General features: G+C 43.3%; 1 protein-coding gene and 1 long non-coding RNA gene across 2 annotated transcripts; both read right to left on the reverse strand.

Annotated features, from left to right (window-relative positions):
* Positions 1-10,791: 10,791 nt before the first annotated feature.
* TONSL (tonsoku like, DNA repair protein) lies at positions 10,792-45,925 on the reverse strand. The gene is made up of 6 exons (XM_077174515.1): positions 45,907-45,925; positions 45,580-45,722; positions 40,612-40,915; positions 32,007-32,137; positions 22,983-23,154; positions 10,792-10,874 (listed from the first exon to the last, which is right to left on the reverse strand). Exons 1-4 carry the CDS (start codon positions 45,923-45,925, stop codon positions 32,007-32,009), a joined length of 597 nt encoding a protein of 198 aa, XP_077030630.1. The 3' UTR covers positions 10,792-10,874; positions 22,983-23,154.
* Positions 45,926-46,586: 661 nt separating this feature from the next.
* On the reverse strand, positions 46,587-57,199 carry LOC143696188 (uncharacterized). The gene is made up of 3 exons (XR_013185645.1): positions 57,073-57,199; positions 53,474-53,569; positions 46,587-46,643 (listed from the first exon to the last, which is right to left on the reverse strand). It is a non-coding gene; the product is annotated as an uncharacterized LOC143696188 (long non-coding RNA).
* Between the last annotated feature and the right edge of the window lie 9,611 nt (positions 57,200-66,810).

Below are 66,810 nucleotides of genomic sequence, written 5' to 3' on the forward strand. Positions count from 1 at the left end.
ATTTGGGGATTTTTGGGCCTAGGTGATTTAGGATCAGGGTTTAGGGGATTTAGGATCTCTCCCACCTCCAGGGGCTCCCCCTGCCTCAGCTCCAGCTCCCTCTGGAAGTGCTGCAGGGCCCGGAAATGTGGGAACGGCCTCAGGAATTTGGGGTTTTTTGTAGGGAATTTGGGGATTTAGGATCCAGAATTTGGGGTTTAGGGGATTTAGGATCCAGGTTTAGGGGATTTAGGAGCTCTCCCACCTCCAGGGGCTCCCCCTGCCTCAGCTCCAGCTCCCTCTGGAAGTGCTGCAGGGCCCGGGAATGTGGGAACGGCCTCAGGGATTTGGGGTTTTTTGTAGGGAATTTGTGGATTTAGGATCTGGATTTTGGGCCTAGGGGATTTAGGATCCGGGCCTAGGGGATTTAGGATCTCTCCCACCTCCAGGGGCTCCCCCTGCCTCAGCTCCAGCTCCCTCTGGAAGTGCTGCAGGGCCTGGGAATGTGGCTGGGATTTGGGGGTTTTTGGTAGGGAATTTGGGGATTTAGGAGCAGGATTTTTGGGATTTTTGGGTTTAGGGGATTTAGGAGCTCTCCCACCTCCAGGGGCTCCCCTCTCCTCAGCTCCAGCTCCCTCTGGAAGTGCTGCAGGGCCCGGGAATGTGGGAACGGCCTCAGGGATTTGGGGTTTTTGTAGGGAATTTGGGGATTTAGGAGCAGGATTTTTGCGGATTTAGGAGCAGGATTTTTGGGATTTTTGGGCTGAGGTGATTTAGGATCAGGGTTTAGGGGATTTAGGATCTCTCCCACCTCCAGGGGCTCCCCTCTCCTCAGTTCCAGCTCCCTCTGGAAGTGCTGCAGGGCCCGGCCGTGCTCGCCCAGGTCCCTGAAGGTGGCGCCGAGGCTGACGTGGATCAGGGCCAGGTCCCGGCCCGGCAGCCCCAGGGACTCGGCCAGGGACAGCTGGGAGGGAGGAATTAATGACAAATTAATGAATAATTAATTAATTAAAAACTAAATAAAAATTAATTAATAAAAAATTAAATAAAAATGAATTTAAAATTAATTACAAAATTAATGAATGAAATACTTAAAAATTAATTTAAAATCAATTAAAATTATTTAAAAATTAATTACGATGTTAATTAAAATTATTTAAAAATTAATTAAAAATTAATGAATAAAAAATAAATTAAAAATTATTAAAAATTAATTAAAAATTAATTAAAATTAATTAAAAATTAATTTAAAATTATTTAAAAATTAATTACAATATCAATTAAAATAAATTTAAAATTAATTACTATATTAATTAAAATTATTTAAAAATTAATTTAAAAATTAATGAATTAAAAATTAATTTAAAATTATTTTAAAATAATTAAAATTTAATTTAATTAAAAATTAAAATTATTTAAAAATTATTTAGAATATCAATTAAAATTAATTTAAAATTAATTAATAAAATAATGAAGTAAAAATTAATTATAAAATTAATTAAAATTAATTAATAAAATAATTAAAAATTAATTAATAAAATAATTAAAAAATAATTAAAATTAATTAAAAATTATTTTTAAAAAATTACAATGTAAATTAGAATGAATTAAAAGTTATTTAAAAACTAATTAAAAATTAATTTAAAACTAATTAAAAATTATTTAAGAAAAATTAATTAAAATAATTAATAAAATAATTAAAATTAATTAAAAATTAATTACAATAAAAATTAAAATTAATTTAAAATTAATTTTAAATCAATTAAAATTAATTAAAAATTAATTAATAAAAAGGTAATTAAAAATTAATTTTAAATTATTTAAAGATTAATTACAATATTAATTAAAATTTATTGAAAATTCATTACTAAAATAATGAATTAAAAATTAATTTTAAAATTAATTAAAAATTAATTATAAAAATTAATTTAAAATTAATTTAAAATTATTTAATATAATAATTAAAACTTAATTAAAAATTAATTAAAATTATTTTTAAAATAATTACAATATTACTTAAAATTAATTAAAAATTAATTTTAAAATTAATGAATTAAAAATTTATTTTAATAATTATTAAATAATTAATTACAAAATTAATGCATTCAAAAATTAACAAAGAAATCAGAAACGAGCAGAAGAAAATTAAAAGAAAAAATAATTTAAAAAAAAATATTCTACAATTAATTGTCAAAAGGTTTGGGAAAAAATCCACCCCAAAATCAGGGAAAAAAATCCCCCAAATTCTAAAAAAAATTCCCCCAAAATCACCAAAAAATCAGGAAAAAGATCACAAAATGTTCCCCAAAAATCACTAAAAAAAACCCCAAAGAAATCCCAAAAAAACCCCAAAAAATCCCCCCAAAAAAACCCCAAAAAATCAGGAAAAAAATTCCCCAAAATCCGAAATAAAATTAAAAAAAAAAAAAAAAATCCCCAAAAATCCCTAAAAAATCTCCAAAAATCAGAAAAAAATCCCTAAAGAAATCCCAAAAAATCCCAAAAAATCCCTAAAAAAATCTCCAAAAATCAGAAAAAAATCCCTAAAGAAATAAAAAAAAATCCCCAAAAAAAACGCAAAAAAAACCCCAAAAAATCAGGAAAAAAATCCCCCAAAATCCGAAATAAAATGAAAAAAAAATCCCCAAAAAATCCCCAAAAAATCCCCGAAAAATCCCCAAGAAATCCCTAAAAAAAATCTCCAAAAATCAGAAAAAAATCCCTAAAAAAATCAAAAAAAATCCCAAAAAAACCCAAAAAAACCAGGAAAAAAATTCCCCAAAATCCGAAATAAAATAAAAACAATCACCAAAAAATTCCCAAAAAAACCCCAAAAAATCACGAAAAAATTCCACAAAATCTGAAATAAAATTTAAAAAAATCACCAAAAAATCCCCCAAAAAAACCCAAAAAACCACAAAAAAATCCAAAAAATCAAAAAAAAATCTGGAAAAAATCCCAAAAAAATTCCCAAAAAATCCCTAAAAAATCTCCAAAAATCAGCAAAAAATCCCTAAAACACCCCAAAAAAATCCCCCAAATTCCAATTTTTTGTCCAAATTCCCAAATTTTCCCAAAATTCCCGAAATTTCCCCCAAATCCCAGGTTCTGTACCTGTTTCTGGTAGAACTCGGCCGCCCTCTGGAAGTGGCCCAGCCGGGCCAGGCTGTCCCCAAGGCGCTCGCACAGGGACAGGGACACAGAGGGGACAGCGGGGTCAGCGCGGGCCAGCGCAGAGAGACAGCGACACACACGGGACACTGCGGGGACATGGGGACATTGGGGACACTCAGGGGGATTGGGGACAGTGGGGACATTGGGGACACTCAGGGACACTCAGGGACATAGGGGACATTGGAGCTGTTGGGGTGACAGGGACACAGAGGGGACAGCGGGGTCAGCGCGGGCCAGCGCAGAGAGACAGCGACACACACGGGACACTGCGGGGACATTGGGGACATTGGGGACAGTGGGGACACTCAGGGGGATTGGGGCCATTGGGGCCATTGGAGGGATTGGGGACACTCAGGGACATTGGGGACATTGGGGACATTGGAGGGATTGGGGACATTGGGGACGTTTGGGACATTGGGGACATTGGGGACACTCAGGGACATTGGGGGCATTGGGGACACTGTGGCTGTTGGGGTGACAGGGACACAGAGGGGACAGCGGGGTCAGCGCGGGCCAGCGCAGAGAGACAGCGACACACACGGGACACTGCGGGGACATTGGGGACATTGGGGACATTGGAGGGATTGGGGACATTGGGGGGATTGGGGACATTGGGGGGATTGGGGACATAGGGGACATTGGGGACATTGGAGCTGTTGGGGACATTGGGGGCATTGGAGGGATTGGGGACATTGGGGACATTGGAGCTCTTGGACACACTCAGGGGTCAATGGAGACATTGAGGACATTGGGGACACTCAGGGGGATTGGGGACATTGGGGGCATTGGGGACACTCAGGGACATTGGGGACACTGGAGGGATTTGGGACATTGAAGGGATTGGGGATATTTGGGACATTGGGGGCATTGGGGACATTTGGGACATTGGGGCCATTGGAGGGATTGGGGACACTCAGGGACATTGGGGACATTGGGGACATTGGAGGGATTGGGGACATTGGGGACGTTTGGGACATTGGGGACATTGGGGACACTCAGGGACATTGGGGGCATTGGGGGCATTGGGGACACTGTGGCTGTTGGGGTGACAGGGACACAGAGGGGACAGCGGGGTCAGCGCGGGCCAGCGCTGAGAGACAGCGACACACACGGGACACTGCGGGGACATTGGGGACATTGGGGACATTGGGGACACTGGGGACGTTTGGGACATTGGGGACACTCAGGGGGATTGGGACACTCAGGGACATTGGGGACATTTGGGACATTGGGGGCATTCAGGAGGATTGGGACACTCAGGGACATTGGGGACAGTGGGGACACTCTGAGGCATTGGGGACATTGGAGGGATTTGGGACATTGAAGGGATTGGGGATATTTGGGACATTGGGGACACTGGGACACTCAGGGACATTGGGGACACTGGGGATATTGGGGACATTGGGGGCATTGGGGACACTGTGGCTGTTGGGGTGACAGGGACACAGAGGGGACAGCGGGGTCAGCGCGGGCCAGCGCTGAGAGACAGCGACACACACGGGACACTGCGGGGACATGGGGACAGATTGGGGACATTGAAGGGATTGGGGACATTGGGGGGATTGGGGACATTGGGGGGATTGGGGACATAGGGGACATTGGGGACATTGGAGCTGTTGGGGACATTGGGGGCATTGGAGGGATTGGGGACATTGGGGACATTGGAGCTCTTGGACACACTCAGGGGTCAATGGAGACATTGAGGACATTGGGGACACTCAGGGGGATTGGGAACATTGGGGGCATTGGGGACATTGGGGGCATTGGGGACACTGGAGGGATTTGGGACATTGAAGGGATTGGGGATATTTGGGACATTGGGGGCATTGGGGACACTCAGGGACATTGGGGCCATTGGAGGGATTGGGGACATTGGGGACATTGGGCACACTCAGGGGCATTGGGGACACTGTGGCTGTTGGGGTGACAGGGACACAGAGGGGACAGCGGGGTCAGCGCGGGCCAGCGCTGAGAGACAGCGACACACACGGGACACTGCGGGGACATTGGGACAGATTGGGGACACTGGGGACACTGGGGACACTCAGGGACATTGGGGACATTGGGGACATTGGAGGGATTGGGGACATTGGGGACGTTTGGGACATTGGGGACACTCAGGGGGATTGGGGACACTCAGGGGGATTGGGGGCATTGGGCACATTGGGGGCATTGGAGGGATTGGGGACACTCAGGGACATTGGGGGCATTGGGGACGTTGGGGACATTGGGGACGTTTGGGACATTGGGGACATTCAGGAGGATTGGGACACTCAGGGACATTGGGGACATTGGGGACATTGGGGGCATTGAAGGGATTGGGGGCATTGGGGACACTCAGGGACATTGGGGACATTTGGGACATTGGGGCCATTGGAGGGATTGGGGACATTGGGAACATGGGGGACACTGGGGACACTCAGGGGACATTGGGGACACTGTGACTGTTGGGGTGACAGGGACACAGAGGGGACAGCGGGGTCAGCGCGGGCCAGCGCAGAGAGACAGCGACACACACGGGACACTGCGGGGACACATTGGGGACATTGGGGACACTCAGGGACATTGGGGACATTGGGGACATTGGAGGGATTGGGGACATTGGGGACGTTTGGGACATTGAAGGGATTGGGGACATTGGGGACATTGGGGACATTGGGAACATTGGAGGGATTGGGGACATTGGGGACGTTTGGGACATTGGGGACACTCAGGGGCATTGAGGACACTCAGGGACATTGGGGACATTGGAGGGATTGGGGACACTCAGGGGGATTGGGGACATTGGGCACATTCAGGGACATTGGGGACCATTGGGGACATGGGGACACCCAGGGGGATTGGGGACATGGGGACACTCAGGGACATTGGGGACTTTGGGGGCACTGGGGACACTGGAGACCCTCAGGGGGATCTGGGACATTGGGGGCACTGGGGGCACTGGGGGCATTGGAGGGATTGGGGACACTCAGGGGGATTGGGGACATTGGGGACACTCAGGGACATTGGGGACACTGTGGCTGTTGGGGTGACAGGGACACAGAGGGGACAGCGGGGTCAGCGCGGGCCAGCGCAGAGAGACAGCGACACACACGGGACACTGCGGGGACATTGGGGACAGTGGGGACACTCATGGACATTGGGGACATTGGGGACGTTTGGGACATTGGGGACACTCAGGGACATTGGGGACATTGGGGACATTGAAGGGATTGGGGACACTCAGGGACATTGGGGCCATTGGGGCCATTGGAGGGATTGGGGACACTCAGGGACATTCAGGGACATTGGCGACATTGGGGACATTCAGGGACATTGGGGACATTGGGGCACTCAGGGACATTGGGGGCACTCAGGGACATTCAGGGACATTGGGGACACTCTGAGGCATTGGGGACATTGGGGACACTCAGGGGGATTGGGGGCATTGGGACACTCAGGGACATTGGGGACATTGGGGACATTGGGGGCATTGGGGACACTCAGGGACATTGGGGACATGGGGACACTCAGGGGGATTGGGAACACTGGGGACACAGGAGACCCTCAGGGGGATCTGGGACATTGGGGATGTTGGGGATATTGGGGACACTCAGGGACATTGGGGACATTGGAGGGATTGGGGACATTGGGGATGATGGGGGCACTGGGGACACTGGGGACACTGTGGCTGTTGGGGTGACAGGGACACAGAGGGGACAGCGGGGTCAGCGCGGGCCAGCGCAGAGAGACAGTGACACACACGGGACACTGCGGGGACACATTGGGGACATTGGGGACATTGGGGACATTCAGGGGGATTGGGAACATGGGGGACATTGGGGACACTCAGGGACATTGGGGACACTGTGGCTGTTGGGGTGACAGGGACAGCGAGGGGACAGCGGGGTCAGCGCGGGCCAGGGCAGAGAGACAGCGACACACACGGGACACTGCGGGGACATGGGGACATTGGGGACATTGGGGACATTGGGGACATTGGGGACACCCAGGGGGATTGGGGACATTGGGGACATTGGGGACACTCAGGGACATTGGGGACATTGGGGACATTGGGGACAGTGGGGACATTCAGGATGATTGGGGGCATTGGGGGGATTGGGGACACTCAGGGACATTGGGGATATTGGAGGGATTTGGGACATTGAAGGGATTGGGGATATTTGGGACATTGGGGACATTGGGGACACTCAGGGACATTGGGGGCACTGGAGGGATTGGGGACACTCAGGGGATTGGGGACACTCAGGGGATTGGGGATATTGGGGACATTCAGGGGATTGGTGATATTGGGGACATTCAGGGACATTGGGCACATTGGGGACACTCAGGGGGATTGGGGACACGGGGACACTCAAGGACATTGAGGACACTCAGGGACATTGGGGGCATTGGGGACATTGGGGAACTCAGGGACATTGGGGACTCTCAGAGGGATTTGGGACATTGGGGACATGGGGGACACTGGAGACACTCAGGGACATTGGGGACACTCGGGACATTGGGGTCACTCAGGGGGGATTGGGAACATTGGGGACAATGGAGGGATTGGGGACATTGGGAACATGGGGGACACTGGGGACACTCAGGGACACTCAGGGACATTGGGGACATTGTGGCTGTTGGGGTGACAGGGACACAGAGGGGACAGCGGGGTCAGCGCGGGCCAGGGCAGAGAGACAGTGACACACACGGGACACTGCGGGGACATTGGGGACACATTGGGGACATTGGGGACACTGGGGACATTGGGGACATTGGGGACGTTGGGGACATTTGGGACATTGGGGACATTGGGGACACTCAGGGACATTGGGGACACTCAGGGACATTGGGGGCATGGGGGACACTCAGGGGGATTGGGGACACTCAGGGGCATTGGGGGCATTGGGCACATTGGGGCATTGGAGGGATTGGGGACACTCAGGGGGACTGGGGACATTGGGGACAGTGGGGACATTGGGGACATTAGGGAAACTCAGGGGCATTGGGGGCATTGAAGGGATTGGGGACATTGGGGCCACTCAGGGACATTGGGGCCATTGGAGGGAATTGGGACATTGAAGGGATTGGGGACATTTGGGACATTGGGGACATTGGGGACACGGGGGACATTGGAGGGCATTGGGGACACTCAGGGACACTGGGGACACTCAGAGGGATTGGGGACATTGGAGGTGCCATTTTGGGGCCATTTTAGGACATTTTGGTGCCAATTTTGGGACAATTTGATGCCATTTGGGGACCAATTGGTTCCAGTTTCTGCCTTTTTTTGCCAATTTGGGACATTTTGGTGCCATTTTTTGCCACTTTTTTGCCCTTTTAGCCCCATTTTGGTGCCATTTTTGCCATTTTAGCCCCATTTTAGCCCCATTTTTTGCCCTTTTACCCCCATTTTGGTGCCACTTTTTGCCCTTTTGGTGCCTTTTTTTTGCAATTTTAGCCCCATTTTGCTGCCATTTTTTGTCCTTTTTTGCCACTTTTTGCCCTTTCAGCCCCATTTTTTTAACAATTTTTTCCCTTTTAGCCCCATTTTTTGCCATTTTTTTGCCATTTCAGCCCCATTTTGCTGCCATTTTTTCCCTTTTACCCCCATTTTTTGCCCTTTTAGCCCCATTTTGGTTCCTTTTTTTGCCATTTTACCCCCATTTTGCTGCCATTTTTTGCCCTTTTGCTGCCATTTTTTGTCCTTTTTTTGCAATTTTGCTGCCATTTTTTCCGTTTTAGCCCCATTCTGGCCCCGTTTTTTGCCCTTTTTGGTTCCATTTTAGTGCCATTTTCAGCAATTTTAGCCCCATTTTGGTGCCAATTTTTTTCCCTTTTAGCCCCATTTTTTGCCCTTTTCGCCCCATTTTAGTGCCATTTTTTCTATTTTAGCCCCATTTTGCTGTCATTTTTTGTCTTTTTTTTGTATTTTAGTGCCACTTTTTGCCCTTTCAGCCCCATTTTTTGCTATTTTTGTCCTTTCAGCCCCATTTTGGTGCCACTTTTTTCCCTTTTACCCCCATTTTTTGCCATTTTTTTGCCCTTTTATCCCCATTTTGCTGCCATTTTTTGCCATTTTACCCCCATTTTAGTGCCATTTTTTGCAAATTTAGCCCCATTTTGGTGCCATTTTTTCCCTTTTAGCCCCATTTTGGTGCCATTTTTTTCCCTTTTAGCCCCATTTTGGTGCCATTTTTTTGCCATTTTACCCCCATTTTGCTGCCATTTTTTGCCCTTTTACTCCCATTTTTGCCCCATTTTTTTGCCCTTTTACCCCCATTTTGCTGCCATTTTTTGCCCTTTTCGCCCCATTTTGATGCCATTTTTTGCCCTTTTTACCACCATTTTGGTGCCACTTTTTGCGCTTTTTTTGCCATTTTAGCCCCATTTTAGTGCCATGTTTGCCCTTTTTTTTGCATTTTGCTGCCATTTTTTGCCCTTTTAGCCCCATTTTTTGCCCTTTTTTTTGCCATTTCCCCCCATTTTGGTGCCATTTTTTCCCTTTTAGCCCCATTTTGGTGCCACTTTTTGCCATTTTAGCCCCATTTTGATGCCATGTTTTGCCCCTTTATCCCGATTTTATCCCCATTTTTTGCCCTTTTCTCCCCATTCTGGTGCCATTTTTGCCCATTTTTTGCCATTTTTTGCAATTTTACCCCCATTTTGGTGCCATTTTTTGCCCTTTCAGCCCCATTTTGGTGCCATTTTTGGCCATTTTACCCCATTTTTTGCCATTTTTTGCTATTTTAGCCCCATTTTGGTGCCACTTTTTGCCATTTTAGCCCCATTTTTTGCCATTTTTGCCCCATTTTGATGCCATGTTTTGCCCCTTTATCCCCATTTTATCCCCATTTTTTGCCCTTTTAGCCCCATTCTGGTGCCACTTTTTGCCCATTTTTTGCCATTTTTTGCAATTTTAGCCCCATTTTTTGCCATTTTTGGCCATTTTAGTCCCATTTTGGTGCCATTTTGTGCCCTTTTTTGCATTTTGGTGCTCTTTTTTTGCCATTTTAGCCCCATTTTGATGCCATGTTTTGCCCTTTTATCCCGATTTTATCCCCATTTTTTGCCCTTTTACCCCCATTTTGGTGCCATTTTTAGCCCCATTTTGGTGCCATTTTTTGCCGGTTTTTTTTGCATTTTGGTGCCATTTTTTGCCCTTTTACCCCCATTTTAGTGCCATTTTAGCCCCATTTTTTGCCCTTTTTGCCCCCATTTTGGTGCCATTTTTTGCCATTTTAGCAATTCTAGCCCCATTTTTTGCCTTTTTCTTTTTGCTGGTTTACCCCCACTTTTTGCCATTTTAGCCCCATTTTGGCCCCATTTTGGTGCCTTTTTTTGCCATTTTTTGCCCTCTTAACCCAATTTTTGCCCCATTTTTTGCCATTTTTGCCCCATTATTTGCCCTTTCAGCCCCATTTTTTTCCATTTTTTGCCATTTTACCCCCATTTTTTGCCCTTTTTTAGTGCCATTTTTTTCCATTTTTTGCCATTTTACCCCCATTTTTTGCCCTTTTAGCCCCATTTTTTTCCATTTTTTTCCATTTTTTGCCCTTTTATCCCCATTTCAGCCCCACTTTTTTCCATTTTTTGCCCTTGTTTTGCCCCTGGCTGCACTGACCGTGCCTCAGGCCGTGCCGGGCTCTCTGTCCGTCCGCTCTGTCCGTCTGTCCCAGGCTCAGGGCCCGGCTCAGCGCCCGCCGGGCGCCCTCGAAATCCCCCAGGGACAGCAGCACCTGCAGGGGAAATGGGGATCAGAGAGCCCAAAACAAATCCCAAAATTCCTGGGGAAAAAGCCCAAAATTTACCAGAAAAAATTCCCAAAATTTACCCCAAAAAAATCCCAAATTTACAAAAAAAAATCCCAAAATTTACCAAAAAAAATTCCCAAAATTTACCAGAAAAAATTCCCAAAATTACAAAAGAAAATTCTATGGAATTATGGAAAAAAATCCCAAAATTACAAGAAAAAATTCAATGGAATTACGGGAAAAAATCCCGAAATTCCAGGGAAAAAATTCCCAAAATTTGCCAAAAAAAAATCCCAAAATTTACCACAAAAATTCCCAAAATTACCCCAAAAAATCCCAAAATTTACCAGAAAAAATCCCAAAATTTGCAAAAAAAATCCCAAATTTACCAGAAAAAAAATCCCGAAATTTGCAAAAAAAATCCCAAAATTTACCAAAAAAATCCCAAAATTAGAAGAAAAAATTCCGTGGAATTATCAAAAAATTCCCCCCCAAAATTCCATGGAATTATCAAAAAAAATCCTAAAATTCCATTACAAAAATCCCAAAATTACAAAAAAAATTCTATGGAATTATGGAAAAAAAATCCCAAAATTCCAGGGGAAAAATCCCAAAATTTACCAAAAAAAATCCCAAAATTACAAAAGAAAATTCTATGGAATTTTGGAAAAAAATCCAGAAATTCGAGAAAAAAAATCCCAAAATTACAAGAAAAATCCCAAAATTTACCACGAAAAATTCCATGGAATTATGGAAAAAAATCTGGAAATTCCAGAACAAAAATCCCAAAATTTACCAAAAAAGAAAGAAAAAAACCCCCCAAAATTACCAAAAAAATTCCATGGAGTTATGGAAAAAAAAATCCTGAAATTCCAGGAAAAATTCCAAAAAGTCAAAAAAAAAGGAAAAATGTTAAAAAAATTCCCAAAATTACAAGAAAAAATTCTATGGAATTATGGAAAAAAAATCCTGAAATTCCAGGGAAAAAAATCACAAAATTTACCAGAAAAAAATCCCCAAATTTACAAAAAAAAAATCCCAAAATTTACCACAAAAAATCCCAAAATTACAAGAAAAAATTCCATGGAATTATCAAAAAAAAATCCTGAAATTCCAGGAAAAAAATCCCAAAATTTACCAAGATAAAATATCCCAAAATTACAAAAAAATTTCCATGGAATTATGGGAAAAAATCCCAAAATTAAAAGAAAAAATTCCATGGAATTATCAAAAAAATACCCTGAAATTCCAGGGAAAAAACCCCAAAATTACAAGAAAAAAATCCATGGAATTATGGGAAAAAATCCCGAAATTCCCAGGGAAAAAAATCCTGAAATTCCAGAACAAAAATCCCAAAATTTACCAAAAAAAATCCCAAAATTACAAGGGAAAATTCTATGGAATTGTGGGGAAAAATAAGGAAATTCCAGGGAAAAAATCCCAAAATTTACCACAAAAAATTCCCAAAATTACAAGGAAAAATTCGATGGAATTATGGAAAAAAATCCCAAAATTACAAGAAAAAATTCTATGGAATTATGGAAAAAAATCCCGAAATTTACCCCAAAAAAATCCCAAAATTTACACAAAAAAATCCCAAAATTACCAAATAAAATCCCAAAATTGCAAGAAAAAGTTCCATGGAATTATCAAAAAAAATCCTGAAATTCCAGGGAAAAAACCCCAAAATTGCAAGAAAAAATTCCATGGAATTATCAAAAAAAATCCTGAAATTCCTGGAAAAAAATCCCCAAATTTACCAAAAAAAAAATCCCAAAATTACAAAAAAATTTCCATGGAATTATGGAAAAAGATCTGGAAATTCCAGGGAAAAAATCCCAAAATTTACCAGAAAAAAATCCCAAAAATTCCACAAAAAAACCCCAAAATTTACCAAAAAAAATCCCAAAATTACAAGGAAAAATTCTATGGAATTGTGGGGAAAAATAAGGAAATTCCAGGGAAAAAATCCCAAAATTTACCACAAAAAATTCCCAAAATTACCACAAAAAATTCCATGGAATTATGGAAAAAAATCCCAAAATTACAAAAAAAATTCCATGGAATTATGGGAATAAATCCCGAAATTCCTGGGGAAAATTCCCAAAATTTACCCAAAAAAAATCCCAAATTTACAAAAAATATCCCAAAATTTACCCAAAAAAAAATCCCAAAATTTACCACAATAAAATCCCAAAATTTACCACAATAAAATCCCAAAAATGCAAGGAAAAATTCCACCCCTAAAATTGCATGGAATTATAAAAAAAAATCCTCCCCAAAATTTCATGGAATTATCAAAAAAAACCCCCTGAAATTCCAGAAAAAAAATCCCAAAATTACAAAAAAAAAAATTTCCATGGAATTATGGAAAAAAATCCCAAAATTTACCAAAAATTCTATGGAAAAATTCTATGGAATTATGGAAAAAAAATCCTGAAATTCCAGGGAAAAAAAACCCCAAAATTACCAAAAAAAAATCCATGGAATTATGGGAAAAAAATCCTGAAATTCCACCAAAAAAATCCCAAAACTCAAAAATAAAAAAACCTCAAAGTTACAAGAAAAAATTCTATGGAATTACGGGAAAAAATCCGGAAATTCCAGAAAAAAATCCCCAAAATTACAAGGAAAAATTCCATGGAATTCTGGGAAAAATACTGAAATTCCAGAAAAAAAATCCCAAAATTACAAGGAAAAATTCCATGGAATTATGGAAAAAAATCCCAAAATTTACCAAAAAAAATCCCCAAATTACAAGAAAAAATTCCGTGGAATTATCAAAAAATTCCCCCCCAAAATTCCATGGAATTATCAAAAAAAATCCTAAAATTCCATTACAAAAATCCCAAAATTACAAAAAAAATTCTATGGAATTTTGGAAAAAAATCCCAAAATTCCAGGGGAAAAAAACCCAAAAATTACAAAAACATCCCAAAATTATAAAGAAAAATTCTATGGAATTATGGAAAAAAATCCTGAAATTCCAGAACAAAAATCCCAAATATATTAAAAAAAAAATCCCAAAATTTACCACAAAAATCCCAAAATTGCAAGAAAAAATTCTATGGAATTGTGGGAAAAAAATCCTGAAATTCCAGGGAAAAAATCCCAAAATTTACCACAAAAAATTCCCAAAATTACAAGAAAAAATTCCATGGAATTATGGGAATAAATCCCGAAATTCCTGGGGAAAATTCCCAAAATTTACCAGAAAAAATTCCCAAAATTTACCCACAATAAAAAATCCCAAAATTACAAGAAAAAATTCCATGGAATTCCAGGAAAAAAAATCCAAATATTTACCAAAAACAATCCAAAATAACAAGAAAAAATTCAATGGAATTATGGGAATAAATCCCAAAATTCCAGGGAAAAAAATCCCAAATTGCAAGAAAAAATTCCCAAAATTTGCCAAAAAAAAATCCCAAAATTTACCAGAAAAAAAATCCCAAAATTACAAGGGAAAATTCTATGGAATTGTGGGGAAAAATCCGGAAATTCCAGAGAAAAAAATCCCAAAATTTACCAGAAAAAATTCCCAAAATTTACCACAAAAAATCCCAAAATTACAAAAAAAATCCATGGAATTATCAAAATTCCCACCCCCAAATTCCATGGAATTATCAAAAAAATAAACCCAAAATTACAAAAAAAAAAAAGAATAAAAAATCCCAAAATTACAAGGGAAAATTCCATGGAATTATGGAAAAAAATCCCGAAATTCAAGGGAAAAAAATCCCAAAATTTACCACAATAAAATCCCAAAATTTACCACAATAAAATCCCAAAATAACAAGAAAAAAATTCTATTGAATTATGGAAAAAAAATCCTGAAATTCCACAAAAAAAGTCCCAAAATTTACCAAAAAAAAATCCCAAAATTTACCAAAAAAATACCAAAAATACAAGAAAAAATTCAATGGAATTATGGGAATAAATCCCAAAATTCCAGGGAAAAAAATCCCAAAATTTACCAGAAAAAATTCCCAAAAATTCCACAAAAAAATCCCAAAATTTACCAAAAAATCCCAAAATTACAAGGAAAAATTCAATGGAATTGTGGGAAAAAAATCCCAAAATTTACCAAAATAAAATCCCAAAATTTACCAAAAAAATCCCAAAATTACAAGGAAAAATTCAATGGAATTGTGGGGAAAAATCCGGAAATTCCAGAGAAAAAATCCCAAAATTTACCAAAAAAATTCCCAAAATTACAAAAAAAAATCCATGGAATTATCAAAAATTCCACCCCCAAATTCCATGGAATTATCAAAAAAAAATAAACCCAAAATTACAAAAAAAAAGAATAAAAAATCCCAAAATTACAAGCAAAATTCCATGGAATTATGGAAAAAAATCTGGAAATTCCAGAACAAAAATCCCAAAATTTACCAAAAAAGAAAGAAAAAAACCCCCCAAAATTACCAAAAAAAATTCCATGGAATTATGGAAAAAAATCTGGAAATTCTAGGAAAAAATTCAATGGAATTATGGGAATAAATCCCGAAATTCCAGGGAAAAAAAATCTCAAAATTTACCAAAAAAAAATCCCAAAATTACCAAAAAAATATCCCAAAATTACAAAAAAATTTCCATGGAATTATGGAAAAAAATCGGAAATTCCAGGAAAAAAATCACAAAATTTACCAGAAAAAAATCCCCAAATTTACAAAAAAAAAAATCCCAAAATTTACCACAAAAAATCCCAAAATTACAAGAAAAAAATCAATGGAATTATGGGAAAAAATCCTGAAATTCCTGGAAAAAATCCCAAAATTAGAAGAGAAAATTCCATGGAATTATCAAAAAATTCAACCCCAAAATTCCATGGAATTATCAAAAAAATCCTGAAATTCCAGGAAAAAAATCCCAAATTATAAAAAAAAATTTCATGGAATTATGGAAAAAAAATCCTGAAATTCCACCAAAAAACTCCCAAAACTCAAAAATAAAAAAACCTCAAAGTTACAAGAAAAAATTCTATGGAATTACAGGAAAAAATCCGGAAATTCCAGAAAAAAATCCCAAAATTACAAAAAATTCCATGGAATTCTGGAAAAAATACTGAAATTCCAGAAAAAAATCCCAAAATTACAAGAAAAAATTCCATGGAATTATCAAAAAAATCCTGAAATTCCAGGAAAAAATCCCAAAATTTACCACAAAAAATCCCAAAATTTACCAAAAAAATCCCAAAATTACAAGAAAAATTCAATGGAATTATGGGAATAAATCCCGAAATTCCAGGGAAAAAAATCCCAAAATTTACCAGAAAAAAATCCCAAAATTACAAGGAAAAATTCAATGGAATTATGCAAAAAATCCCAAAATTTACCAGAAAAAAATCCCAAAAATTCCACAAAAAAAATTCCCAAAATTTACCAAAAAAAATCCTAAAATTTACCAAAAAAATCCCAAAATAACAAGGGAAAATTCCATGGAATTGTGGGAAAAAATCCAGAAATTCCGGGAAAAAATCCCAAAATTTACCAAAAAAAATCCCAAAATTACAAGGAAAAATTCTATGGAATTATCAAAAAAATATCCTGAAATTCCAGGGAAAAAATCCAAAATTACAAGAAAAAATTCCATGGAATTATGGGAATAAATCCCGAAATTCCAGGGAAAAAAATCCCAAAATTTACCAGAAAAAAATCCCAAAATTTGCCAAAAAAAAATCCCAAAATTACCCAAAAAAAAATCCCAAAATTACAAGGGAAAATTCCATGGAATTGTGGGGAAAAATCCGGAAATTCCAGAGAAAAAAAATCCCAAAATTTACCACAAAAAAATCCCAAAATTTACAACAAAAAAATCCCAAATTTACCAAAAAAACCCACCAAAATTACAAGGAAAAATTCCATGGAATTATGGAAAAAAATCCGAAATTCCAGGGAAAAAAATCCCAAAACTCAAAAAAACCCCCAAAAATTACAAAATAAAATCCATGGAATGATGGAAAAAATCCAGAAATTCCAGGAAAAAAAAATCCCAAAATTACATGAAAAAATTTCTATGGAATTATGGGGAAAAATCCTAAAATTCCTGGAAAAAAATCCCAAAATTACAGGAAAAAATTCCATGGAATTATGGAAAAAAAATCCCAAAATTTACCAAAAAAATCCTAAAATTACAAGAAAAAATTCCATGGAATTGTGGGGAAAAATCTGGAAATTCCAGAGAAAAAATCCCAAAATTTACCAAAAAAAAATCCCAAAATTTACAAAAAAAATCCCAAAATTACATGAAAAAATTTCTATGGAATTATGGAAAAAATCCAGAAATTCCAGGGAAAAAAATCCCAAAATTTACCACAAAAAAAATCCCAAAATTTACCAGAAAAAATCCCAAAATTTACCCAAAAAAACCCCAAAATTACAAGAGAAAATTCCATGGAATTGTGGAAAAAATCCAGAAATTCCAGGGAAAAAAATCCCAAAACTCAAAAAAACCCCCCAAAATTACAAAATAAAATCCATGGAATGATGGAAAAATCCAGAATTCCAGGAAAAAAAATCCTAAAATTACAAGGAAAAATTCCATGGAATTATGGAAAAAAAATCCAAAATTACAAGAAAAAATTCCGTGGAATTATCAAAATATTCCCCCCCAAAATTTCCATGGAATTATGGGAAAAAATCCTGAAATTCCAGAAAAAAAATCCCAAAACTCAAAAAAATAAATTTAAAAAAATCCAAAATTACCAAAGAATTCCATGGAATTATCAAAAAATTCCTGAAATTCCCTCCCAAACCCCAAAAATGTGGGAAAATCCCCAAAATTCCAGAAATCTCTCAACAAAAATTGAGAAAACCCAAAGAAAATCCTGAAAAATGTCAAGAAAATCCCTAAAAAAAGTCACCAAAATTGTAAAAAATCACCAAAAAAATTCCCAAAAAATTGCAAAAATTCCCATTTTTAAAATAAAAAAAATTTCCAAAATAGCAAAAAAAAAATCACCAAAAAAATCACTTAAAAATTAAAAAAAAAACGCAAAAAAACCCAAAAAATCCCTACAAAGCACAAAAAGTTCCAAAAAAAAATCCCAAATTTTCTTGATTATTCCCAAAATTTTAGAAATAGGAAAGGAGTCAAAAACCACCAGGAAATTGCCAAAAAATCACCAAAAAATCACCAAAAAATCCAGAAAAAATAAGAAAAAATCCCCAAAAAATCCCCAAAAATTCCCAAAAATTCCCCCAAAAAATCCCTAAATTTCCAAAATTCTACAAATACCTGAACAGTCAAAAAACCACTGGTAAAATCCTAAAAAATTTGGAAAAAAAATCACAAAAAAATGACAAAAAATTCCCCAAAAAATTGGGAAAAAACGCTAAAAAATTCCAAAAATTCCAAAATATTTTCCCAAAAAAGTTCTTAAAAAATTCCAAAAATTCCAAAAATTTCCCAATAAAAAGTGAAAAAACACCAGGAAAATTTCTAGAAAATTGCCAAAAAAATCTGCAAAAAAATTAGAAAAAATTACAAAAAAAAATCACAAAAATTTGCAAAAAATCAAAAAAAAAGGAAAAAAATTCCCAGAAAAATCTGAAAAAATTTCACAAATTTTCCATAAATTCCTAAAATTTTAGAAATATCTGTGGAGTCAAAAAACACCAGGAAAATATTTTAATAATTACAAATATAGCAAAAAATCAGCAAAAAAAATAGACAAAAAATTACAAAAATTCACTAAAAATTCCCAAAAAAATCCCCAAAAAAAGTTCTAAAAAAATTCCAAATATTCCCTAAAATAACCAATCAAAAGTGGAAAAATTCTAGAAAATTCCAGGAAAAATCCAGGAAAATTTCTAGAAATTCCCCCAAAAAATCTGCAAAAAAATTAGAAAAAATTACAAAAAAATCACAAAAATTTTCCAAAAAAAAGCAAAAAAATTCCTAAAAAAATTCCCCAAATTTTCCATAAAATCCCCAAATTCTGAAAATATTTAATCAGTCAAAAACCACTTGGGAAATCTCAAAAAATCCCAAAAAATTTGCCAAAAATTCACCAAAAATCGCAAAAAAATGACAAAAAAATCACAAAAAAAACCCCAAAAAATCCTGAAAAAATCCAAAAATTTCCCAAAAATTCCAAAAAAATTCCCCAAATCCCTCAATAAATGGTGGGAAAATCCTGGGAAAAAAATTTTAAAATTCCCAAAAAATTCCTAAAAAATGTCGCGAAAATTGCAAAAAAATCGCCAAAAAATCCAAAAAAATTCCAAAAAATTCCCCAAATTGCCCAATCAAAAGTGGTAAAAAAAACCAGGAAAATTTCTCAAAAATTCCCCAAAAATCCTGACAAAAAATTGCAGAAAAATCACAAAAAATCAAAAAAAAAATCCCAAAAAATTCACAAAAAAAACCCAAAAAAACCCCAAAAAAGTCCAAAAAATTCCCCAAATCCCTCAATAAATGGTGGGAAAAAAATTTTAAAAATGTAGGAAAATCCAAAAAAAAATGATGCAAAAATGGCAAAAAAATCGTAAAAAATGCCCAAAAATCCCAAAAAAAATCTCCAAAATTCCCAAAAATTTCCCCAAAAAATTCCTCAAATTGCCCAATCAAAAGTGGAAAAATCCAGGAAAATTTCTCGAAAATTCCCAAAAAATCTGCCAAAAAATTACAAAAAATTCGCAAAAAAATCACAAAAATTCCCGAAAAAACCGAAAAAACCAAAAAAAAATCCCAAAAATTCCCCAAAAAATTCCCCAAATCCCTCAATAAATGGTGGGAAAACCCTGGGAAAAAATTTTTTAAATGCAGGAAAATCCCCAAAAAAAATCGCAAAAAATTGTAAAAAATCCCACAAAAATCCCAAAAAAATCCAAAAAATTTCCCCAAAAATTCCTCAAATTCCCCAATCAAAAGTGGTAAAAAAACAGGAAAATTTCTACACAATTCCCAAAAATCTGCCCAAAAAATCACAAAAAAATTCCGGAAAAATTGCGAAAATTTGCAAAAAATTCACAAAAAATCCCCGAAAAAACCCCGAAAAATCCCAAAAAATTCCCCAAAATTCCCCAAATCCCTCAATAAATGGTGGGGAAATCCTGGGAAAAAATTTTAATAATTCCAAAAAAATTCCTAAAAAATGTTGCGAAATTGCGAAAAATCGCAAAAAATTGTAAAAAATCCAAAAAAATTCCAAAAAAATCCCAAAAAAATCGCAAAAAAATTCTAAAAAATTTCCCCAAATTGCCCAATCAAAACTGGAAAAATACCAGGAAAATTTCTAGAAAATTCCCAAAAATTCTGCCAAAAAAAAAGACAAAAAAATCGCGAAAATTCGTAAAAAATTCGCAAAAAATCCCCCAAAGAACTCCAAAAAATCCCAAAAAATTCCCAAAAATTCCCAAATCCCTCAATAAATGGTGGGAAAATCCTGGGAAAAAAATTTTAAAATGCAGAAAACTTCCAAAAAATGACGCGAAAATGGCAAAAATATCACAAAAAATTGTAAAAAATCGCCAAAAAATTCTAAAAAATCCCCAAAAAATTCCTAAAAAATTCCCCAAATTGACCAATCAAAGGTGGAAAAAACCCAGGAAAATTTAATTTCTAGAAAATTCCCAAAAATTCTGCCAAAAAAAGTACAAAAAAATCGCGAAAATTCGTAAAAAATTCACAAAAAATGCCCGAAAAAAAACCCGAAAAAACCCAAAAAAAATCCCAAAAAAATCCCCAAAAATTCTCCAAAAAATTCCCCAAATCCCTCAATAAATGGTGGGAAAACCCTGGGAAAAAATTTTAAAAAATGCAGGAAAATCCCAAAAAAATCACAAAAAATTGTAAAAAATCCCACAAAATTCCCAAAAAAATCCCAAAAAATTCTTTAAAAAATTCCCCAAATTGCCCAATCAAAAGTGGAAAAAATCCAGGAAAATTTCTTGAAAATTCCCAAAAATTCTGCCAAAAAAATTACAAAAAAAATCGCGAAAATTCGTAAAAAATTCGCAAAAAATCCCCCAAAAAATTCCCCAAAAAATCCCAAAAAATTCCCCAAAAATTCCCCAAACCCCTCAATAAATGGTGGGGAAATCCTGGGAAAAAATTTTTAAAAATGCAGAAAAATTCCCAAAAAAATGACGCGAAAATGGCAAAAAAAATAGGCCAAAAAATCGCCAAAAAATTCCAAAAAAAAATCCCAAGAAATTTCCCCAAATTTGCCCAATCAAAAGTGGAAATAAAATAGGAAAATTTCTTGAAAATTCCCAAAAATTCTGGCAAAAAAAATGACAAAAAAAATCGCGAAAATTTGCAAAAAATTTGCAAAAAATTTGCAAAAAATTTACAAAAATCCCTGAAAAAATCCGAAAAAAATTCCCAAAAATTCCCCAAAAATTCTGGAATGTTCTGGAATGTTGTGGAATGTTCTCACCTGTCCCAGGTGGGCCTGGGCCTCCCCCTGCAGCCGGGGCTCCACAGGGACCCCAAAAATTCCCAAAAAATCCCCAAAAAAATCGCAAAAAATTCCCAAAAAAAATCCCAAAAAATTCCCCAAAAAATTTCCCCGAATTGCCCAATCAAAAGTGGAAATAAAATAGGAAAATTTCTCGAAAATTCCCCAAAAATCCTGACAAAAAAATTGCAGAAAAATCACAAAAAATCCAAAAAAATCCCAAAAAATTCCCAAAAAAAACCCGAAAAAATCCAAAAAAATTCCCAAAAAATTCCCCAAAAATTCTGGAATGTTGTGGAATGTTGTGGAATGTTCTCACCTGTCCCAGGTGGGCCTGGGCCTCCCCCTGCAGCCGGGGCTCCCCGAGTTTCCGAGCGCAGTTGCGGCTCCACAGGGACCCCAAAAATTCCCAAAAAATCGCAAAAAAAATCCCAAAAAATCCCCAAAAAATCCCCAAAAAATTCTAAAAAAATTCCCCAAATTGCCCAATCAAAAGTGGAAAAAATCCAGGAAAATTTTTCGAAAATTCCCCAAAAATCCTGACCAAAAAATTGCAGAAAAATCACAAAAAATTCAAAAAAAATCCCAAAAAATTGCAAAAAATTCACAAAAAAATCCTGAAAAAATCCCCAAAAAATTCCCCAAATCCCTCATAAATGGTGGGAAAAAAATTTAAGAAATGCAGGAAAATCCCAAAAAAATGACGCGAAAATGGCAAAAAATTGCAAAAAATCGCCAAAAAATCGCTAAAAAATCGCCAAAAATTCCCCAAAAAATTCCCCAAATTGCCCAATCAAAAGTGGAAAAAACCAGGAAAATTTCTCAACAATTCCCCAAAAATTCTGCCAAAAAATTCGAGAAAAATCACAAAAAAATCAGAAAAAAATTCCAAAAAATCCCAAAAAATCGCTAAAAAATCCCCAAAAAATCCGAAAAAAAATCCCAAAAAATTCCCAAAAATTCCCCAAAAATTCTGGAATGTTCTGGAATGTTCTGGAATGTTCTCACCTGTCCCAGGTGGGCCTGGGCCTCCCCCTGCAGCCGGGGCTCCCCAGGGACCCTGGAATTCCCCAAAAACCCCAAAAAATCCCAAAAAAATCCCCCAAAAAATCCCAAAAAAATTCCCCAAAAAATTCCCCAAAAAATAAAAAAAAATCGCAAAAAAATTCCAAAAAAAACCCAAAAAATTTCCAAAAAATTTCCCCAAATTGACCAATCAAAAGTGGAAAAAAACCAGGAAAATTTCTCAACAATTCCCAAAAATTCTGCCAAAAAATGACAAAAAAATCACGAAAATTTGCAAAAAATTCGCAAAAAAATCCCAAAAAAATCCCCCCCAAATTCCCCAAATACCTCAGTACATGGTGGGGAAATCCTGGGAAAAAATTTTAATAATTCCAAAAAAATTCCTAAAAAATGTCGCGAAAATGGCAAAAAAATCGCAAAAAATTGTAAAAAATCCAAAAAAAATTCCCCAAAAAATCCCAAAAAATTTCCCCAAATTGACCAGGAAAATTTTCTTGAAAATTCCCAAAAATCTCCCCAAAAAATCACAAAAAAATTCCGGAAAAATTGCGAAAATTCGCAAAAAATTCACAAAAAATCCCCGAAAAAACCCCCGAAAAAATCCCAAAAAATTCCCAAAAATTCCCCAAAAATTCTGGAATGTTCTGGAATGTTCTCACCTGTCCCAGGAGGGCCTGGGCCTCCCCCTGCAGCCGGGGCTCCCCGAGTTTCCGGGCGCAGTCGCGGGCGTGGCCGAGGCTCCTCAGGGATCCCTGGAGGTCCCGGGAGCGCTGCAGGAGCAGCCCCAGGTTCAGGTGGGCCCGGAATTGATCCTCCAGGGACTGGGAGGCACTGGGGGGAAAATGGGAGAAAATTCCGGGAATTTTCATCCTAAAGGTCCTAAAAATGGCGAATTCCCAAATTTCTGATCCTCCAAAAAAAATTCCAGTCCCGAAACTCCCAAAATTTTCTCCAAAATTTCCAAAAATCCAAATCCCAAAACTCCCAAAATTCCATCCCAAAATTCCCAAAATTCCATCCCAAAAACGTCCAAAATTCTCTCCAAAATTCCCCAAAATCCCAATCCCAAAACTCCCAAAATTCCATCCCAAGATTCCCAAAATCCAATCCCAAAAACGTCCAAAATTCTCTCCAAAATTCTCTTGAAAATTCCCAAATCCAATCCCAGATTCCCAAAAATCTCCTCTCAGATTCCCAAATTCCCAATCCCAAAAATCCCAAATCCCCAAAATTCCCCAAATTCCCATCCCAGATCCTCCAGGGACTGGGAGGCACTGGGGGGAAATGGGAGAAAATTCCGGGAATTTTGCTTCTAAATGATCCTAAAAATGGAATTCCCAAATTTCTGATCCTCCAAAAAAAATTCCAATCTCAAAACTCCCAAAATTCTCTCAAAATTCCCTAAAATCCAATCCCAAAACTCCCAAAATTCCATCCCAGGATTCCCCAAATCCAATTCCAAAAATCCCAAAATTCTCTCCAAAATTCCCCAAATCCCAAAACTCCCAAAATTCTCCCAAAAATTCCCAAAATCCCAATCCCAAAAGTCCCCAAATCCAATCCCAAAACTCACAAAATTTTCTCCAAAAATTCCCTAAAATCCAATCCCAAAACTCCCAAAATTCCATCCCAAGATTCCCCAAATCCAATCCCAAAAATCCCAAAATTCTCCCAAAATCCCAAACCCAAATTCCCAAAATTCCCAAACCCAAAACTCCAAAATTCCAATCCCAGATTCCCAAAATCTCCAAAAAATTCCCAAAATGCAATCCCAGATTCCCAAAAATCACCTCCCAAAATCCAATCCCAAAACTCCCAAAATTCTCCCAAAAATTCCCAAAAATCCCAATCCCAAAACTCCCAAAATTCCATCCCAGGATTCCCCAAATCCAATCCCTAAAGTGTCCAAAATTATCTCCAAAATTCTCTTGAAAATTCCCAAATCCAATCCCAGATTCCCAAAAATCTCCTCTCAGATTCCCAAAAATCCCAATCCCAAAACTCCCAAAATTCCATCGCAAGATTCCCAAAATCCAATCCCATAAATGTCCAAAATTTCTCCCAAAAACTCCCAAAATCCCATCCCAAAAACTCCCAAAATTCTCCCCAAAATTCCCAAAATCCAATCCCAGATTCCCAAAAATCTCCTCCCAAAATTCCCAAAAATCCCAATCCCAAAACTCCCGAAAATCTCCAAAAAAATTCCCAAAATCCAATCCCAAAACTCCCAAACTCCCAAATTCCCAAAACTCCAAAAATTCTCCTCAAAATTCCCAAAATCCCCAAATCCCAAAATCCCCAAAATTCCCCAAATTCCCATCCCAGATCCTCCAGGGACTGGGAGGCACTGGGGGAAAATGGGAGAAAATTCCGGAAAATCTCAGCCCTGATTGCCAAAAAAATGGGAATTCCCAAAATCCCAAGCCCGAAAAAAATCCCAAGCCCAAAACTCCCAAAATTCTCCCAAAAATTCCAATCCCAAAACTCCCAAAATTCCATCCAGGATTCCCCAGATCCAATTCCAAAAACGTCCAAAATTCTCTCCAAAATTCCCAAAATCCCATCCCAAAAACTCCCAAAATTCTCCAAAAAATTCCAAAATCCAATCCCAGATTCCCAAAAATCTCCTCCCAAAATCCCAATCCCAAAACTCCCCAAAATCTCCAAAAATTCCCAAAAATCCCAATTCCAAAACTCCCAAAATTCTCTCTAAAAGTCCCAAAATCCAATCCCAAAACTCCCAAAATTCCCAAACTCCCAATCCCAAAAATCCCCAATCCCCAAATTCCCAAAGAATCCAATCCCAGATTCCCCAAATTCCCATCCCAGATCCTGCAGGGACTGGGAGGCACTGGGGGAAAAGGGGAGAAAATTCCGGGAATTTTCATCCTAAATGTCCTAAAAATGGGAATTCCCAAATTCCAATCCTCCAAAAAAATTCCAATCTCAAAACTCCCAAAATTCTCAAAAATCCCAATCCCAAAACTTCCAAAATTCCATCCCAAGATTCCCTAAAATCCCATCCCAAAACTCCCAAATTCCCAAAAATCCCAATCCCAAACCTCCCCAAAATTCTCCCAAAAACTCCCAAATCCAATCCCAAAACTCCCAAAATTCCATCCCAAGATTCCCCAAATCCAATCCCCAAAGTGTCCAAAATTCTCTCCAAAATTCCCCCAAATTCTCTTCAAAATTCCCAAAATCCAATCCCAGATTCCCAAAAATCTCCTCCCAAAATTCTCCCAAAATCCCAATCCCAAAACTCCCAAAAAATCCCAATCCCAAAACTCCCGGAAATCTCCAAAATTCCCCAAAATCCCAAACCCAAAACTCCCAAAATTCCCAAACTCCCAATCCCAAAAATCCCCAATTTCCCAAATTCCCCAAATTCCCATCCCAGATCCTGCAGGGACTGGGAGGCACTGGGGGAAAAGGGGAGAAAATTCCGGGAATTTTCATCCTAAATGTCCTAAAAATGGGAATTCCCAAATTTCCAATCCTCCAAAAAAAATTCCAATCTCAAAACTCCCAAAATCCCAAAAATTCCAATCCCAAACCTCCCAAAATTCTCCCAAATACTCCCAAAATCCCAATCCCAAAACTCCCAAAATTCCATCCCAGGATTCCCCAAATCCAATCCCAAAACTCCCAAAATTCTCCCAAAAACTCCCAAAATCCCATCCCAAAAACTCCCAAAATTCTCCCCAAAATTCCCAAAATCCAATCCCAGATTCCCCAAAAATCTCCTCCCAAAATTCCCAAAAATCCCAATCCCAAAACTCCCGAAAATCTCCAAAAAAATTCCCAAAATCCAATCCCAAAACTCCCAAATTCCCAAATTCCCAAAACTCCAAAAATTCTCCTCAAAATTCCCAAAAATCCCCAAATCCTAAAATCCCCAAAATTCCCCAAATTCCCATCCCAGATCCTGCAGGGACTGGGAGGCACTGGGGGGAAAAGGGGAGAAAATTCCGGAAAATCTCAGCCCTGATTGCCAAAAAATGGGAATTCCCCAAATCCCAATCCCGAAAAAAATCCCAAGCCCAAAACTCCCAAAATTCCATCCCAAGATTCCCAAAATCCAATCCCAAAAAGTTCCCAAATTCTCTCCAAAAGTCCCCAAATCCAATCCCAAAAGTCCCAAAATTCCATCCCAAGATTCCCCAAATCCAATCCCAAAAATCCCAAAATTCTCCCAAAATCCCAATCCAAAATTCCCAAACCCAAAACTCACAAAATTCCAATCCCAGATTCCCAAAAATCTCCAAAAAATTTCCAAAATCCAATCCCAAAACTCCCAAAAATCTCCAAAAAAAAATCCCAAAATCCAACCCCAGATTCCCAAAAATCACCTCCCAAAATCCAATCCCAAAACTCCCAAAATTCTCCAAAAACTCCCAAAATCCAATCCCAAAACTCCCAAAATTCTCTCCAAAATTCCCTAAAATCCAATCCCAAAACTCCCAAAATTCCCAAAATCCCAAAATTCCCAAAATCCAATCCCAAACCCCCAAAATTCTCTCCAAAATTCCCCAAAATCCAATCCCAGATTCCCAAAAATCTCCTCCCAAAATCCCCAATCCCAAAACTCCCCAAAATCTCCCCAAAATTCCCAAAATCCCAATTCCAAAACTCCCAAAATTCCAAAAATCCCAATCCCAAAAACTCCCAAAATTCCATCCCAAGATTCCCAAAATCCAATCCCAAAAACGTCCAAAATCTCCCAAAAATTCCCAAAATCCCAATTCCAAAACTCCCAAAATTCTCTCTAAAAGTCCCAAAATCCAATCCCAAAACTCCCCAAAAACTCCCAAAATTCCATCCCAAAATTCCCAAAATCCAATCCCAAAACTCCCAAATTCCCAAATTCCCAAAACTCCCCAAAATTCTCTTCAAAATTCCCAAAATCCCCAAATCCCAAAATCCCCAAAATTCCCCAAATTCCCATCCCAGATCCTGCAGGGATTGGGAGGCACTGGGGGGAAAATGGGAGAAAATTCCGGGAATTTTCATCCTAAAGGTCCTAAAAATGGGAATTCCCAAATTTCCGATCCTCCAAAAAAAATTCCAGTCCCGAAACTCCCAAAATTCTCTCAAAATTCCCTAAAATCCAATCCCAAAACTCCCAAAAACTCCCAAAATTCCAATCCCAAAACTCCCAAAATCCCAATCCCAAGATTCCCCAAATCCAATCCCAAAAATGTCCAAAATTCTCTCCAAAATTCCCCCAAAATCCAATCCCAGATTCCCAAAAATCTCCTCTCAGATTCCCAAAATCCCAATCCCAAAACTCCCAAATTCCCAAAATCCCAGCCCAAAACTCACAAAATTCTCTCCAAAATCCAATCCCAAAACTCCCCAAAACTCCAAAAATCCCAATCCCAAAACTCCCAAAATTCTCTCCAAAATTCCCAAAATCCAATCCCAAAACTCCCAAATTCCCAAAACTCCCAAAATTCTCTTCAAAATTCCCAAAATCCCCAAATCCCCAAAATTCCCCAAATTCCCATCCCAGATCCTGCAGGGATTGGGAGGCACTGGGGGAAAATGGGAGAAAATTCCGGGAATTTTCATCCTAAAGGTCCTAAAAATGGGAATTCCCAAATTTCTGATCCTCCAAAAAAAAATTCCAAGCCCAAAACTCCCAAAATCCCAAAAATCCCAATCCCAAAACTCACAAAATTCCATCCCAAGATTCCCCAAATCCAATCCCAAAACTCCCAAGAGCTCCCAAAATCCTCTCCCAAACTCCCTCTCCAAGCTCCGAATTCCAGCCCAAAACCCCCAAAAATCACCCCCAGAATTCCCAAAATTCCATCCCAGAAATCCCAAAATCCCCAAAATCCAATCCCAAAGTTCCTAAAATCCAATCCCAAAATCCCCAAATCCATTCCCAGATCCCCAAAATTCCCCAAATCCAATCCCAAAACTCCCAAAATCCTCTCCCAAATTCCCTCTTGAAGCTCCAAATTTCCAGCCCAAAACCCGCAAAAATCCTCCCTAGAATTCCCTAAAATTGCCCCCAAACTGCCCAAATCCCATTCCCAGCATTCCCCAAAATTCCCAAAATCCATTCCCAGATCCCCAAAATTCCCAAAATCCAATCCCAAAATTCCCCAAATCCAATCCCAAAACTCCCAAGAGCTCCCAAATTCCTCTCCCAAATTCCCTCTGGAAGCTCCAAATTCCAGCCCAAAACCACCAAAAATCCCCCCCAGAATTCCCAAAAATCCATCCCAGAATTCCCCAAAATCCCCAAAATCCACCCCAAAGTTCCTAAAATCCAATCCCAGAATTCCCAAAATCCCAAATCCAATCCCAAAATTCCCCAAATCCAATCCCAAAACTCCCAAGAGCTCCCAAAATCCTCTCCCAAACTCCCTCTGGAACCTCCAAATTCCAGCCCAAAACCACCAAAAATCCCCCCAGAATTCCCAAAATCCAATCCCAAAATTCCCCAAAATCCCCAAAATTCAATCCCAAAATTCCCAAAATTCATTCCCAGATCACCAAAATTCCCAAATCCCATCCCAAAATCCCCAAATCCAATCCCAAAACTCCCAAGAGCTCCCAAAATCCTCTCCCAAATTCCCTCTCCAAGCTCCAAATTCCAGCCCAAAACCCCCAAAAATCCCCCCAGAAATCCCAAAAATCGCTCCCAAATCCCCCAAACTCCCTCCAAAGCTCCCAAATCCCCTTCCCAGCATTCCCAGCATTCCCAAAATTCCCGGAATTCCCGGATTTTCCCCGTACTCGGCCCAGTGGAGGCTGTCCCAGAGCAGCCTGGAGCATTCCCGGGGCTTCCCCAGCCTGGGAACCCCCAAACCCCAACCCCAAAATGGCCCAAAATTCCACCCCAAAAATCCCAAAATCCCCAAAATCCAATCCCAAAATCCCCAAATCCATTCCCAGATCCCCAAAATTCCTAAAATCCCATCCCAAAATCCCCAAATCCAATCCCAAAACTCCCAAAACTCCCAAAATCCTCTCCCAAATTCCCTCTGGAACCTCAAAATTCCTGCCCAAAAACCCCAAAAATGGCCTCCAGAATTCCCAAAATTCCACCCCAAAAATCCCAAAATCTCAAATCCAAATCCAATCTAAAGTTCCTAAAATCCCAACCCAGAATTCCCAAAATTCCCAAATCCCATCCCAAAATCCCCAAATCCAATCCCAAAACTCCCAAGAGCTCCCAAAATCCTCTCCCAAATTCCCTCTGGAACCTCCAAATTCCAGCCCAAAACCCGCAAAAATCCCCCCCAGAATTTTCCAAAATTCCATCCCAGAATTCCCTAAAATCCCCAAATTCCATCCCAAAGTTCCTAAAATCCAATCCCAGATCCCCAAAATTCCCCAAATCCCATCCCAAAATTCCCAAATCCAATCCCAAAACTCCCAAAATCCTCTCCCAAACTCCCTCTCGAAGCTCCGAATTCCAGCCCAAAACCCCCAAAAATGGCCTCCAGAATTCCCAAAATCCAATCCCAGAATTCCCCAAAATCCCCAAAATCCATCCCAAAGTTCCTGAAATCCCATCCCAAAATCCCCAAAATCCATTCCCAGATCCCCAAAATTCCCCAAATCCAATCCCAAAACTCCCAAAACTCCCAAAATCCTCTCCCAAACTCCCTCTCCAAGCTCCAAATTTCCAGCTCAAAACCCCCAAAAATCCCCCCCCAGAATTCCCAAAATTCCATCCCAAAATTCCCCAAAATCCCCAAAATCCAATCCAAAATTCCCAAATTCATTCCCAGATCACCAAAATTCCCAAATCCCGTCCCAAAATCCCCAAATCCAATCCCAAAACACCCAAGAGCTCCCAAAATCCTCTCCCAAACTCCCTCTGGAAGCTCCGAATTCCTGCCCAAAACCCCCAAAAATCCCCCCAAAAATCCCCCCCAAATCCCTCAAAAATCGCTCCCAAATCCCCCAAACTCCCTCCAAAGCTCCCAAATCCCCTTCCCAGCATTCCCAGCATTCCCAAAATTCCCGGAATTCCCGGAATTTCCCCGTACTCGGCCCAGTGGAGGCTGTCCCAGAGCAGCCTGGAGCATTCCCGGGCGTTCCCCAGCCTGGGAACCCCCAAACCCCAACCCCAAAATGGCCCAAAATTCTATCCCAAAATTTCCAAAATCCCCAAAAACCAATCCCAAAATTCACCAAATCCATTCTCAGATCCCAGAAATCCCAAAATCCCATCCCAAAATCCCCAAATCCAATCCCAAAACTCCCAAAATCCTCTCCCAAATTCCCACTGGAACCTCAAAATTCCAGCCCCAAAACCCTCAAAAATGGCCTCCAGAATTCCCAAAATTCCACCCCAAAAATCCCAAAATCTCCAAAATCCAATCCTAAAGTTCCTAAAAATCCCAACCCAGAATTCCCAAAATCTCAAATCCCATCCCAAAATCCCCAAATCCAATCCCAAAAACTCCCAAGAGCTCCCAAATTCCTCTCCCAAACTCCCTCTCGAAGCTCCAAATTCCAGCCCAAAACCCCCAAAAATCACCCCCAGAATTCCCAAAATTCCATCCCAGAAATCCCCAAAATCCCCAAAATCCAATCCCAAAGTTCCTAAAATCCCCAATCCCAAAATCCCCAAATCCATTCCCAGATCCCCAAAATTCCTCAAATCCAATCCCAAAACTCCCAAGAGCTCCCAAAATCCTCTCCCAAATTCCCTCTCCAAGCTCCAAATTCCAGCCCAAAACCCCCAAAAATCCCCCAAAAAATCCCCCCAAAACCCCCCAAAATCGCTCCCAAATCGCCCAAACTCCCTCCAAAGCTCCCAAATCCCCTTCCCAGCATTCCCAGCATTCCCAGAATTCCCGAATTCCCGGATTTTCCCCGTACTCGGCCCAGTGGAGGCTGTCCCAGAGCAGCCTGGAGCATTCCCGGGGCTTCCCCAGCCTGGGAACCCCCAAACCCCAACCCCAAAATGGCCCAAAATTCCATCCAAAATTTCCAAAATCCCCAAAACCAATCCCAAAATTCTCCAAATCCATTCTCAGATCCCAGAAATCCCAAAATCCCATCCCAAAATCCCCAAATCCAATCCCAAAACTCCCAAAATCCTCTCCCAAACTCCCTCTGGAACCTCCAAATTTTCCAGCCCAAAACCCCCAAAAATCCCCCCCAGAATTCCCAAAAATCGCCCCCAAACTGCCCAAATCCCATTCCCAGCATTCCCAAAATTCCCAAAATCCATTCCCAGATCCCCAAAATTCCCCAAATCCCATCCCAAAATCCCCCAAATCCAATCCCAAAACTCTCAAAACTCCCAAAATCCTCTCCCAAACTCCCTCTGGAACCTCCAAATTTCCAGCCCAAAACCCCCAAAAATCCCCCCCAGAATTCCCAAAAATCGCCCCCAAACTGCCCAAATCCCATTCCCAGCATTCCCAAAATTCCCAAAATCCATTCCAGATCCCCAAAATTCCCCAAATCCCATCCCAAATCCCCAAATCCAATCCCAAAACTCTCAAAACTCCCAAAATCCTCTCCCAAACTCCCTCTGGAAGCTCCGAATTCCAGCCCAAAACCCCCAAAAATCCCCAAAAAATCCCCCCCAAAACCCCCAAAAATCGCTCCCAAATCCCCCAAACTCCCTCCAAAGCTCCCAAATCCCCTTCCCAGCATTCCCAGCATTCCCAGAATTCCGGAATTCCGGATTTTCCCCATACTCAGCCCAGTGGAGGCTGTCCCAGAGCAGCCTGGAGCATTTCCCGGGCGTTCCCCAGCGATTCCTGCACCAGGCCCAGGTTGAGGCAGAGGCGGCTCCGCATCTGAGCCAGCTCCCGAACGGGGACGGCGCCTGCGGGGTTTAGGAGCGGGGATTGGGGGGTTTAGGAGCGGGGATTGGGGGATTTGGGAGCAGGGATTTGGGGATTTGGGATTGGGGATTTGGGATCCAGGATTTGGGGGATTTAGGAGCGGGGATTTGGGGTTTAGGAGCGGGGATTGGGGGTTTAGGAGCGGGGATTGGGGTTTGGGAGCAGGGATTGGGGGCTTTGGGATCCAGGATTGGGGGATTTAGGAGCGGGGATTGGGGGGGTTTGGGAGTGGGGATTGAGGGATTTGGGATTGGGGGGTTTGGGAGCAGAGATTTGGGGGTTTGGGTTTGGGGGATTTGGGATCCAGGATTGGGGGGATTTGGGAGCCGGGATTGGGGGATTTGGGAGCGGGAATTTGGATTTGGGGTTGGGGGATTTGGGAGCGGGGATTTGGGGATTTGGGAGCAGAGATTTGAGATTTGGGGTTGAGGGATTTGGGAGCAGGGATTTGGGGATTTGGGATTTGGGGTTGGGGAATTGGGGATTTGGGATTTGGGGTTGGGGGATTTAGGAGCGGGGATTTGGGGGGTTTAGGAGCGGGGATTGAGGGATTTGGGAGCAGGGATTTGGGGTTGAAATTTTGGGGATTTAGGGATTTGGGGTTGGGGATTTGGGAGCAGGGATTGGGGGATTTGGGAGCGGGGATTTGGAGATTTGGGATTAGGGATTTGGGATCCAGGATTTGGGGGATTTGGGATCCAGGATTGGGGGGATTTGGGAGCAGGGATTTGGGGTTGAAATTTTGGGGATTTAGGGATTTGGGATTGGGGCATTTGGGAGCAGGGATTGGGGATTTGGGCGTGGGGATTGGGGGATTTGGGGTTGGGGGATTAGGAGCGGGGATTTGGGGATTTGGGAGCGGGGATTGGGGGGTTTGGGATTGGGGAATTGGGGATTTGGGGTCGGGGGATTGGGGGGTTTGGGATCCAGGATTGGGGGATTTGGGAGCAGGGATTTGGGGTTGAAATTTTGGGGATTTAGGGATTTGGGGTTGGGGGATTTGGGAGCCAGGAATTGGGGATTTGGGAGCAGGGATTGGGGGGTTTGGGATCTGGGATTAGGGGATTTGGTGAGCGGGGATTTGGGGTTTAGGAGAAGGGATTGGGGGATTTGGGGTTGGGGAATTTGGGATTTGGGGTTGGGGATTTGGGATCCAGGATTTGGGGGATTTAGGAGCGGGGATTGGGGGGTTTGGGATTGGGGATTTGGAGATTTGGGATTGGGGATTTGGGAGCAGGGATTGGGGGGTGTGGGGTTGGGGAATTGGGGATTTGGGATTGGGGATTTGGGGTTGGGGGATTTAGGAGCGGGGATTTGGGGGGTTTAGGAGCGGGGATTGGGGGATTTGGGAGCAGAGATTGGGGGATTTGGGAGCAGAGATTTGAGATTTGGGGTTGAGGGATTTGGGAGCAGGGATTGGGGGGTTTGGGAGCGGGGACTGGGGGATTTAGGAGTGGGGATTGGGGGATTTGGGAGCAGAGATTTGGGGGTTTGGGGTTGGGGGATTTGGAGATTTGGGATTGGGGATTTGGGATCCAGGATTTGGGGGATTTGGGAGCAGGGATTGGGGCGTTTGGGAGCGGGGATTGGGGGATTTGGGAGCGGGGATTTGGGGATTTGGGATTGGGGATTTGGGGATTTGGGATCCAGGATTTGGGGGATTTAGGAGCGGGGATTGGGGGATTTAGGAGCGGGGATTGGGGGGTTTGGGATCCAGGATTTGGGGGATTTGGGATCAGGGATTGGGGGATGTGGGGTTGGGGAATTGGGGATTTGGGAGCAGGGATTGGGGGATTTGGGAGCGGGGATTGGGGGATTTGGGGTTGGGGGGTTTTGGATTCGGGGGGTTTGGGAACTGGGATTGGGGGATTTGGGAGCGGGGATTGCAGGGTTTGGGAGCAGGGATTGGGGGATTTGGGATTGGGGGGTTTGGGAGCAGAGATTTGGGGGTTTGGGGTTGGGGGATTTGGGATCCAGGATTGGGGGGATTTGGGAGCCGGGGTTGGGGGATTTGGGAGCGGGGATTTGGGGATTTGGGAGCAGAGATTTGAGATTTGGGGTTGAGGGATTTGGGAGCGGGGATTTGGGGATTTGGGATTGGGGAACTGGGGAGTGGGGATTTGGGATCCAGGATTTGGGGGATTTGGGATCCAGGATTGGGGGGTTTGGGAGCAGGGATTGGGAGGTTTGGGATCCAGGATCAGGGGATTTAGGAGCGGGGATTGGGGGGTTTGGGAGCAGGGATTGGCGTTGAAATTTTGGGGATTTACGGATTTGGGGTTGGGGGATTTGGGAGCCAGGAATTGGGGGTTTGGGATCTGGGATTAGGGGATTTAGGAGCGGGGATTTGGGGTTTAGGAGCAGGGGATTGGGGGATTTGGGGTTGGGGAATTGGGGATTTGGGATTGGGGATTTGGGATCCAGGATTTGGGGGATTTAGGAGCGGGGATTGGGGGGTGTGGGGTTGGGGATTTGGAGATTTGGGATTGGGGGATTTGGGAGCAGGGATTGGGGGGTGTGGGGTTGGGGAATTGGGGATTTGGGATTGGGGATTTGGGGTTGGGGGATTTAGGAGCGGGGATTTGGGGGGTTTAGGAGCGGGGATTGAGGGATTTGGGAGCAGGGATTTAGGGTTGAAATTTTGGGGATTTAGGGATTTGGGATTGGGGGATTTAGGAGCGGGGATTTGGGGATTTGGGAGCAGGGATTGGGGGGTTTGGGAGCGGGGATTTGGGATTTGGGAGCGGGGATTTGGGATTTGGGGTTGGGGATTTAGGAGCGGGGATTGGGGGATTTGGGATTGGGGAATTGGGGATTGGGGAGCAGGGATTGGGGGATTTGGTATCCAGGATTGGGGGATTTAGGAGCGGGGATTGGGGGATTTGGGATTAGGGATTTGGGGGATTTGGGAGCGGGGATTGGGGGATTTGGGAGCGGGGATTTGGGGGTTTGGGATTAGGGATTTGGGGGATTTGGGAGCGGGGATTGGGGGTTTGGGAGCAGGGATTGGGGATTTGGGGTTGGGGAATTGGGGGTTTAGGAGCAGGGATTGGGGGATTTGGGAGTGGGGATTGGGGGATTTGGGATCCAGGATTGGGGGGTTTAGGAGTGGGGATTGGGGGATTTGGGAGCGGGGATTTGGGATTTGGGGATTTAGGATGAGAATTCCAGGATTTGGGATGGAAATTCTGAGATTTAGGATCAAAATTTGGGGATTTGGGATTGGGGATTTGGGGATTTTGGAGCAGAGATTGGGGGGTTTAGGAGCGGGGATTTGCTGGGTTTGGGATCGGGGATTTGGGATTTGGGAACGGGGATTGGGGGATTTGGGAGCGGGGATTGGGGATTTGGGAGCGGGGATTGGGGGGTTTGGGGTTGGGGATTTGGGGATTTGGGGATTTGGGATTTGGGGATTTGGGATTGGGGATTTGGGGATTTGGGAGCAGAAATTGGGGGGTTTAGGAGTGGGGATTGGGGGGTTTAGGAGCGGGGATTGGGGGGTTTGGGAGCGGGGATTGGGGGATTTGGGATTGGGGGATTTGAGATCAGAGATTTGGGGATCTGGGACTGGGGGATTTGGGATCCAGGATCTGGGGGATTTGGGAGCGGGGATTGGGGATTTGGGGTTGGGGGATTTGGGATCTGGGATTGGGGGATTTGGGGTTTGGGATTGGGGGGTTTGGGAGCAGGGATTTGGGATTTGGGGTTGTGGGATTAGGGAGCGGGGATTTGGAATCCAGGATTGGGGGGTTTGGGAGCAGGGATTGGGAGGTTTGGGATCCGGGATTAGGGGATTTAGGAGCGGGGATTGGGGGGTTTGGGAGCAGGGATTGGCGTTGAAATTTTGGGGATTTAGGGATTTGGGATTGGGGGATTTGGGAGCGGGGATTGGGGGCTTTGGGAGCAGAGATTTGGGATTTAGGATTGGGGGGTTTGGGAGCAGGGATTGGGGGGTTTGGGATCCAGGATTGGGGGATTTGGGGTTGGGGAATTGGGGATTTAGGAGCTGGGATTGAGGGATTTGGGATCAGGGATTTGGGATTTGGGGATTTAGGATGAGAATTCCAGGATTTGGGATGAAAATTCTGAGATTTAGTATGGAAATCTGGGGATTTGGGATCGGGGATTGGGGGATTTGGGATTGGGGAATTGGGGGATCTGGGAGCAGGGATTGGGGGTTTGGGGTTGGGGGATTTAGGAACGGCGATTGGGGGGTTTGGGAGCTGGGATTTGGGGGATTTGGGATGGAGGATTTGGGGATTTGGGATGGAAATTCTGAGATTTAGGATCAAAATTTGGGGATTTGGGATCGGGGATTTGGGGATTTGGGAGCGGGGATTGGGGATTTAGGGTTGGGGGATTTGGGATTTGGGGTTGGGGATTTGGGAGTGGGGACTGGGGGATTTGGGATCCAGGATCTGGGGGATTTGGGAGCAGGGATTGGGGGATTTAGGATGGAGGATTCGGGGATTTGGGATGGAAATTCTGAGATTTGGGATCAAAATTTGGGGATTTGGGGATTTGGGGTTGGGGGATTTGGGAGAAGGGATTGGGGGATTTGGAGTTGGGGGATTTGGGATTTGGGGGGTTTGGGAGCTGGGGGGTTTAGGAGCGGGGACTGGGGGATTTGGGGTTGGGGATTTGGGGATTTGGGGATTGGGGATTTGGAATCCAGGATTGGGGGATTTGGGAGAGGGGATTTGGGGATTTGGGATCGGGGATTTGGGGATTTGGGATTGGGATTGAGGGATTTGGGATCCGGGATTAGGGGATTTAGGAGCGGGGATTGGGGATTTGGGATTGGGATTGAGGGATTTGGGAGCAGGGATTTGGGGTTGAAATTTTGGAGATTTAGGGATTTGGGATTGGGGGATTTGGGAGCAGGGATTGGGGGATTTGGGAGCAGGGATTGGGGGGTTTGGGAGCAGGGATTGGGGGATTTGGGATCGAAATTTGGGGATTCAGGAACAAAATTTGGGGATTTGGAATTGGGGATTTGGGGTTGGGGGATTTAGGATGGAAATTCTGAGATTTAGGAACAAAATTCGGGGATTTGGGGTTGAAATTTTGGGGATTTGGGGTTGAAATTTTGGGGATTTGAGGGTTTGGGATTGGGGATTGAACTTTGGGGATTCAGGAACAAAATTTGGGGACTTGGGGTTGGGAATTTGGGGTTGAAATTTTGGGCATTTGGGATTGGGGATTTGGGGATTTGGGATCGGGGATTTGGGGATTTGGGATTGAAATTCTGAGATTTGGGGATTCAGGAACAAAACTTTTTTCACATGAAACTTCCAAAAACCCTGAAAAACTCCGAAAATCCCCCCAAAAATTCCCAAATTTTCCCCCAAATTGCCCAGTTTTCCCCCAAATTCCCAATTTTCCCCCAAAATTCCTGAAAATTCCACAAAAGCTTCCCAAAAAATCCCCAAAAATTCACAAAAATATTTCCCGAAATTCCTCAAAAATTCCCAGATTTCCTAAAAAATCCCCTCAAAATTACAAAAAAAAACTCAAAAAATTCTCAAAAATTAAAAAAAATCTCCCAAAATTATTTCCTAAAATTCCCAAAGAATTCTTAAAAAGAAATTCCAAAAAACTTCCCAAAAATATTTCCCAAATTTCCCAAAAAAATCCTAAAAAATTAAAAAAAAAAAAATTAAAAAACCCTCAAAAAACTCCCAAAATTTAAATCCCAAAAACCACTGAAAATTTCCCTAAAATTCCCCAAAAATATCCCAAAATTCCCCCGAAATTCCCAAATTTCCCCAAAATCACCAAAAAATCCCAAAATTCCAAATTTTTCCCCAAAAAAACTCAAAGAAAAATCCCCCTAAAATTCCCAGAATCCCCAAAAAACCCCAAAAATTCCCAGGATTGCCCCCAAAACTCCCAAAAATTCACAAAAAATTCTTCCCCCAAAATCCCCAAAATTTGCAGAATTCAAGAAAAAAAAATCCCAAAAAAAAACCCCAAAAATTCCACAAAAAGCCTCCCAAAAATTCCCTAAAAATTTTTTTTAAAAATCCACAAAAAAAATTAAAAAACCCTCCTAAAATTATTTCCCAAAATTCCAAAAAAATCCTGAAAAAATCCAAAAACCACCCTCGAAAAATCCAAAAAAAAACCCTTGAAAAATCCCAAAAATTCAAATAAAAATCCCAAAAAAACCCCAAAAAATCCCAGAAAAGCTCCAAAATTGCCCAATATTTACCAAATTTTCCTCAAATTGCCAAATTTTCCCAAAAATTCCCAATTTTCCCCCAGAATTCCCAAAAATTCCACAAAAGCTTCCCAAAAAAATCCCTAAAACTATTTCCCGAAATTCCTCCAAAATTCCCAAAGATTTCCTAAAAAATTCCCTCAAAATTAGAAAAAAATTCCCAAAAATTAAAAAAAAATCTCCCAAAATTCTTTCCTAAAATTCCCAAAGAATTCCTAAAAAGAAATTCCAAAAAACCTCCCAAAAATATTTCCCAAAATTCCCAAAAAAATCCTAAAAAATTAAAAAAAAAAATTAAAAAACCCTCAAAAAACTCCCAAAATTTAAATCCCAAAAACCACTGAAAATTTCCCTAAAATTCCCCAAAAATATCCCAAAATTCCCCCAGAAATTCCCCAATTTTCCCAAAATCACCAAAAAATCCCAAAATTTCAAATTTTTCCCCAAAAAACTCAACCAAAATACCCCAAAAATTCCCAGAATCCCCAAAAAACCCCAAAAATTCCCAGGATTACCCCCAAAATTACCAAAAATTCACAAAAATTTCTCCCCAAAAAATCCCCAAAATTCACAGAGTTTGAGAAAAAAAAATCCCCAAAAAATCCCCAAAAATTCCACAAAAAACCACCCAAAAATTCCCTAAAAAATTTTTTTAAAAATCTACAAAAAAAAATTAAAAAACCCTCCTAAAATTATTTCCCAAAATTCCAAAAAAATCCTGAAAAAATCCAAAAACCACCCTCGAAAAATCAAAAAAAAACCCTCGAAAAATCCCAAAAATTCAAATAAAAATCCCCAAAAAACCCCAAAAAAATCCCAGAAAAGCTCCAAAATTGCCCAATATTTACCAAATTTTCCCCCCAAATTGCCCAATTTTCCCAAAAATTCCCAATTTTCCCCCAGAATTCCCAAAAATTCCACAAAAGCTTCCCAAAAAAAATCCCTAAAACCATTTCCCGAAATTCCTCCAAAATTCCCAAAGATTTCCTAAAAAATTCCCTCAAAATTAGAAAAAAATTCCCTCAAAATTAGAAAAAAAATCCCAAAAATTAAAAAAAAATCTCCCAAAATTCTTTCCTAAAATTCCCAAAGAATTCCTAAAAAGAAATTCCAAAAAACCTCCCAAAAATATTTCCCAAATTTCCCGAAAAAATCCTAAAAAATTCCCAAAAAAATAAAATAAATTTTAAAAAAACCTCAAAAACTCCCAAAATTTAAGTCCCAAAAACCACTGAAAATTTCCCTGAAATTCCCCAAAAAATCCCAAAATTCCCCCAAAAATTCCCCAATTTCCCCAAAATCACCAAAAAATCCCAAAATTTCAAATTTTTCCCCAAAAAACTCAACCAAAATACCCCAAAAATTCCCAGAATCCCCAAAAAGACCCCAAAAATTCCCAGGATTGCCCCCAAAACTCCCAAAAATTCACAAAAAATTCTTCCCCAAAAAATCCCCAAAATTTGCAGAATTCAAGAAAAAAAATCCCCAAAAATTCCACAAAAAACCTCCCAAAAATTCCCTAAAAAATTTTTTTAAAATCCACAAAAAAATTTTAAAAAACCTCCTAAAATTATTTCCCAAAATTCCAAAAAAAAAATCCTGAAAAAATCCAAAAACCACCCTTGAAAAATCAAAAAAAACCCCTCGAAAAATCCCAAAAAATTCAAATAAAAATCCCCAAAAAACCCAAAAAAAATCCCAGAAAAGCTCCAAAATCGCCCAATATTTACCAAATTTTCCTCAAATTGCCTAATTTTCCCAAAAATTCCCAACTTTCCCCCAGAATTCCCAAAAATTCCACAAAAGCTTCCCAAAAAAATCCCTAAAACCATTTCCCAAAATTCCTCCAAAATTCCCAAAGATTTCCTAAAAAATTCCCTCAAAATTAGAAAAAAATTCCCTCAAAATTAGAAAAAAATTCCCAAAAATTAAAAAAAATCTCCCAAAATTCTTTCCTAAAATTCCCAAAGAACTCCTAAAAAGAAATTCCAAAAAACCTCCCAAAAATATTTCCCAAAATTCCCCAAAAAATCCTAAAAAATACCCAAAACATCCCCTCAAAAATTCCAAAAAATAAAGAAAAAACCCCCAAAAACCACTGAAAATTTCCCTAAAATTCCCCAAAAATATCCCAAAATCCCCCCAAAAATTCCCAAATTTCCCCCCAAATTGCCAAATTTTCCCAAAAATTCCCAATTTTCCCCCAAAATTCCCAAAAAATTCCCCCCTCACCTTCCAGCTGGGTCTCCAGGATGTGGAGGCTGTTGTGGAACGCCTGCAGCGCCCGGCGCAGCGCGGTCGGAGCCCCCGAAATTCCCGAATTTCCTGGAATTCCCGAATTTCCCTGGGTGCCCTCAGCCTCCTGGGGCTCCTCGGGGATTTTTGGGAATTCTGGGAATTCGGGGATTTGGGGAATTTCGGGAATTTCGGGGCTTTCAGCCATGAAGAGGAAAGTGCGGCCGATGGTGGCCCAGGCGCGCTGCTGCTCCACGGGGTCACGGAGGGAGCGGGCCAGGGACAGGTGCTGCAGCTGGTGCTGGGGGAAAAAACAGCAAAATTGGGAAAAAATAGGGAAAAAATGGGGATTTGGGGGGAAATTTGGGAAAAAATTGGGAAAAAATTGGGAAAAAATTGGAGAAAATGGGAGGAATTTGGAGCAATTTCTTGCTCTGAGGGGTCACTGAGGGAGTGGGCCAGGGACAGGTGCTGCAGCTGGTGCTGGGGCAAAAAACAGCAAAATTGGGAAAAAATGGGGAAAATTGGGAATAATTGAGGGGGATTTGGGAAAAAATTGGGAAAAAATTGGGTTAAAATTGGGGGAAATTGGGAGGAATTTGCTGCTCTGAGGGGCCCGAGAGACGCCAGGGCTGGGAGAGGGGCTGGAGATGGGGCTGGGGGAGAATGGGGGGAAAAATGGGAAATTGGTTAAAATTGGGAAAAATTGGGAGAAATTGGGAAAAATGGCCGAGATTTGGGGGAATTTGGGGAAAAATTGGGTAAAAATTGGTGGAAATTGGGAGGAATTTGCTGCTCTGAGGGGCCCGAGAGATGCCTGGGCTGGGAGAGGGGCTGGAGATGGGGCTGAGGGAAAATGGGGGGAAAATGGGGAAAAAAAGGGGAAATTGGTTCAAATTATGAAAAATGGGGCATTTTGGGAGAAATTTGGGTGCAATTTGGGAAAAATTGGGAAAAAATTGGGTGAAAAAGGGAAGAAAATGGGGAAAATGAGGAGAAAACTCAGGAGCGCTGCTGCTCCACGGGGTCACTGAGGGAGCGGGCCAGGGACAGGTGCTGCAGCTGGTGCTGGGGCAAAAAACAGCAAAATTGGGCAAAAATGGGGAAAAAATGGGGAAATTGGGGGAAATTTGGGAAAAAATTGGGAAAAAATTGGGAAAAAATTGGAGAAATTGGTTAAAATTGGGAGGAATTTGCTGCTCTGAGGGGCCCGAGAGACGCCAGGGCAGGGAGAGGGGCTGGAGATGGGGCTGAGGGAAAATGGGGGAAAAAACGGGGAAATTCTTTAAAAATGACAAAAATTGGGAGAAATTGGGAAAAATGGCTGAGATTTGGGTGAAATTGGGAAAAAATTGGTAAAAAATTGGGTGAAAAAGAGAAAAAAATGGGGAAAATGAGGAGAAAAATCAGGAGCGCTGTTGCTCTGAGGGGTCACTGAGGGAGCGGGGCAGGGACAGGGGCTGCAGCTGGTGCTGGGGCAAAAAACAGCAAAATTGGGTAAAAATGAGGAGAAAATGGGGATTTTGGGGGAAATTTGGGAAAAAATTGGGAAAAAATTGGTTAAAATTGGACAAATTGGGAGGAATTTGCTGCTCTGAGGGGTCCGAGAGAGGCCAGGGCAGGGAGAGGGGCTGGAGATGGGGCTGAGGGAAAATGGGGGAAAAAATGGGGTGAAATTAGGGGAGAAAAGGGAAAAATTGCTTAAAAATGGGGAAATTGGGAAGAATTGGGGGGAATTTGGGAAAAATTTGGGAAAAAAATGGGTAAAAATTGGTTAAAATTGGGGGAAATTGGGAGCAATTTCTTGCTCTGAGGGGTCACGGAGGGAGCGGGCCAGGGACAGGGGCTGCAGCTGGTGCTGGGGCAAAAAACAGCAAAATTGGGCAAAAATGGGGAAAATTGGGTAAAAATGGGAAAAATTGGGAATAATTGAGGGGGATTTGGGAAAAAATTGGGAAAAAATTGGGTAAAAATTGGAGAAATTGGGAGGAATTTGCTGCTCTGAGGGGTCCGAGAGACGCCAGGGCAGGGAGAGGGGCTGGAGATGGGGCTGAGGGAAAATGGGGAGAAATTGGGGGGAAATTGGGGGAAAAAAGGGTAAAATTGGTTAAAAATGGGAAAATTGGGAAAACTGGGGGGGATTTGGGAAAAAATTGGGAAAAAATGGGGAAAAAATTGGAGAAATTGGGAGGAATTTGCTGCTCTGAGGGGTCCGAGAGACGCCAGGGGAGGGAGAGGGGCTGGAGATGGGGCTGAGGGAAAATGGGGGAAAAACGGGGAAATTGGTGAAAATTGGAAAAAATTGGGAAAAATTGGGGGGAATTGGGAGGAATTTCGGAAAAATTGGGACAAATTTGGGTGAAAAAGTGAAAAAATGGGAAAAATGAGGAGAAAACTCAGGAGCGCTGCTGCTCTGAGGGGTCACTGAGGGAGCGGGGCAGGGACAGGGGCTGCAGCTGGTGCTGGGGGAAAAAACAGCAAAATTGGGGAAAAATGGGGAAATTTTGAATAACTTGGGTGGATTTGGGAAGAAATTGGGAAAAAATTGGAGAAATTGGGAGGAATTTGCTGCTCTGAGGGGTCCGAGAGACGCCAGGGCAGGGAGAGGGCCTGGAGATGGGGCTGAGGGAAAATGGGGGAAAAATGGGGTGAAATTAGGGGAGAAAAGGGAAAAATTGCTTAAAAATGGGGAAATTGGGAAGAATTGGGGGGAATTTGGGAAAAAATTGGGAAAAAATTGGTTAAAATTGGGGGAAATTGGGAGGAATTTGCTGCTCTGAGGGGCCCGAGAGACGCCAGGGCTGGGAGAGGGGCTGGAGATGGGGCTGAGGGAAAATGGGGGGAAAATGGGGAAAAAAGGGGGAAATTGGTTCAAATTGGGAAAAATGGGAAATTTTGGGAGAAATTTGGGCGCAATTGGGAAAAAATTGGGAAAAAATTGGGTGAAAAAGAGAAAAAAATGGGGAAAATGAGGAGAAAAATCAGGAGCGCTGCTGCTCTGAGGGGTCACTGAGGGAGCGGGCCAGGGACAGGGGCTGCAGCTGGGGTTGGGGCAAAAAACAGCAAAATTGGGCAAAAATGGGGAAAAAATGGGGAAATTGGGGGGAATTTGGGAAAAAATTGGGAAAAAATTGGAGAAAATTGGAGAAATTGGGAGGAATTTGCTGCTCTGAGGGGCCCGAGAGACGCCAGGGCTGGGAGAGGGGCTGGAGATGGGGCTGAGGGAAAATGGGGAAAAAACGGGGTGAAATTGGGGGAAAAAGGGAAAAATTGGTTAAAAATGGGCGAAATTGGGAAAAATTGGGAGAAATTGGGGGGAATTTGGTAAAAATTTGGGTGAAAAAGAGAAAAGAATGGGGAAAATGAGGAGAAAAATCAGGAGCGCTGCTGCTCTGAGGGGTCACTGAGGGAGCGGGCCAGGGACAGGGGCTGCAGCTGGGGCTGGGGGAAAAAACAGCAAAATTGGGCAAAAATGGGGAAAAAATGGGGATTTTGGGGGAAATTTGGGAAAAAATTGGGAAAAAATTGGTTAAAATTGGGAAAAATAAGGAGAAATTGGGAGGAATTTGCTGCTCTGAGGGGCCCGAGAGACGCCAGGGCAGGGAGAGGGGCTGGAGATGGGGCTGAGGGAAAATGGGGGAAAAAATGGGGAAATTGGTTAAAAATGGGAAAATTTGGGAGAATTTGGGAAAAAATGGCCGAGATTTGGGGGAATTTGGGAAAAAATTGGGAAAAAATTGGTTAAAATTGGGGGAAATTGGGAGGAATTTGCTGCTCTGAGGGGCCCGAGATGCCAGGGCAGGGAGAGGGGCTGGAGATGGGGCTGAGGGAAAATGGGGGGAAAAATGGGGAAAAAGGGGGAAATTGGTTCAAATTGGGAAAAATGGGACATTCTGGGTGAATTTGGGAAAAATTGGGAAAAAATTGGGTGAAAAATTGGGTGAAAATTGGGAAAAATGAGGAGAAAAATCAGGAGCGGGGCTGCTCTGAGGTGTCACTGAGGGAGCGGGCCAGGGACAGGGGCTGCAGCAGGGGCTGGGGGAAAAAACAGCAAAATTGGGGGAAAATGGGGAAAAATGGGGAAAAAGGGAATTTTGGGAGAAATTTGGGTAATTTTGGGAAAAAATTTAAGGAAAAATTGGGAAAAAATTGGTTAAAATTGGGGGAAACTGGGAGGAATTTGCTGCTCTGAGGGGTCCGAGAGACGCCAGGGCTGGGAGAGGGGCTGGGGATGGGGCTGAGGGAAAATGGGGAGAAAAATGGGGAAAAAAGGGGAAAATTGGTTCAAATTGGGAAAAATGGGACATTTTGGGAGAAATTTGGGCGCAATTGGGAAAAAATTAGGTAAAAATTGGGTGAAAATTGGGAAAAATGAGGAGAAAAATCAGGAGCGGGGCTGCTCCACGGGTTCACTGAGGGAGCGGGGCAGGGACAGGTGCTGCAGCTGGTGCTGGGGCAAAAAACAGCAAAATTGGGCAAAAATGAGGAAAAAATGGGGATTTTGGGAGAAATTTGGGAAAAAATTGGGAAAAAATTGGAGAAATTGGGAGGAATTTGCTGCTCTGAGGGGCCCGAGAGACACCAGAGCAGGGAGAGGGGCTGGAGATGGGGCTGAGGGAAAATGGGGGGAAAATGGGGTGAAATTGGGGGAAAAAGAGGGAAAATTCGTTAAAATTTGGAAAAATGGGACATTTTGGGAGAAATTTGGGGGAAATTTGGAAAAACCTGTGAAAAATTGGGGAAATGTTGGTTAAAATTGGGAGAAATTTTGAGCAATTTCTTGCTCTGAGGGGTCAGTGAGGGAGCGGGCCAGGGCCAGGGCCTGCAGCTGGGGCATGGGATCAGAGAAACCCGAGAATGGAAATTTGGCTTCCCCAAAATTCCAAACTCCCAAAATTCCAACGCCAGCCTTCCCAGAATCCCCTGCCATTCCCAGAATTCCCAGAATTCCCAGAATTCCCTCACCTGCAGAGCCTCTGGGAAGTTCTGGAGCTCGGCCAGGCGCTCCCCGACCTTGCGGTGAGCGACGGCGCAGCCCAGGGCGTCCCCAGAGCCCTGCAGGAGCTGCAGCTCCCGGCGGTGCTGGGCCAGGGCCTCCTGGAACCGACCTGGAGAGGGAAAAACCCCATAAACCCTGATCCTATAAACCCCATAGACCCCATAGACCCCATAACCCTGATCCCATAAACCCCATAGACCCCATAACCCAGAGCCCTGCAGCAGCTGCAGCTCCCGGCGGTGCTGGGCCAGGGCCTCCTGGAAATGACCTGGAGAGGGAAATATCCCATAGACCTGATCCTATAAACCCCATAGACCCCATAGACCCCATAACCCTGATCCCATAAACCCCATAGACCCCATAACCCAGAGCCCTGCAGCAGCTGCAGCTCCAGGCGGTGCTGGGCCAGGGCCTCCTGGAACCGACCTGGAGAGGGAAATATCCCATAAACCTGACCCCATAAACCCCATGGATCCCATAAACCTGATCCTATAAACCCCATGGATCCCATAAACCCCATGGATGCCATAGACCCCATAACCCAGAGCCCTGCAGGAGCTGCAGCTCCCGGCGGTGCTGGGCCAGGGCCTCCTGGAACCAACCTGGAGAGGGAAAAACCCCATAAACCTGACCCCATAAACCCCATGGATCCCATAAACCTGACCCCATAAACCCCATAACCCTATAACCCTGATCCCATAGATCCCATGGATCCCATAAACCTGATCCTATAAACCCCATAAACCCCATGGATCCCACAGACCCCATAACCCAGAGCCCTGCAGCAGCTGCAGCTCCCGGCGGTGCTGGGCCAGGGCCTCCTGGAACCGGCCTGGAATGGGAATGATCCCATAAATCCTGACCCCATAAACCCCATAACCCTATAAACCTGACCCCATAAACCCCATGGATCCCATAAACCTGATCCTATAAACCCCATAACCCCATAAACCCCATAGACCCCATAACCCAGAGCCCTGCAGGAGCTGCAGCTCCCGGCGGTGCTGGGCCAGGGCCTCCTGGAACCGGCCTGGAATGGGAATGATCCCATAAATCCTGACCCCATAAACCCCATAACCCTATAAACCTGATCCCATAAACCCCATGGATCCCATTGACCTGATCCTATAAACCCCATAAACCCCATAAACCCCATAGACCCCATAACCCAGAGCCCTGCAGCAGCTGCAGCTCCCGGCGGTGCTGGGCCAGGGCCTCCTGGAAACGGCCTGGAATGGGAATGATCCCATAAATCCTGACCCCATAAACCCCATAACCCTATAAACCTGACCCCATAAACCCCATGGATCCCATAAACCTGATCCTATAAACCCCATAAACCCCATGGATCCCACAGACCCCATAACCCAGAGCCCTGCAGGAGCTGCAGCTCCCGGTGGTGCTGGGCCAGGGCCTCCTGGAACCGACCTGGAATGGGAATGATCCCATAAACCTGACCCCATGAACCTGATCCTATAAACCTGATCCCATAAACCCCATAACCCTATAACCCTGACCCCATAAACCTGATCCTATAAACCCCATGGATCCCATAAACCTGACCCCATAAACCACATAAACCCCATAAACCTGATCCTACAAACCCCATAAACACCATAAACTCCATAACCCTGATCTTATAAACCCTGATCCTATAAACCCCATAGACCTGATCCCATAAACCCCATAACCCCAAAACCCTGACCCCATAAACCTGATCCTATAAACCCCATGGATCCCATAAACCTGACACCATAAACCCCATAACCCTGATCCTATAACCCTGATCCCATAAACCCCATGGATCCCATAGACCTGATCCCATAAACCCCATAAACCCCATAGACATGATTCCATAAACCCCATGGATGCCATAACCCTGATCCCATAACCCTGATCCTATAAACCCCATGGATCCCATAACCCTGATCCCATACCCCTGAGCTCATAAATCCCATAAACCCTATAACCCTGATCCCATAAACCCCATAACCCCATAAACCCCATGGATCCCACAGACCCCATAACCCAGAGCCCTGCAGGAGCTGCAGCTCCAGGCAGTGCTGGGCCAGGGCCTCCTGGAAACGGCCTGGAGAGGGAATGATCCCATAAACCTGACCCCATAAACCCCATGGATCCCATAAACCTGATCCTATAAACCCCATGGATCCCATAAACCTGATCCTATAGACCCCATGGATCCCATAAACCTGACCCTATAAACCCCATAAACCCCATAGATCCCATAAACCCCATAACCCTGATCCCATAAACCCCACAGACCCCATAACCCAGAGCCCTGCAGGAGCTGCAGCTCCCGGCGGTGCTGGGCCAGGGCCTCCTGGAACCGACCTGGAATGGGAATGACCCCATAAACCTGACCCCATAAACCCCATAGACCTGATCCTATAAACCCCATAAACCCCATAAACCTGACCCCATAAACCACATAAACCTGACCCTATAAACCCCATAATCCTGATCCTATAAACCCCATGGATCCCATAAACCTGATCCCATAAACCACATAAACGCCATAGACCTGATCCTATAAACCTGATAAACCTGATCCCATAAACCCTATGGATCCCATAAACCTGACCCCATAAACCCCATAAACCCCATAAACCTGATCCTATAAACCTGATCCAACAAACCCCATAAACTCCATAAACTCCATAACCCTGATCTTATAAACCCTGATCCTATAAACCCCATAGACCTGATCCCATAAACCCCATGGATCCCATAAACCTGACACCATAAACCCCATAACCCTGATCCTATAACCCTGATCCCATAAACCCCATGGATCCCATAGACCTGATCCCATAAACCCCATAAACCCCATAGACATGATTCCATAAACCCCATGGATGCCATAACCCTGATCCCATAACCCTGATCCTAGAAACCCTGATCCCATAAACCCCATAGACCCAATTACCCTGATCCCATAAACCCCATAAACCCTGATCCTATAAACCCCATGGATCCCATAACCATGATCCCATACCCCTGAGCTCATAAATCCCATAAACCCCATAAACCTGATCCCATAAACCCCATAAACCCTATAACCCTGATCCCATAAACCCCATAGACCCCATAAACCCCATGGATCCCATAACCCTGATCCTATAAACCCCATAAACCCCATGGATCCCATAACCCAGAGCCCTGCAGCAGCTGCAGCTCCCGGCGGTGCTGGGCCAGGGCCTCCTGGAACCGACCTGGAGAGGGAAACATCCCATAAACCTGACCCTATAAACCACATAACCCTATAAACCTGATCCCATAAACCCCGTGGATCCCATAACCCTGATCCCATAAACCCCGTGGATCCCATAAACCCCATAGACCTGATCCCATAGATCCCAGAGATCCCATAAACCCCATGGAGCCCATAAACCTGACCCCATAAACCCCATGGATCCCATAGATCCCATAACCCTGAGCCCATAACCCTGATCCCATAACGCTGAGCCCATAAATCCCATAAACCCCATGGATCCCATAAACCCCATGGATCCCATAAACCTGATCCCATAAACCACATAAACCCCATAAATCCCATAACCCTGATCCCATAAATCCCCATAGCCCTGATCCCATAGCCCTGATCCCATAACCCTGATCCCATAAATCCCATAACCCAGATCCCATAACGCTGATCCCATAAATCCTGGCTCTGACCTCAGAATCCCAGCCCTGATCCCATAAACACAAATCCTGATCCCATAAATCCCAGCCCTGATCCCACAAATCCAAACCCCGATCCCAAAAATCCAAACTCTGATCCCACAAATCCCAGCCCCGATCCCATAAATGCAAATCCTGATCCCACAATTCCAGCCCTGATCCCACAAATTCCAATCCCACAGGCACCAAAATCCAACCCCAAATTCCCCAAATCCAATCCCAATTTCCAAAACCATTCCCAGAATTCCCAAATTCCAACCTCAGATCCTAAAATCCAATCCCAGAATTCCCAAAATTCCAACCTCAGATCCCAAAATCCAATCCCAGATTCCCAAAATCCCAACCCCGAATCCCAAAATCCACTCCCAGAATTCCCCAAATCCCCAATCCCAGATCCCAAAATCCAATCCCAGATTCCCAAATTCCAACCTCAGATCCCAAAATCCAATCCCAGAATTCCCAAATTCCAAACCTGGATCCCAAAATCCCAATCCCAGATCCCAGAATCCACACCCAGATTCCCAAAATCCCAATCCCGAATCCCAAAATCCAATCCCAGAATTCCCAAATTCCAACCCCCAATTCCCAAAATTCCACTCCTAGAAATCCCAAATTCCAGCCCTGATCCCATAAATGCAAATCCTGATCCCACAATTCCAATCCCAGATCCCGAAATTCCCAAGCCCAGATCCCAAAATCCACTCCCAGAATTCCCAAAATTCCAATCCCAGATCCCCAAAATCCAACCCCAGAATCCCCAAGTTCCAATCCCAGATTCCCAAAATTCCAACCCCCAATTCCCAGCAATCCAATCCCAGATCCCAAAATTCCAAATCTGGACCCCAAAATTCCAATCCAAGAACCCCAAACTCCCAAACTTCCAATCCCAGATTCCAAAAATCCAACCCCAGTTTCCCATTCCCAGTTTCCCATTCCCAGTTTCCCCTTCCCATGGAATTCCTGTTTTTCCATGGAATTCCCACCACTTCCAGCCAGGATTTCTCCCATTCCCATTCCCATTTTCCCATTCCCAGAATTCCCATTTTCCCATGGAATTCCCATTTTCCCATGGAATCCCCACCCTTTGCAGCCAGGATCTCCCCATTCCCATTCCCAGTTTCCCATTCCCATGGAATTCCCATTTTTCCATGGAATTCCCATTTTCCCATGGAATTCCCATTTTTCCATGGAATTCCCATTTTCCCATGGAATCCCCACCATTTCCAGCCAGGATTTCTCCCATTCCCATTCCCATTCCCAGAATTCCCATTTTCCCTGGAATTCCCACTTTTCCATGGAATCCCCACCATTTCCAGCCAGGATTTCTCCATTCCCATTCCCAGAATTCCCACTTTCCCAGTTCAGAATTCCCACTTTTCCATGGAATCCCCACCCTTTGCAGCCAGGATTTCTCCCATTACCATTATTCCCATTTTCCGATGGAATTCCCATTTTTCCATGGAATTCCCACCATTTCCAGCCAGGATTTCTCCATTCCCATTCCCATATTCCCATCTTTCCATGGAATTCCCATTTTCCCATGGAATTCCCACCATTTCCAGCCAGGATCTCCCCATTCCCAGAATTCCCATTTTTCCCTGGAATCCCCACCATTTCCAGCCAGGATTTCTCCCATTCCCATTTTCCCATGGAATTCCCATTTTTCCATGGAATTCCCATTTTCCCATGGAATTCCCATTTTCCCATGGAATTCCCATTTTTCCATGGAATCCCCACCATTTCCAGCCAGGATTTCTCCCATTCCCATTTTCCCATGGAATTCCCATTTTCCCATGGAATTCCCATTTTTCCATGGAATCCCCACCATTTACAGCCAGCATTTCTCCATTCCCATTCCCATATTCCCATTTTTCCATGGAATTCCCATTTTCCCATGGAATTCCCACCCTTTGCAGCCAGGATTTCTCCCATTCCCATTTTCCCATTTTCCCATGGAATTCCCATTTTCCATGGAATTCCCACCGTTTCCAGCCAGGATTTCTCCCATTCCCATTTTCCCATTTTCCCATTCCCAGAATTCCCATTTTTCCATGGAATTCCCATTTTCCCATGGAATCCCCACCATTTCCAGCCAGGATCTCCCCATTCCCATTCCCAGTTTCCCATTCCCAGTTTCCATTCCCAGTTTCCCAGTTCGGAATTCCCAGTTTCCCATGGAATTCCCACCATTTCCAGCCAGGATTTCTCCCATTCCCATTCCCATATTCCCATTTTTCCCTGGAATTCCCATTTTTCATGGAATCCCCACCATTTCCAGCCAGGATCTCCCCATTCCCATTCCCAGTTTCCCATTCCCAGAATTCCCATTCCCAGAATTCCCATTTTCCCATGGAATTCCCAGTTTTCCATGGAATCCCCACCGTTTCCAGCCAGGATTTCTCCATTCCCATTCCCAGAATTCCCATTTTCCCATGGAATTCCCATTTTTCCATGGAATCCCCACCATTTCCAGCCAGGATTTCTCCATTCCCATTCCCAGAATTCCCAGTTTTCCATGGAATTCCCATTTTTCCATGGAATTCCCAGTTTTCCATGGAATTCCCATTTTTCCATGGAATCCCCACCATTTCCAGCCAGGATTTCTCCATTCCCATTCCCACAATTCCCATTTTTCCATGGAATTCCCATTTTTCCATGGAATTCCCACCATTTCCAGCCAGGATCTCCCCATTCCCAGAATTCCCATTTTCCCATTCCCATATTCCCATTTTTCCATGGAATCCCCACCATTTCCAGCCAGGATTTCTCCCATTCCCATTCCCAGTTTTCCATTCCCAGAATTCCCATTTTTCCATGGAATTCCCACCCTTTGCAGCCAGGATTTCTCCATTCCCATTCCCAGAATTCCCATTTTCCCATGGAATTCCCATTTTTCCATGGAATTCCCACCATTTCCAGCCAGGATTTCTCCATTCCCATTCCCATATTCCCGTTTTTCCATGGAATTCCCATTTTCCCATGGAATTCCCACCATTTCCAGCCAGGATTTCTCCATTCCCATTCCCAGTTCCCATTCCCATATTCCCATTTTCCCATGGAATCCCCACCGTTTCCAGCCAGGATTTCTCACATTCCCATTCCCAGTTTCCCATTCCCAGAATTCCCATTTTCCCATGCAATTCCCATTTTCCCATGGAATCCCCACCATTTCCAGCCAGGATCTCCCCATTCCCATTCCCAGTTTCCCATTCCCAGAATTCCCATTCCCAGAATTCCCATTTTTCCATGGAATTCCCATTTTTCCATGGAATTCCCACCATTTCCAGCCAGGATTTCTCCATTCCCATTCCCAGAATTCCCATTTTTCCATGGAATTCCCATTTTCCCATGGAATTCCCACCGTTTCCAGCCAGGATTTCTCCCATTCCCAATTTCCCATTCCCAGTTTTCCCAGTTCCCTTTCCCATTTTCCCATTCCCAGAATTCCCATTTTTCCATGGAATTCCCAGTTTTCCATGGAATCCCCACCGTTTCCAGCCAGGATTTCTCCCATTCCCATTTTCCCAATTTCCCATTCCCATTTTCCCATTTTCCCATTCCCATGGAATTCCCATTTTTCCATGGAATTCCCACTTTCCCATGGAATTCCCACCATTTCCAGCCAGGATTTCTCCATTCCCATTCCCAGTTTCCCATTCCCAGAATTCCCATTTTTCCATGAAATCCCCACCATTGGCAGCCAGGATTTCTCCCATTCCCATTTTCCCATTCCCATATTCCCATTTTTCCATGGAATTCCCACCATTTACAGCCAGGATTTCTCCCATTCCCATTTTCCCATTCCCATTCCCATTATTCCCATTTTTCCATGGAATTCCCATTTTTCCATGGAATCCCCACCATTTCCAGCCAGGATTTCTCCCATTCCCATTATTCCCATTTTTCCATGGAATTCCCACCATTTCCAGCCAGGATTTCTCCATTCCCATTATTCCCATTTTTCCATGGAATTCCCACCATTTACAGCCAGGATCTCCCCATTCCCATTCCCAGAATTCCCATTCCCATTTTTCCATTTTTCCATGGAATTCCCATTTTTCCATGGAATTCCCACCGTTTCCAGCCAGGATTTCTCCATTCCCATTCCCATATTCCCATTTTTCCCATGGAATTCCCATTTTTCCATGGAATTCCCACCATTTCCAGCCAGGATTTCTCCCATTCTGTTGCACGCCGCCGCCTCCTCGGCCGCGTTCCCGTCCCGCCGCGATTTTTCCTTGGATTTTTCCAGCTCTGGAAAATTCCCAATAAAAAAATTAAATTAAATTAAATTAAATTAAATTAAATTAAATTAAATTAAATTAATTTAAATTAAATTAAATTATATTAAATTAAATTAAAATTAAATTAAATTAATTTAAATTAAATTAATTTAAATTAAATTAAAATTAAATTAAAATTAAAATAAAATGAAATTAAATTAAATTGAATTAAATTTAATTAAATTATATTAAATTAAATTTAAATTAAATTAAATTAAAATTAAATTAAATTAAGTTAAATTAAATTAAATTATATTAAATTAAATTAAACTAAATTAAATTATATTAAATTAAATTAAATTATATTAAATTAAATTAAATTAAATTAATTTAAATTAAATTAAATTAAATAATTTAAATTAAATCAAATTTAAATTAAATTAAATTAAAATTAAATTAAATTGAATTAAATTGAATTAAATTATATTAAATTAAAATAATTTAAATTAAATTAATTTAAATTAAATTAAATTAAAATTAAATTAAATTAAATTATATTAAATTAAATTTAAATTAAATTAAATTAAAATTAAATTAAATTAAAATAAAATTATATTAAATTAAATTAAATTAAATTAAACTAAAATTAAATTAAATTAAATTAAATTAATTTAAATTAAATTAAATTAAATTTAAATTAAATTAAATTAAATTAAATTTAAATTAAATTAAATTAAACTAAATTAAAATTAAATAAAATTAAAATTAAATTAAATTAAATTAAATTAAATTTAAATTAAATTAAATTAAAATTAAATTAAATTAAATTAAATTAAAATTAAATTAAATTTAAATTAAATTAAATTATAGTTAAATTAAATTGAATTAAATTAAATTAAAATTAAATTAAATTAAATTGAATTAAATTAAATTAAAATTAAATTAAATTAAATTAAAATTAAATTAATTTAAATTAAATTAAATTAAATTAAATTAAATTAAATTTAAATTAAATTAAATTAAATTAAATTAAAATAAATTAAATTAAATTAAAATAAATTAAATTAATTTAAATTTGGGAATGGATTTGGTGGGGAGGTTTTAAGTTGGTATTTAGGGAATTTTCAAAGGAATTCCCAGAAAAATCCAGAAATTTTCCAGCAAAATAATTCTCATTAAAAATCCAGGGAATTCCCATAAAATGCAGGAAATTAGAACAGGAATCGAAGAAATTTAAAAAAAATTAAATATTCTCTAAAATCCAAGAAATTCCCAGAAAAATTCAGGGAATTCCCACAAAAATAAAAAAAAAATCGCCCCAAAATCCAAGGAATTCCTATAAAAATCAAAGAAATTCTCATAAAAATCCAGAAAATTCCCATAAAAATTCAGGGGAAAAAATCCAGAAAATTCCCCCCAAAAAATCCAAGAAAATTCCATAAAAATTGAAAGAATTCCTAAAAAAACCCAAAGAATTTCCCATAAAAATCCAGAAAATTCCCACAAAAATAAAAAAAAATTCCCCAAAATCCAAGAAATTCCTTTAAAAAAATCAAAGAAATTCCCATAAAAATCCAGGGAATTTCCATAAAAATCCAGAAAATTCCCCCAAAAAATCCAAGAAATTTCCATAAAAATTGAAAGAATTCCTAAAAAAAATCGAGGAATTTCCCATAAAAATCCAGAAAATTCCCATAAAAATAAAAAAAATTCCCCAAAATCCAAGGAATTCCTAAAAAAAAAAAATCAAAGAAATTCTCATAAATATCCAGGGAATTTCCATAAAAATCTCGAAAATTCCCCCCAAAAAATCCAAGAAATTTCCATAAAAATTGAAAGAATTCCTAAAAAAATTCTAGAAATTCCCCTCAAAAAATCCAAGAAATTTCCACGAAAATTCAGAAAATTCCCACAAAAATTCAAAAAATTCCATAAAAATCAAGAAAATTCCCACAAAAATCCAGGGAAAAAATCCAGAAAATTTCCCCCCAAAAAATCCAAGGAATTCCTAAAAAAAGCAAAGAAATTCCCATAAAAATACAGGGAATTCCCACAGAAATAAAAAAAAAAAATCCCACAAAAATTGAAAGAATTCCTAAAAAAGAATTGAGAAAATTCACACAAAAATCCAAGGAAAAAAATCCAGAAAATCCCCAATCCTCTTTTTTTCCCCTCAGAAGGGCCCAAAATCCCCTAAAAATTCTCTTTTTTACCCCCCAGAAACAGCCAAAATTCTCCTTTCTTTCCCCCAAAATTCTCCTTTCTTTCCCCCAAAATTCTCCTTTTTTTTTCCCCTCAGTGAGGGAATTTCGAGCTTCTGTGAGGGGTTTGAGGGATTAAAAAGCCCCAAAATAAAAATTTAAACACTCGTGAGGGGATTTTGAGTTCCTGTGAGGGGTTTGAGGGACAGAAAGGCCCCAAAATATAAATTTAAACACTTCTGAAGGGATTTCGAGCTTCTGTGAGGGGTTGAGGATTGAAAAGCCCCGAAATAAAAATTTAAACACTCGTGAGGTGATTTTGAGCTTCTGTGAGGGGTTTGAGGGATTAAAAAGCCCCAAAATAAAAATTAAAACATTTGTGAGGGGATTTTGAGTTCCTGTGAGGGGTTTGAGGATTGAAAAGCCCCAAAATTAAAATTTAAACACTCGTGAGGGGGTTTGGAGCTCCTGTGAGGGGTTTGAGGGAATTAAAAACTCCAATATAAAAATTAAAACAATCATGAGGGGATTTTGAGCTTCTGTGAGGGGTTTGAGGTTCAGAAAGGCCCAAAATAAAAATTTCAACACTCGTGACAGGATTTGAAGCTCCTGTGAGGGGGTTGATGTGGTGAAAAGCCCCAAAATAAAAATTTAAACACTTGTGAGGGGAACTGAGCTCCTGGGAGGGGTTTGAATGATTGAGAAGCCCAAAAGTAAAACTTTTAAACTCTCCTGAGCTCCTGTGAGGAGTTTGAGGGATTAAAAAGGCCCAAAATCAAACTTTAAACAATCATGAGGAGATTTTGAGCTCCTGTGAGGGGTTTGAGGTTCAGAAAGGCCCAAAGTAAAAATTTAAACACTCGTCAGGGGATTTTGAGTTCCTGTGAAGGGATTGAGAGATTAAAAAGCCTAAAATAAAAATTTAAACACTTGTGAGGGGATTTTGAGCTCCTGTGAGGAGTTTGAGGGTTAGAAAAGCCCCAAAATAAAAATTAAAACCCCTGGGAGGGGTTTGGAGCTCCTGTGAGGGGTTTGAGGGATTGAAAAGCCCCAAAATAAAAATTTAAACCCCTGGGAGGGGTTTGGAGTTCCTGTGAGGGGTTTGAGGGATTGAAAAGCCCCAAAATAAAAATTTAAACCCCCGTAAGGAGATTTGGAGCTCACGGCGGCCTGAGGGGGGGAATCCTGAGGGGACCGCGGGACCGCCTGAGGAGGCTCCGGCTCGGGAGTCACTCCTGGAGCCCTGAGGGTGCCCGTGTCCCCTTCCCGCCCTCCTTAGAACCCTTCCAGCGCCATTTAAACCGCGTTCAGCGCCATTTAAACCCCAACTCACGGCGGATCTCCCGCGCCGCCTCAGCGCTCAGCTCGCCCGCCATTCCCGCCGCTCGCCGAGACCACGCCTCCCTCGCCTTCTGATTGGCTGAGCGCCGCCGTTTGGACCAATCAAAGCCAAGCGAGGCGGGAACGGGCGCTCCTATTGGTCTGCAGAGGGCAAGTCCCGCCCCTTCGGTGAGGCGGGAAAAGGCGCTTCCGCCCGGCCCTCAGCGGCGGCTTGAGGGGGGGGGCGCCCCCCGGTGGTTCCCAGTAACTCCCAGTTTATTCCCAGTAAATCCCAGTTTGCTCCCAGTGACTCCCGGTGACTCCCAGTGACTCCCAGTAACTCCCAGTTTATTCCCAGTAAATCCCAGTTTGCTCCCAGTGACTCCCAGTAACTCCCAGTAACTCCCAGTTTATTCCCAGTAAATCCCAGTTTGCTCCCAGTGACTCCCAGTAACTCCCAGTTCACCCCCAGTAACTCCCAGTGAATCCCAGTTCCCTCCCAGTTTGCTCCCAGAATTCCCAGTATCCCCATCCCACTCAGTCCCAGTGACTCCCAGTAGCTCCCAGTTATTCCCAGTAAGTCCCAGTTTGCTTCCAGTGCTCCCAGTACCCCCATTCCAGTAACTCCCAGTTCATTCCCAGTATCCCCCTCCCAGTACCTCCCAGTTATTCCCAGTAATTCCCAGTTTGCTCCCAGTAACTCCCAGTTTGCTCCCAGTGCTCCCAGTAGCTCCCAGTAACTCCCAGTAACTGCCAGTATCCCCATCCCAGTTCACTCCCAGGTCACTCCCAGTATCCCCAGTATCCCCATCCCAGTTCACTCCCAGTTCACTCCCAGTATCCCCAGTATCCCCATCCCAGTAGCTCCCAGTTCACTCCCAGTGACTCCCAGTTTGCTCCAAGTGCTCCCAGTAGCTCCCAGTAACTCCCAGTTTGCTCCCAGTGCTCCCAGTAACTCCCAGTTCACTCCCCGTTCACTCCCAGTAACCCCCAGTAACTCTCAGTAAATCCCAGTATCCCCATCCCAGTTTGCTCCCAGTTCACTCCCAGTATCCCCAGTAGCTCCCAGTAGATCCCAGTTCACTCCCAGTGACTCCCAGTTTGCTCCCAGTGCTCCCAGTAACTCCCAGTATCCCCATCCCAGTTTGCTCCCAGTTCACTCCCAGTGACTCCCAGTTTGCTCCCAATGACTCCCAGTTCACTCCCAGTAAATCCCAGTACCCCAAGTTATTCCCAGTAAATCCCAGTTTGCTCCCAGTAACTCCCAGTTTGCTCCCAGTATTCCCAGTATTCCCATCCCAGTAGCTCCCAGTTCACTCCCAGTTCACTCCCAGTTCATTCCCAGTGTCTCCCAGTAACTCCCAGTATCCCCAGTTCACTCCCAGTATCTGCAGCAGCCCCATCCCAGTGCTCCCAGTGACTCCCAGTAACTCCCAGTAAATCCCAGTTCACTCCCAGTATACCCAGTATCCGCCTCCCAGTGCTCCCAGTATCCCCAGTAGCCCCATCCCAGTAATTCCCAGGGCTCCCAGTAACTTCCAGTAGCTCCCAGTTCACTCCCAGTAACTCCCAGTGCATTCCCAATAAATTCCAGTAGCTCCCAGTAAATCCCAGTTCACTCCCAGTATTCCCAGTGCTCCCAGTATTCCCAGTGCTCCCAGTATCCCCATCCCAGTTCACTCCCAGTGCTCCCAGTGCTCCCAGTAACTTCCAGTTCACTCCCAGTGCATTCCCAGTAACTCCCAGTGCAATCCCAGTAAATCCCAGTTCACTCCCAGTTCATTGCTCGTTCACTCCCAGTGACTCCCAGTATCCTCATCCCAGTGACTCCCAGTGATTCCCAGTAACTCCCAGTTCCCTCCCAGTTCCCTCCCAGTTCGCTCCCACCATTCCCAGTCTCCCCAGTAGCTCCCAGTGTCCCCATCCCAGTAACTCCCAGTTCCCTCTCCCTTCACTCCCAGTATCCCCAGTATCCCCATCCCAGTTCATTCCCAGTAACTCCCAGTTTGATCCCAGTAACCGCAGGGGCACTCCCAGTGAGGCCCAGTAACTCCCAGTTCATCCCCAGTAACTCCCAGTGACTCCCAGTAACTCCCAGTAAGTCCCAGTATCCCCAGTATCCCACCCCAGTGCTCCCAGTATCCCCCTCCCAGTAACTCCCAGTAACTCCCAGTTCGCTCCCAGTAGATCCCAGTAACTCCCAGTGCTCCCAGTATCCCATCCCAGTAGCTCCCAGTAACCTCCAGTTCACTCCCAGTAACTCCCAGTAGCTCCCAGTTCACTCCCAGTGACTCCCAGTGCTCCCAGTATCCCCATCCCAGTTCACTCCCAGTGCTCCCAGTGGCTCCCAGTGCAATCCCAGTAAATCCCAGTTCACTCCCAGTTCATTTCTCGTTCACTCCCAGTAACTCCCAGTATCCCCACCCCAGTGCTCCCAGTGATTCCCAGTAACTCCCAGTTCGCCCCCAGTAACTCCCAGTAGATCCCAGTGACTCCCAGTGCTCCCAGTGTCCCCATCCCAGTAGCTCCCAGTAACCTCCAGTTTGCTCCCAGTAACTCCCAGTGGCTCCCAGTTCACTCCCAGTGCATTCCCAGTAACTCCCAGTTCGCTCCCAGTATCCCCAGTAACGCCCACTTCACTCCCAGTAGTTCCCAGTCAATCCCAGCATTCCCAGTATATCCCAGTTCACTCCCAGTATATCCCAGTTCACTCCCAGTATTCCCAGTATCTCCATCCCAGTGCTCCCAGTTCACTCCCAGTTCACTCCCAGTTCACTCCCAGTATCCCCATCCCAGTTCACTCCCAGTAACCCCCAGTGACTCCCAGTGGCTCCCAGTTCACTCCCAGTTAATCCCAGTAACCCCCAGTTCATTCCCAGTATCCCCCAGTTCGCTCCCAGTTATTCCCAGTAAATCCCAGTTCACTCCCAGTATCCCCAGTCTCTCTGTCCCAGTGCTCCCAGTAAATCCCAGTGCTCCCAGTATCCCCATCCCAGTTCACTCCCAGTGCAATCCCAGTAGCTCCCAGTACCTCCCAGTGACTCCCAGTATTCCCAGTATCCCCAGTGCATTCCCAGTAACCCCCAGTTCGCTCACAGTTCACTCCCAGTAACTCCCAGTGACTCCCAGTTCATTCCCAGTGCATTCCCAGTAACTCCAAGTTCATTCCCAGTCACTCCCAGTGACTCCCAGTTCATTCCCAGTAACTCCCACTTCACTCCCAGTTCACTCCCACTCAATCCCAGTTCACTCCCAGTCACTCCCAGTCACTCCCAGTATCCCCAGTTTCTGCCTCCCAGTGCTCCCAGTATTCCCAGTATCTCCATCCCAGTGCTCCCAATGGCTCCCAGTTCACTCCCAGTTCAATCCCAGTGCTCCCAGTGTCCCCATCCCAGTGCTCCCAGTAACCTCCAGTTCGCTCCCAGTAACTCCCAGTGGCTCCCAGTTCACTCCCAGTTCAATCCCAGTGCTCCCAGTGTCCCCATCCCAGTAGCTCCCAGTAACCTCCAGTTCGCTCCCAGTAACTCCCAGTGGCTCCCAGTTCACTCCCAGTCAATCCCAGTAACTCCCAGTTCGCTCCCAGTAGCTCCCAGTCACTCCCAGCATTCCCAGTATATCCCAGTTCACTCCCAGTAACTCCCAGTTCATTCCCAGTTCACTCCCAGTATTCCCAGTATCCCCATCCCAGTGCTCCCAGTTATTCCCAGTTCACTCCCAGTAACTCCCAGTGCTCCCAGTGCTCCCAGTATCCTCATCCCAGTACTCCCAGTAATTCCCAGTTCATTCCCAGTTCACTCCCAGTAAATCCCAGTGCTCCCAGTATCCTCATCCCAGTATCCCCATCCCAGTTCACTCCCAGTAAATCCCAGTAACTCCCAGTTCACTCCCAGTTCATTTCTCGTTCACTCCCAGTAACTCCCAGTATCCCCATCCCAGTGATTCCCAGTCGCTCCCAGTATCCCCCAGTTCCCTCCCAGTAACTCCCAATTCACTCCCAGTGCTCCCAGTATCCCCATCCCAGTTTGCTCCCAGTAACTCCCAGTGGCTCCCAGTTCATTCCCAGTAACTCCCACTTCACTCCCAGTGACTCCCAGTGCTCCCAGTAACTTCCAGTTCACTCCCAGTGCATTCCCAGTAACTCCCAGTGCAATCCCAGTAAATCCCAGTTCACTCCCAGTTCATTGCTCGTTCACTCCCAGTGACTCCCAGTATCCTCATCCCAGTGCTCCCAGTTCATTCCCAGTTCACTCTCAGTAACTCCCAGTAACTCCCAGTAACTCCCAGTATCCCTGTCCCAGTTCACTCCCAGTCTCCCCAGTGCTCCCAGTGCCTCCCAGTTCACTCCCAGTTCACTCCCAGTTTGCTCCCAGTTCACTCCCAGTTCGCTCCCACCATTCCCAGTCTCCCCAGTAGCTCCCAGTGTCCCCACCCCAGTTTGCTCCCAGTAACTCCCAGTTTGCTCCCAGTAACCGCAGGGGCACTCCCAGTGTGGCCCAGTAACTCCCAGTTCATCCCCAGTAACTCCCAGTGACTCCCAGTAACTCCCAGTAACTCCCAGTATCCCCAGTATCCCACCCCAGTGCTCCCAGTATCCCCCTCCCAGTAACTCCCAGTAACCCCCAGTTCGCTCCCAGTGCTCCCAGTATCCCCATCCCAGTAACTCCCAGTGCTCCCAGTAGATCCCAGTAACTCCCAGTAGCTCCCAGTATCCCATCCCAGTAGCTCCCAGTAACCTCCAGTTCACTCCCAGTAACTCCCAGTAGCTCCCAGTTCACTCCCCAGTGCTCCCAGTATCCCCATCCCAGTTCACTCCCAGTAAATCCCAGTAACTCCCAGTTCATTCCCAGTAACTCCCAGCTTGCTCCCAGTAACTCCCAGTTCACTCCCAGTGTGGCCCAGTAACTCCCAGTTCATTCCCAGTCGCTCCCAGTTCACTCCCAGTAGCTCCCAGTAGATCCCAGTGACTCCCAGTGCTCCCAGTGTCCCATCCCAGTGCTCCCAGTGCCCCTATCCCAGTAGCTCCCAGTAACCTCCAGTTCACTCCCAGTAACTCCCAGTGGCTCCCAGTTCACTCCCAGTAAATCCCAGTAACTCCCAGTTCGCTCCCAGTATCCCCAGTAACGCCCACTTCACTCCCAGTAGCTCCCAGTCAATCCCAGCATTCCCAGTAACTCCCAGTTCACTCCCAGTCACTCCCAGTCACTCCCAGTATTCCCAGTATCTCCATCCCAGTGCTCCCAGTATCCCCAGTATCTCCATCCCAGTGACTCCCAATGGCTCCAAGTTCACTCCCAGTCAATCCCAGTGCTCCCAGTATCCCCATCCCAGTTCACTCCCAGTGCAATCCCAGTAGCTCCCAGTGACTCCCAGTATCCCCAGTATCCCCAGTATCCCACCCCAGTGCTCCCAGTATCCCCCTCCCAGTATTCCCAGTGCATTCCCAGTAACCCCCAGTAACCTCCAGTTCGCTCCCAGTAACTCCCAGTGGCTCCCAATTCACTCCCAGTAAATCCCAGTAACTCCCAGTTCATTCCCAGTCACTCCCACTTCACTCCCAGTCACTCCCAGTTCACTCCCAGTATCCCCAGTTTCTGCCTCCCAGTGCTCCCAGTATTCCCAGTATCTCCATCCCAGTGCTCCAATGGCTCCTAGTTCACTCCCAGTTCAATCCCAGTTCACTCCCAGTAACTCCCAGTAGATCCCAGTAACTCCCAGTGCCCCCATCCCAGTAACCCCCAGTAAACTCCAGTTCGCTCCCAGTAACTCCCAGTGGCTCCCAATTCACTCCCAGTAAATCCCAGTAACTCCCAGTTCATTCCCAGTAACTCCCACTTCACTCCCAGTGCTCCCAGTATATCCCAGTACATTCCCAGTTCACTCCCAGTGACTCCCAGTTCACTCCCAGTAACTCCCAGTGCTCCCAGTATCCTCATCCCAGTAACTCCCAGTAACTCCCAGTCACTCCCAGTAACTCCCAGTTCACTCCCAGTAACTCCCAGTCATTCCCAGTTCACTCCCAGTATTCCCAGTATCCCCATCCCAGTGCTCCAATGGCTCCCAGTTCACTCCCAATCAATCCCAGTGCTCCCAGTATCCCCATCCCAGTGCTCCCAGTTCACTCCCAGTTCACTCCCAGTCACTCCCAGTTCACTCCCAGTATTCCCAGTGGCTCCCAGTTCACTCCCAGTAACTCCCAGTTCATTCCCAGTCGCTCCCAGTACCTCCCAGTGACTCCCAGTGACTCCCAGTATCCCCAGTATCCCACCCCAGTGCTCCCAGTATCCCCCTCCCAGTATTCCCAGTGCATTCCCAGTAACCCCCAGTTCGCTCCCAGTTCACTCCCAGTTCATTCCCAGTCACTCCCACTTCACTCCCAGTTCACTCCCAGTTCACTCCCAGTCACTCCCAGTATCCCCAGTTTCTGCCTCCCAGTGCTCCCAGTATTCCCAGTATCTCCATCCCAGTGCTCCAATGGCTCCCAGTTCACTCCCAGTAAATCCCAGTGCTCCCAGTATCCCCATCCCAGTGCTCCCAGTGCTCCCAGTGCAATCCCAGTTCACTCCCAGTAAATCCCAGTCTCCCTGTCCCAGTGCTCCCAGTGCTCCCAGTTATTCCCAGTGCTCCCAGTTCACTCCCAGTCACTCCCACTAACTCCCAGTATCCCCATCCCAGTTCATTCCCAGTGCCCCCAGTGCTCCCAGTATCCCCATCCCCGTTCACTCCCAGTTCACTCCCAGTAAATCCCAGTTCGCTCCCACCATTCCCAGTCTCCCCAGTGCTCCCAGTATCCCCATCCCAGTTCCCTCCCAGTTCACTCCCAGTTCACTCCCAGTCACTCCCAGTTCGCTCCCACCATTCCCAGTCTCCCCAGTAGCTCCCAGTGTCCCCATCCCAGTTTGCTCCCAGTTCCCTCTCCCTCCACTCCCAGTATCCCCAGTGTCCCCATCCCAGTTCATTCCCAGTAACTCCCAGTTTGCTCCCAGTAACCGCAGGGGCACTCCCAGTGTGGCCCAGTAACTCCCAGTTCATTCCCAGTAACTCCCAGTGACTCCCAGTAACTCCCAGTATCCCCAGTATCGCACCCCAGTGCTCCCAGTATCCCCATCCCAGTAACTCCCAGTTCAATCCCAGTGCTCCCAGTGGCTCCCAGCTCGCTCCCAGTAAATCCCAGTAACTCCCAGTATCCCATCCCAGTGCTTCCAGTGTCCCCATCCCAGTGCTTCCAGTAACCTCCAGTTCACTCCCAGTAACTCCCAGTTTGCTCCCAGTTCATTGTCAGTAACTCCCAGTTCATTCCCAGTGCTCCCAGTGTCCCCATCCCAGTGCTCCCAGTAACCTCCAGTTCGCTCCCAGTTCACTCCCAGTGGCTCCCAGTTCACTCCCAGTTCACTCCCAGTTCACTCCCAGTTCACTCCCAGTTCACTAACTCCCAGTGTCCCTGTCCCAGTTCACTCCCAGTGGCTCCCAGTGCTCCCAGTGCATTCCCAGTAACTCCCAGTTCGCTCCCAGTATCCCCAGTAATGCCCACTTCACTCCCAGTGGCTCCCAGTAACTCCCAGTAAATCCCAGTTCACTCCCAGTTCATTTCTTGTTCACTCCCAGTAACTCCCAGTATCCCATCCCAGTGCTCCCAGTATCCCCCAGTTCCCTCCCAGTGGCTCCCAGTTCATTCCCAGTATCCCCATCCCAGTTCACTCCCAGTATCCCCCAATTCACTCCCAGTAACTCCCAGTCACTCCCAGTTCACTCCCAGTTCATTCCCAGTCACTCCCAGTTCACTCCCAGTATTCCCAGTATCTCCATCCCAGTGCTCCCAGTATCCCCCTCCCAGTATTCCCAGTGCTCCCAGTAACCCCCAGTTCGCTCCCAGTTCACTCCCAGTGCTCCCAGTATCCCCAGTATCTCCATCCCAGTTATTCCCAGTTCATTCCCAGTATCCCCCAGTTCACTCCCAGTTCACTCCCAGTCACTCCCAGTTCACTCCCAGTTCACTCCCAGTTCATTCCCAGTTCCCTCCCAGTCTCCCCATCCCCGTCACTCTCCCTTCTCTATTTTGCCCAAACGCAGCAAATTTGGGTCAAAATCAGCAAAATTTGGTCAAAACCACCCCGAGAACCTCAAATTTTCATCAGAACCGACCCAAAACCACCCCAAGAATCCCAAAATTTGGTCAAAACCACCCCAGATTCCACAATTTTGGTAAAACTTCGCAAATTTGGGTCAAAATCAGCAAATTTTGGTCAAATTCATCCCAAGAACCTCAAATTTTGGCCAAAACCACCCCAAAATTTCCAAATTTTGGTCAAAACCACCCCAAAACTTCAGAGTTCCATCAGAACCACCCCAAAACCCCCAGAATTTCATCAAATCTACCCCAAAAATTCCAATTTTGGTGCAAGAAACTCCAAAAGCTTCAAATTTTCACCAAAATCCCCAAATTTTCACCCAAACCACCCCAAGTTTCTCCAATTTTGGGTCAAATCCCAACAATTTCCATCAAAATCACCCAAAATCTTCAAATTTGGACCTAAATCACCCCAAGAACCTCAAATTTTGGTAAAATGCAGCAAATTTGGGTCAAAATCAACAAATTTTGGTCAAAACCACCCCAAGAACCTCAAATTTTCATCAAAACCAACCCAAAACTCCTAAATTTGGGTCAAAACCACCCAAAATTTTCAATTTTGGCCCAAAAAACTCAAATAACTTCAAATTTTCACCAAAATCCCCAAAATTTCACCCAAACCACCCCAAACTTCTCCAATTTTGGGTCAAACCCCAACAATTTCCATCAAAATCACCCAAAATCTTCAAATTTGGACCTAAACCACCCCAAATTCTAAAATTTGGATCAAAATCGGCAAATTTGGGTCAAAACCACCCAAAATTTCCAATTTTGCTCCAAACTACTCCAAAAACTTCAAATTTTCCCCAAAATCCCCAAATTTTCACCCAAACCACCCCAAACTCTCCAATTTTGGGTCAAACCCCAACAATTTCCATCAAAATCACCCAAAATCTTCAAATTTGGACCTAAACCACCCCAAATTCTAAAATTTGGATCAAAATCCGCAAATTTTGGTCAAAACCACCCCAAAATTTCCAATTTTGGTCCAAAAACTCCAAATTTTCACCAAAAACCCAGAAATCATTAAAAAATGACCCCAAACCACCAAAAAATTTGAAACTTGGGTCAAAATCAGCAAATTTTGGTCCCAACCACCCAAAATTTTCCAATTTTGGTCCAAAAAACGCCAAGAACTTCAAATTTTGGTCAAAACCCCCAAATTTTCACCAAAATCCCCAAATTTTCACCCAAACCACCCCAAGTTTCTCCAATTTTGGGTCAAACCCCAACAATTTCCGTCAAAATCACCCAAAATCTTCAAATTTGGACCTAAATCACCCCAAATTCTAAAATTTGGATCAAAATCAGCAAATTTTGGTCCAAACCACCCCAAAATTTCCAATTTTGGTCCAAACCACCCCAAAATTTCCAATTTTGGTCCAAAAAACTCCAAGAACTTCAAATTTTCACCAAAAACCCCAGAAATCTTTAAAAAACGACCCCAAACCACCAAAAAATTTGAAATTTGGGTCAAAACTTCCCTGAATCCCTCAAAATTTGGGTCAAAATCAACAAAATTTGGTCAAAACCACCCCAAGAACCTCAAATTTTCATCAAAACCAACCCAAAACTCCTAAATTTGGGTCAAAACCACCCAAAATTTCCAATTTTGGCCCAAAAAAC

The sequence above is a fragment of the Agelaius phoeniceus genome, chromosome 1 (genome assembly GCF_051311805.1).
Source record: "Agelaius phoeniceus isolate bAgePho1 chromosome 1, bAgePho1.hap1, whole genome shotgun sequence".
NCBI lineage: Eukaryota > Metazoa > Chordata > Aves > Passeriformes > Icteridae > Agelaius > Agelaius phoeniceus.

What these genes read in the sequence shown, in the direction of transcription:
- TONSL (XM_077174515.1), bottom strand. An exon ending in ACTTCCCAGAGGCTCTGCAG is followed by an intron (nt 40,916 to 45,579) that starts GTGAGGGAATTC and finishes TTTTTCCCCCAG; the next exon opens with CACCAGCTGCAGCACCTGTC. An exon ending in CCTGGAGACCCAGCTGGAAG is followed by an intron (nt 32,138 to 40,611) that starts GTGAGGGGGGAA and finishes TAAACCCCGCAG; the next exon opens with GCGCCGTCCCCGTTCGGGAG.